General features: G+C 40.5%; 3 pseudogenes; 2 read left to right on the top strand and 1 right to left on the bottom strand.

The window, feature by feature from the left end:
• Nucleotides 1-23,881: 23,881 nt before the first annotated feature.
• Nucleotides 23,882-24,986, bottom strand: LOC100412959 (RNA-binding protein FXR1-like; annotated as a pseudogene).
• Nucleotides 24,987-25,452: 466 nt separating this feature from the next.
• On the top strand, nt 25,453-34,434 carry LOC100412601 (ATP-dependent RNA helicase DDX54-like; annotated as a pseudogene).
• Nucleotides 34,435-61,442: 27,008 nt separating this feature from the next.
• LOC100413320 (upstream-binding factor 1-like protein 1) lies at nt 61,443-62,596 on the top strand (annotated as a pseudogene).
• The last annotated feature ends 9,493 nt before the right edge of the window (nt 62,597-72,089 follow it).

Genomic DNA, 72,089 nt, shown 5'->3' with positions numbered 1-72,089 from the left:
CATTATCCACCTTCTGAAGTCTAATTTCATCATTTCGTCACAGTCATTCTCCATCCAGCTTTGTTCCCTTGCTGGTGAGGAGTTTTGGTCCTTTGTAGGAGGTGAGGTGTTCTGGTTTCCGTTGTTTTCCTCCTTTTTGCGCTGGTTTCTTTTCATCTTTGTGGGTTTATCCACCTGTCGTCTGAGTGGTTGCTGACTTTTCTATTGACTCTCTGAGTGGACACCCAGCCTGTTGACGATGAAGTATTTCTGTTACTTGGTTTTTCTTCTACCTGTCTAGCCCCTCCTCTGTACAACTGCTTAGGTCCACTCCAGGCCCTGCTTGTCTGTGGTGCACCTTTAGCGGCTGTGGAACAGTGAGGGATGCTACCAGTTTCTTTTTCTGCTATCTTTGTCCCAGAATGATGCCTGCCAAATATCAGTCTTCTGGATATAGAGGGGTCAGGGAGCTGCTTGAGGAGACAGTTTGTACTTTATAGGAGCTCAGTTACTGAGCTGTGAACTCTGTTGTTCATTCAGGGCTGTTAGGCTGCTACATTTAATTCTGCCTCAGCAGAACTGATTAAAAACCATTTTTTTTCAGATGCTCTGTGTCGGTGTATTGCTTTTTTTTAATGAGTGTCCGTTGTGCTGTCCTGCCCAGCTAGGAGGCAGTCTAGTCACTATTTGCCTGCCGAGGCTCTGCCCTGCTGGTGTGAGGTCCGCCCTGTTGCTGCAGGCTCTGCCCTGCTGCTGCAGTCTTTTTTCTGCTTCCACGTACTATGCCCTGCAGCGGAGTCTCTCTGTTGTGGCGGGTTGCCTCAGCAATGGCAGGCTGCATCAGCAATGTTAGTGTACCTCAGTAGGGGTACCGAGCTGCTCCGTCCTGGATTCAGCTGTGCCCGTAGTGAAACTCTCCACCCAGAGCATTTGGTATGGCCATTTTTTTTCTCCCACTGCCCTGACCCAAACGCTGTTTTTCTAAAATCTCCTGGCTTGGCTCGCTGTCCAAGTCCCATTCAATCAGATTGATATGCCAGTCTGCCCTCTCAAGTCTCAGATTGCCGGTTCAACAGGGCATCCGGACCAGTGCGCTTTGTGTGGAGTGCTGTGGAGCACCACTGCATTGCAGCGCCAGCCGCCGGCTGCACCAACCAATACCGCTGTGCTGGCGTCCCATGTCTCTTTTATACCTGGGAATTTCGCCGTTCTGTGGGAAACAAAGATCCGTCTGGAAATGTGGCCCTGACTCACCCTCCACGCGTTCACCGAGAGCTTCAATTTTGGGTTGTTCTCACCACGCCATCTTGAGTTGTTCTCGATGCTAAAATCCTTAACAAAATACTATTTTACAGAATCCAACAATATATCAAAAAGACAATTCACTGTGATAGATTGGGTTTTATACCAGAGATGCAGGAATTGTTTAACATACACAAGTGAATTAATGTGATAGGTCGCACAAAAAGCATTTAAAATAAAAATTATGTGATCATTGTATTAGTCTGTTTTCATGCTGCTAATAAAGGCATACCTGAGACTGGGAAGAAGAAGAGTCTTAATTGTACTTACAGTTCCACATGGCTGAGGATGCCTCAGAATCATGGTGGGAGGTAAAATGCACTTCTTACATTTCAGTAGCAAGAGAAAATGAGAAAGAGGCAAAAGTAGAAACCCCTGATAAACCCAGCAGATCCCATAAGATTTACTCACTATCAGAAGAATAGCACAGAGAGACTGGCCCACTTGATCCAATTATCTCCCCATGGGTCTTTCCCACAACAAAAAGGAGATATAACTCAAGTTGAGATTTGGGTAGGGACATCGCCAATCTGTATCATTCCACCCCTGGCCATTCCAAATCTCATGTCTTCCAATTTTTAAACCAATCATGCCTTCCCAACTGTCCCCCAAAATCATAACCCATTTCAGCATTAACCCAAAAGTCCACAGTCCAAAATCTCATCTGAGACAAGACAAATCCTTCGCACCTATGAGCCTGTAAAATCAAAAGCAAGCTAGCAACTTCCTAGATACAATGGGGGTACAGGTATTGGGTAAATGCAGCCATTCCAAATTGGAGAAATTGGTGAGAATAAAGGGGTTATAGAGCCCACACAAGTCCAAAATCCAGCAGGGCTGTCAAATTTTAAAGTTCCAAAATGACCTTCTTTGACTCCAGGTTTTATATCCAGTTCACACTGATGCCAGAGGTGGATTCCCAAGGTCTTGGGAAGCTCTATCCCTGTGGCTTTGAAAGGTATAGGCTCCCTCCTGGCTGCTTTAAAGGATTGGCACTGAGTGTCTGTAGCTTTTCCAGGCCCATGGTACAAGCTGCTAGTGGATATACCATTCTGAGATCTGAAAGATGGTGGCCCTCTCCTCACAGTTTCACTAGGCTGTGCCCCAGTAGCGACTTCATGTGGGGGCTCTGACTCCACATTTCCTTCTTCATTGCGGTAGTAGAGGTTCTCTATGAGGGCCCTGTCCCTGCAGCATACTTTTGACAGGACTTCTAGGCATTTCCATGCATCTTCCAAAATCTTGGCAGAGGTTCCCAAAGTTCAATTTTTTTCTTCCAGGCACCTGAAGGCTCAACACCATGTAGAAGCTGCCAAGGCTTGGGGCTTGTACCCTCTGAAGCCACAGCCTGAGCTGTACATTGGCCCCTGTCAGCCACAGATGGAGTGGTTGAAAAACAGGGGACAAAGTCCCTGGGCTGCACATAGCACAGGGACCCTGGGCCTGTACCACAAAACCACTTTTTTCTCTTGGGCCTCTGGGTCTGTGACGAGAAGGGCTGCCATGAAGATTTCTGACATGGCCTGCAGACATTTTCACTATGGTCTTGGGGATTAACATTAGGCTTCTTGCTACCTATGTAACTTTCTGCAGCTGACTTGAATTTCTCCCCAGAAAATGTTTTTTTTTCTATTGCATAGTCAGGCTGCTAATTTTTCTAAGTTTTATGCTCTTTCCCTTATGAAACTGAATGCCTTTAATAGTACCCACCCAAGTCACCTCTTGAGTGATTTGCTGCTTAGAAATTTATTCTACCAGATACCCTAAATTATCTGTATTAAGTTCAAAGTTCCACAAATCTCTAGGGCAGGGGCAAAATGCTGCCAGTCTCTTTGCTAAAACATTACCAGTTACCTCTAATCCAGTTCCCAACAAGTTCCTCATCATTATATGAGACCACCTCAGACTTGACCTAATTATCCATATCACTATCAGCATTTTAGGCAAAGCCATTCAACAAGTCTCTAGGAAGATCCAAACTTTCCCACATTTTTCTGTCTTCTTCTGACTCCTCCACGCAGTTCCAACACCTGCCTATTACCCAGTTCCAAAGTCGTTTTCATATTTTTGGGTACCTTTTCAGTAACACCCCCCACTTCTGGTACTAATTTATTGTATCAGTTTGTTTTCATACTCCTGATAAAGACATATACAATACTGAAAAGAAAAAGAAGTTTAACTGGGTATATAGTTCCTCATGGCTGGGAAGGCCTCAGAATCATAGAAGGAGGTGAAAGGCACTTCTTACACAGAAGTGGCAGGAAAAAATGAGAAAGAAGCAAAAGTGGAAACCCCTGATAAACCCATCATATCTTTTGAAACTTATTCACTATCGTGAGAACAGCACGGGAAAGACCAGTTTCTATGATTTAATTACCTTTCCCTGTTCCCTCCCACAGCAAATGGGAATCGTGGAAGATAGAATTCAAGCAAAGTTTTTGGTGGGAACATTGCCAAACTGTATCAGTAATCTCAATAAATGCAGAAAAAGCATTCAATAACATCCAGAATCCCTTTATGATTAAAACTCTCAGCAAAATCAGCATACAAAGGACATACCTCAATGCAATATAAGCTATTTATGATAAACCCACAGCCAGAATAATATTGAATGGGAAAAAGTTGAAAGCATTCTCTCTAAGAACTGTAAAAAGACAAGGATATCTAGTCTTACCACTCCTCTTCAACGTAGTACTGGAAGTCTTGGCAAAAACAATCAAATGAGAGAAAGAAATAAAGGGCATCCAAATCAGTACAGAGGAAGTCAAACTGTCACTGTTTGCTGATTATATAATTATTTACCTTCAAAACCCTAAGTGCACCTCCAGAAGGCTCCCAGAACTGAGAAAAGAATTCAGCAAAGTTTCTGTATACAAGATTAATGTATACAAATGAGTCACTCTTCTATACATGAACAGTGACCATGCAGAGAATCAAATCAAAAACTCAACCCCTTTCACAATAGTTGTAAAATAGAAAATAAAATACTTAGAAATAAACCCCACCAAGGAGTCAAAAGACCTCTATAAGAAAACCTACAAAACACTGCTAAAAAAATTATAGATGACACAAACAAATGGAAACACATCCCATGCTCATGGATGGGTAGAATCAATACTGTGAAAATGGCTATACTGCCAAAGCAATGTACATATTCAGTGCAATCCCCATCAAAATACCACCATCACTCTTCATAGAATTCTTAAAAATTCCAAAATTCTTATTTTGGTCTCTGTCTACCAAAAGAGGGCCCACATGTCCAAACAAGACTGAGAAAAAAAATTTAAATCTGGAGGCATCACATTACCTGATTTCAAACTATACTATAAGGCCATATTCATCAAAACAGCACAGTGCTGGTATAAAAAAATGTTCCATTGCACACAGACCAATGGAACAGAATAGAGAAAACAGAAATAAACCTAAATATTTACAGCCAGCTGATCTTCAAAAATGCAAACATAACATAAAGTGGAAAAACGATGCCCTTTTCAACAAATGATTCTGGGATAATTGGCGAGCCAAATGTAGAAGAATGAAACTCGATCCTCATCTTTCACCTTAGATAAAAATCAACTCAAAGGCTGGGTACAGTGGCTTATATCTGTAATCCCAGCACTTTGGGAGGCTGAGGTGGGTGGATCATGAGGTCAAGAGATCGAGACAATCCCGGGCAACATGGTAAAACCCTGTCTCTACTAAAAAATAAAAATAAAAAAATTAGCTGGACATGGTGGTACCCACCTGTAGTCCCAGCTACTCAGGAGGCTGAGACAGGAAAATCGCTTCAACTTGGGGTGCAGAGATTGCAGTGAACCAAGATCATGCCACTGTACTCAAGCCTGGAGACAGAGAGAGATTTTAAAAAAAAATCAACTCAAGATGGATTAGGGACTTTACGACATAAAACTATAAAAATTTCTAGAAGAGGACAGGACTCAAGATGGCGCTGTGATAACAACCCAGGATTGGAGCTCTCATTGTGTCTGCGGAGAGGTGAGTCTGAGCTGCATTTTCAGACTGATCTTTGTTGCCCACAAAATGGGGAAATTCCCAAGTGAAGAGGAGATGCAGGACACCAGGCAGAACCTCCGCCTGGCAAAGCCGGCAGCCAGGGTGGCGGCGGCCGGCCCTACCCAGCGCTCCCCACAGGGCGCGCATGTCCGGGCGCCCTGTTGAACTGGCAACCGGAGATGTGAGAGGGCTGAACTTGAGACTGAGCTAGACTTGGACAGTGGGCCAGCCCAGGGGATTGCAGGGACAGAGCGTTAGGGGTGGCCCAGCAGGAGAACAAAAACCACGATTTCAAACAAGCCCCATGCAGATGGCCTGAGACGCTCTGAGGGGGAGGGGCGTCCACCATTACCGAGGCAACCCGCCCCAACTGAGATACACGCCCATTGCTGATGCAGCCAGCCATTGCCGAGGCAACCCATCCCTACTGAGATACACGCCCACGGCTGACGCAGCCTGCCATTGCCGAGGCAACCCGCTACAACAGAGAGACCACCGCAGAGCATGGCGGAGAACACAGCAGAGCCAGGGCGAGCCTCACAACAGCAGGGCGGAGCCTCGGCAGGCAAACAGTGGCTAGTCTGCGTCCTAGCTGGGCAGGACCCCAACGGACATCCATAAATAAAGCCCAAACCCCTCAACACAGAGCATTTGAGGAAAAAAAAGGGTTTTTTAATGAGCTCTGTTGCAGCAGAATCAAACATAGCAGTGTAACAGCCCTGAATGAACAACAGAGCTCACAGCTCAGCAATTAAGCTCCTATAAAGTACAAACTGTCTCCTCAAGCAGCTCCCTGACAACTCTATATCCAAAAGACTGACATTAGGCAGGCATCATCCTGGAACAAAGATAGCAGAAAAAGAAACTGGTAGCATTCCTTGCTGTGCCACAGCTGCTAGAGGTGCACCCCAGACAAGCAAAGCCTGGAGTGGACCTCAGCAGTCGTACAACGAAGGGGTTAGACTGGTAGAAAGAAAACCAAGCAACAGAAATACTTCATCATCAACATTCTGGGTGTCCACTCAGAGACCCAATCGAAAAGTCAGCAATTACGCAGACGACCAGCGGACAAATCCACAAAGATGGGAAGAAACCAGCGCAAAAAGGAGGAAAACACCCGAAACCAGAACACCTCGCCTCTTAGAAAGGACCAAAACTCCTCACCAGCAAGGGAACAAAGCTGGACGGAGAATGACTGTGACGAAATGACGGAATTAGACTTCAGAAGATGGATAATGAGAAACTTTTGTGAGCTAAAATATCATGTATTAAATCAATGCAAAGAAACTAAGAACCTTGAGAAAAGATTTGAAAAAAGACTTGAGGAAATGATAACAAGAATGGATAACTTAGAGAGGAATATGAATGAATTAAAGGAGCTGAAAAACACAATACAAGAACCTCGCGAAGCAAGCACAAGTTTCAATAGCTGAATTGACCAAGCAGAAGAAAGAATATCTGAAGTCGAAGACCAACTCAATGAAATAAAACAAGAAACCAAGATTAGAGAAAAAAGCGCAAAAAGGAATGAACAAAGTCTCCAAGAAATGTGGGACTATGTGAAAAGACCTAACCTACGTTTGATAGGTGTACCAGAAGGGGACGAAGAGAATGAATCCAAGCTGGAAAATACTCTTCAGGACATCATCCAGGAAAATTTCCCCCACCTAGCAAGACAGGCCAACACTCTATTGCAGGAAATCCAGAAAACACCACTAAGATATTCCGCAAGAAGAGCAACCCCAAGGCACATAATCGTCAGATTCAACAGGGTTGAAATAAAGGAGAGAATACTAAGGGCAGCCAGAGAGAAAGGTCGAGTTACCCACAAAGGGAAGCCCATCAGACTAACAGCAAATCTCTCGGAAGAAACACTACAAGCCAGAAGAGAGTGAGGGCCAATATTCAACATTCTTAAAGAAAAGAACTTTCAACCCAGAATTTCATATCCAGGCAAACTGAGCTTCAGAAGTGAAGGAAGAATAAAATCCTTTGCGAACAAGCAAGTACTCAGAGATTTTGTCACCACCAGGCCTGCTTTACAAGAGCTCCTAAAAGAGGCACTACACATAGAAAGGATCAACCAGTACCAGCCATTCCAAAATCAAACTGAATGCTAAAGAGCATCAACATAATGAAGAATCTACAAAAACTAACAGGCAAAACAGCCACTTAGCATCAAAATGGCAGTATCAAATTCACACATAACGATATTAACCCTAAATGTAAATGGACTAAATGCACCAATCAAAAGACACAGACTGGCAAATTGGATAAAAAGCCAAAACCCATCAGTGTGCTGTATCCAGGAAACCCATCTCACATGCAAGGATACACAAAGGCTCAAAATAAAGGGATGGAGGAAGATTTACCAAGCTAATGGAAAGCAAAAAAAAAAGCAGAAGTTGCAATTCTCATCTCTGATAAAATAGACTTTAAAGCAACAAAGATCAAAAGAGACAAAGAAGGCCATTACATAATGGTAAAAGGATCGATACAACAAGAAGAGCTAACGATCCTAAACATATATGGACCCAATGAAGGAGCACCCAGATATATAAGGCAAGTTCTTAATGACTTACAAAAGGACTTAGACTCCCACACAATAATAGTGGGAGACGTTAACACTCCACTGTCAATACTAGACAGATCAACCAGACAGAAAATCAACAAGGATATCCAGGGCTTGAACTCAGACCTGGAGCAAGCAAACCTGATAGACATTTACAGAACTCTCCACCCCAAATCCACAGAATACACATTCTTCTCAGCACCACATCACACCTACTCTAAAATTGACCACATAATTGGAAGTAAAGCACTGCTCAACAAATGCAAAACAACTGAAATCATAACAAACAGCCTCTCAGATCATAGTGCAATCAAGTTAGAACTCTGAATTCAGAAACCGACCCAGAACCGCACAGCTTCATGGAAACTGAACAACTGACTCTTGAATGTTGACTGGGTAAACAATGAAATGAAGGCAGAAATAAAGAAGTTCTTCCAAACCAATGAGAATGAAGACACAACGTGCCAGAACCCGTGGGAAACATTTAAAGCAGTCTCTAGAGGAAAGTATATAGCAATAAGTGCCCATATGAGGAGAATGGAGAGATCCAAAATTGACACCCTATCGTCAAAATTGAAAGAGCTAGAGGAGCAAGATCAAAAAAACTCAAAACCCAGCAGAAGACAAGAAATAACTAAGACCAGAGCTGAGCTGAAGGAGATGGAGACACGAAAAACCCTTCAAAAAATCAATAGATCCAGGAGCTGGTTTTTTGAAAAGATCAACAAAATAGACAGACCACTAGCCAGATTGATTAAAAATAAAAGAGAGAACAACCAAATAGATGCAATATAAAATGATAAAGGGGAAATCACCACAGATTCCACAGAAATTCAAACCATCACCAGAGAATATTACAAAGAACTCTATGCACATAAACTAGTAAACCTGGAAGAAATGGATAAATTCCTGGACTCCTGTGTCCTCCCAAGCCTAAACCAGGAGGAAGCTGAAACTATGAATAGACCAATAACAAGGTCTGAAGTTGAGGCAGCAATTAAGAGCCTACCACACAAAAAAAGCCCAGGTCCAGACGGGTTCACAGCCGAATTCTACCAGACACACAAGGAGGAGCTGGTACCAATTTTTCTAAAACTATTTCAAACAATCAAAATAGAGGGAATCCTTCCCAAATAATTTTATGAGACCAACATCATTCTGATACCAAAACCCGGCAGAGACCCAACGAGAAAAGAAAAGTTAAGGCCAATATCCATCATGAACATAGATGCAAAAATCTTCAATAAAATATTGGCAAGCCGATGGCAACAGCAAATCAAAAAACTTATTCATCATGATCAAGTAGGATTCATCCCGGGGATGCAAGGCTGGTTCAACATACGCACGTCTATCAACGTAATTCACCACATAAACAGAACCAAAAACAAAAACCACATGATTATCTCAATTGACGCAGAGAAGGCATTTGACAAAATTCAACAGCCCTTTATGCTAAAAACCCTCAATAAACTCGGTATCGATGGAACGTATCTCAAAGTAATAAAAGCTATTTATGACAAACCAACAGCCAATATCATACTGAATGGGCAAAAACTGGAAGCATTCCCTTTGAAATCTGGCACTAGACAAGGATGCCCTCTTTCACTACTCCTATTCAATATAGTACTGGAAGTTCTCGCCAGAGCAATCAGGCAAGAAAAAGAAATAAAGGGTATTCAAATAGGAAAGGTGGAAGCCAAATTCTCTCTATTTGCAGACGACATGATAGTATACCGAGAAGACCCCATTGCCTCAGCCCAAAAACTCCTGAAACTGATAAGCAACTTCAGCAAAGTCTCAGGATATAAAATCAATGTGCAAAATTCACAAGCATTCGTCTACACCAATAACAGACTTAAAGAAAGCCAAATCAAGAACGAACTGCCATTTGCAATTGCTACAAAAAGAATAAAATACCTTGGAATACAACTCACAAGGAACGTAAGAGACCTCTTCAAGGAGAACTACAAACCACTGCTCAACGAAATCAGAGAGGACACAAACAGATGGAGAAACATTCCATGTTCATGGTTAGGAAGAATTAATATCGTGAAAATGGCTATACTGCCCAAAGTCATTTACAGAATCAATGCTATCCCCATCAAGCTACCATTGACTTTCTTCACAGAACTGGAAAAAACCACCATGAACTTCATATGGAACCAAAAGAGAGCCCGCATAGCCAAGTCAATTCTAAGCAAAAAGAACACAGTGGGGGGCATCACACTACCGGATTTCAAACTATACTACAAGGCTACAGTAATCAAAACAGCATGGTACTGGTACCAAAACAGAGATATAGACCAGTGGAACAAAACAGAGGCATCGGAGACAACACAACATACATAAAACTATACAATCTTTGATAAACCTGACAAAAACAAGCAATGGGGAAAGGATTCCATGTTTAACAAATGGTATTGGGAAAACTGGCTAGCCATGTGCAGAAAGCAGAAACTGGACCCCTTCCTGACACCTCACACTAAAATTAACTCCAGATGGATTAAAGACTTAAACATAAGACCTGGCACCATAAAAACCCTAGAAGGAAATCTAGGCAAAACTATCCAGGACATAGGAGTAGACAAGGACTTCATGAACAAAACACCAAAAGCATTGGCAACAAAAGCCAAAATACACAAATGAGACCTAATCAAACTCCACAGCTTCTGCACGTCAAAAGAAACAGTTACTAGAGTGGATCGGCAACCAACAGAATGGGAAAAAATTTTCGCAGTCTACCCATCTGATAAAGGGCTGATATCCAGAATTTACAAAGAACTCAAACAGATTTACAGAAAGAAAACAAACAAGCCCATTCAAAACTGGGAAAAGGATATGAACAGATACTTTACGAAAGAAGACATATATGAGGCCAACAATCATATGAAAAAATGCTCATCGTCACTGATCATCACAGAAATGCAAATCAAAACCACATTGAGATACCATCTCACGCCAGTTAGAATGGCGATCACTAAGAAATCTGGAGACAACAGATGCTGGAGAGGATGTGGAGAAAAAGGAACACTTTTACACTGTTGGTGGGAGTGTAAATTAGTTCAACCATTGTGGACGACAGTGTGGTGATTCCTCAAGGCCTTAGAAATAGAAATTCCATTCGACCCAGCAATCCCATTACTGGATATATATCTAAAAGACTATAAAACTTTCTACTATAAGGACACATGTATGCGAATGTTCGTTGCAGCACTGTTTATAATAGCAAAGACCTGGAATCAACCCAAATGCCCATTGATGATAGACTGGATTGGAAAAATGTGGCACATATACACCATGGAATATTATGCAGCAATCAGAAATGATGAGTTTGTGTTGTTTGTGGGGACATGGATGAATCTGGAGAACATCAACCTCAGCAAACTGACACAAGAACAGGAAATGAAACACCGCATATTCTCACTCATAGGTGGGTGAGGAAAAATGAGAACATTGGGACACGGAAAGGAAAGTACTAAACACTGGGGTCTATTGGGGGGAAAAGGGGAAGGCCAGTGGGAGGGGGAGGTGGGGAGGGATAGCCTGGGGAGAAATGCCAAATGTGGGTGAAGGGGAGAAGAAAAGCAAAGCACACTGCCATGTGTGTACCTACGCAACTGTCTTGCATGCTCTGCTCATGTACCCCAAAACCTAAAATCCAATAAAAAATTAAAAAAAAAATTTCTAGAGGATAACATTGGAAAATTCTGTCTAGACATTGGCTTAGGCAAGAATTTTATGACCAAGAACCCAAAATTGAATGCAATAAAAACAAATAGTTGGAGTTTATTAAACTAAAGAGCTTTTGTATGTCGAAAGGAACAGTCAGCAGAGTAAACAGCCAACCCACAGAATGGGAGAAAGTCTTCACAATATATATATCTGACAAAGGACTAATATCCAGAATCTATAATGAACTGAAACAAATTAGTAAGAAAAAGTAATCCCATCTAAAAGTGAACTAAAAACATGAATAGACAATTCTTAAAATAAGATATACAAATGGCCAACAAACTTATGAAAAAGTACTCAACATTACTAATAATCAGGGAAATGCAAACCAAAATCACAATGCTGTATCACCTTACTCTTGCAAGAATGGCCATAATGAAAAAATTTAAAAAATCAGTAGATGTTGGCATGGATGTGGTGATCAGGACACACTTCTGTTGGTAGAAATGTAAACTACTACAGCCACTATGGAAAACGGTATAGAGATTTTTTGAAGAACTAAAAGTAGAACTACCATTTGATCCAGAAATCCCATTAATGGATATCTACCCTAAGGAAAAGAAGCCATTATATTAAAAAGATACTTACACGCACACGTTTATAGCAGCACAATTCACAATTGCAAAATAGTGGAACCTATCCAAATACTCATTAATAAATGAGCAGATAAAAAATTGTGGTATATATCTACAATGGACTACTCAGACACAAAAAAGAATGAATTAACAGCATTTGCAGTGACCTGGATGAGATTGGAGACTATTATTCTAAGTGAAGTAACCCAGGAATGGAAAACCAAACATTGTATGTTCTCACTGATATTTGCGAGCTAAGCTATGAGGATGCAAAGGCATAAGAATGATACAATGGACTGTTGGGACTTGAAGGGGAAGAGTGGGAGGCAGGTGAGGGATAAAAGACTACAAATATGGTGTAGTGTATACTGCTTGGGTAATCACCACTAAATAACTTATCATGTAACCATATACCACCTGTACCCCAATAACTTATGGAAATATAAAATAAATTAAAATTAAAATACCCTTAAAAAAGAAACTTCTGTCTGGATCAAATAACTCATAAACTTTACCTGAAAGTTTCAGTTACACAAACTAACATATTTATTTTATTATTTAAGCCATTTATTTATATTTATTATTTATCATTTATCTTTTATGTTACATATTATACATATTATTGAAGACTTTTCTGCTACTAGTAGAGAAGCAATAATTTGGACCTTTAATCTCACTGGAGTCTTAAACACATCAGCTTAGTTGTAACGCATATTGGCAAAGATGTCCTTAGCATTCCATTCAGCTTCACTAAATTTAAGGCTTCTTACCCTGACCTCCCTTTTCTTCTTAGAGAATTTTATTCAGAAAAGTTTCAGTTGTAAATTTTTTCTCTTCCCCTTTGAGAAGTCTTATAAGAAGTCACTTTTACAACCCAGGAATTTATTTCTCAAGGCCCTGGAGCCATGCTATAAAATGTAGCCTTTAAATGTGATAGTGCCCCTACCTCCTAGGCTGCATAAAGGCTAGGAGTCAAACTTCAGTAATGAATAATCAGCAAGCACAGTTGGCCTCATCCCATGAGCCAATCTCCCTGCCAATATCCTTCAGTACTTTCCACCCCAGTGCTTAAAGAGCCCTCCTCCATTTTGTTCCAGGGTAGTTGAGTTCAGTCTTCCTTATTGCTAGGACCTTGAATGAAAACTTCCTTGCCTGTTTAGCACCATAAAGTGCAATTTTCTTATAATGTCTCAGGATCTCCTTCTTTCTATATTCTGCTCTCGAAGACCTGGTGCTACACAAAATAGTCAAGACTTTTTATAACAAAACGGGTTTAGTTAGTATGCCTTTATTCTGACCTTTCCCTTAGAAGCACACAATATCGGCTTGTTCTGATGAGGTGAGTGGCTTCACTCTTTCACCCAGAGAAGAGGCCAGTGTTCCCAAAAAAAAAATAATGCCAGTAGTACTTTCCCACTGCACCTTGTTTGGGTTTTTTCCCTGTTTATTGTATGCTCTAAATTTCCTTCTCCTGGCTTTGTCCCATGCCTTTTCCTCTTAGCCCAAAAGCATTTTCTCTCTCCCAGAGTCAGGTTTTCCTTCCAAGTCAGACCACCTGAAGATCTTTTCCTTGTTTATAGAAAGATAATCAGCTACATTCTGTCACACTAAGGGGCAGATTGCTTCAAACAGGAAATGTCTTTGAAATGGCTTGCTAAGGCAGCTCAATTTCATTGTTAGGAAAGCATACCAGGAAGCCAGACACTTTGGTCTATTTTATTCTGAAGTATTTCTCTTAAGTGAACACAAGGCTCTAGGTAAAATTCTCAGCTGCAAAACCTTTTTAAATTCTAATCTATTTTCTTTTACAATACAAACATGTAACTACATAAAAATTTGAAATTAGTCTTTCAATTTAAGTTTTGCCCACAGTGACACTGACAATCCCTACCACTGAGAAAGAAACTTGAAAAGAGATAATATAATTAACCTTTAACTTTCTTGTTTCCCCAGACCACATCTTTCCACCTGGTTATCTGAGTGTTTCCATTTTGACTTCTCATAATCATTTCAAGCTCCCATCCAGAGTTTCTGAACTTCCTTGAAGAAATAATCAGAAAAAAAATATAAGACAGATTCTCCTCCTCAGATCTAAGAAAACTCATGCTGAGATTATGGATCAAATAAGATGCTTCCTCTACTTCTCTCCCTTTGGTAATAGTGCAGCATATCAGCAACAGTGGCTTCCAGTGTCTCTCTTCTCTTTGTCTGCATATTGGAAGAGCTCAGCCCCCGACTAGCACTAGTGAGTAAGCCACCAATAGGCTTTGTGAATGATGGCTACATGATCAGATTGTTGTTCATAACAGTTTGATCTGTACTGTGGAAAGGGGCTAGGAAGAGACAGTAATAGACTAGGAAAATTAGTTAGTGGGGTTATGTTCAGCTCAAACCCAAGATCAGGGTTGCAGTAATGTCAACGGTGGTATGTGCATAGATTTTAGAAATCTTCAGTCAAAAAAAAATTGATGATTAATTTGACATAAATGAGAGGGCATTAGGGAGTTGGAGATTTTAAGAATGGCAACCAGGTTTCTTGTTGGAGCAACAAAGTAGAAAATAACAACTGACATTCACTGATGTGTTCAATCTGTCATGCTGTTTTTACTAATACCACAAAATCTTATGGTGGAAATGTCTGATAATTTAAAAGTGTCCATTGTTTTCAATGTGAAAAAACTAAATTCATGTAAAGACTGGTAAGAGTACAGTTGGTAGAATGATGGGCCAAGCAAGATAAAGGAGAGAATAAACAAGCAATAGCCCAGGCCATTGGCCGTCTGCTGGTTTCAGGGCACAAGTAGAGGAAAATCATACATAGTAAACAGGAAACCTCATTCCTTATTTAAAAGGGGAAGGAGGATTAAATGGAAGAGTTGTAGAAAAATCTCCGTATTTGTTGGTGAATATTTTGGCCTAATGATTTCTATAATTTCTATTCAGAGGAAGGGCTATTAGTCCCATCTCATGCGAAACGTCCCCCTGATTTTCCACATCAGTGAAGTAGGCAAGGACTTCATGACCAAAACACCAAAAGTATTGGCAACAAAAGCCAAAATAGACAAATGAGACCTAATCAAACTCCACAGCTTCTGCACGACAAAAGAAACAGTCATTAGAGTGAATCGGCAACCAACAGAATGGGAAAAAAATTTTGCAGTTTACCCATCTGACAAAGGGCTGATATCCAGAATTTACAAAGATTCTCAAATTTTTTAATATTGATGATCCCAAACAGCTTTTATTTATTTATGTGGATTGTATCTATCTGTATTTACCACATAAGAGCTTAAAACTGAGACATTGAAAAATATTACTTTATTTAAAATAGTGAACCTGCTATGTGCTAACATAAGAATATATTTTATGAAAAAACTATATATTTCCCATACAACAAAGATTAGTGACAAGAGTACACTGTTTTACTTTTTTCCTTTTTTTTGCACAGCTTTTTAAATATTGGGCTTAGTATAAGACAGCAGGATTCTCATATCTGCCTCTGCATTTAGTCTGTTGCATCATGCTGTTTTGGTTGAAATATTTGAAAAATACTCAGCCTTACACAGATAGTACAGTTAGGAAAATAAACATTTTACCAGCCTTTCCAGGTTACTGTAGATATTATTTGACATAACCAAAACTGGACAAGTGGTAGATTCTGAAAGATTAGTTTCAATCAGGAATCTAAATTCATGTCAATGTACTTTTCATATTCTATTAAATGCATTGATCTCTCTTGCATCTGGTCCTGTTAGATTATGTAAGAATAACAATACATTTAAGTAAATGGTTATAGTTTGATCAATGTTGTCCAATTAGAATATGAAATTGAAGGCACCAGCAGAGATAAAAACAAGTATTGATCTACAATAAAGCAGAAATTAGAGATAGCAAAACACAGTATGTATATTAGAATGAGAATGTGCAGAAGATCCTGGATATATTACGAGAGGTGGGAAGTAGGCTGAGATAGTGTAATCGGTTAAATTGTGTCTCTACAAAATGTATCCTTAAGTACTAAACCTGGCACCTGTGAATGTGACCTTATTTGGAAATAGATTCTGCAAAAATGGAATCAAATTCAGATAAAGTAATAGTAGAATAGAACAAGGCTCTAACCTAATAATAATGGTGTCCTTATAAGAAGAGGAAAATGCCATATGGAGAGCAACACACAGGGAGAACACCATGTGAGAAGGAGAGATTAAAGTTATGCAGCTGCAAGTCAAAAATGATAAGGATTGATGGCCACCACCAAAAGGTAAGGAAGATTTTTACCCATAGTCTTATAGGTAACAAGACCTGGTTAAGACTCTAATTTCTGACTTTTGGCCTTCAGAACAGTAATAGAATACACTTCTTTTATTTTAAGCCACCCATCTCATGGTATTTTGTTAGACAGCCCTTGGAAACAAATACAGACAGAGTACTAGAATGTATAATGTTTCTAATAACTCACCTCCTTTCCATAATATGAATACTACCTCACCTCCTATTGCCATTTTACATTTAGTGCCTATGGGAATGAATATACCACGTTGCTCCACTGGAGTTGAGCCTGGCCACATGATTTGCTCTGGTTAATACTATGGGAGTGGAAGTGATGTATGTGATGTACTAGGAGAAGTCTTAAGAACCATTGGGTGTTTCTGTTATGTCTCTTTCCTTCTGCCAGGATAATGGAAGTTTCCAGGTAGGGATCAGTTTTTTAGCTGATGTATAGCAGAGATACAACCAGCCCACATGCCACATTAGCATTATTGAAATCATTATTGAGAGATTCGTAGTGGTTTCTTACAGCAACGAAATCTAGGATCTCAAATCAATTCAGATAAAAAAATTCCTCTTCCATCAAAGATAGCATTTTTGATAGCAAATTGACATCATAACTATTAAAATAATTCCATCTATGAAGGATGACCCAGACGTTGGCATTTAAAGTCTATTTTTACAATGCCCTGGTACTCAACAGCAAATTCCCGCTGTTTATTGCAAAAAATTTCAGTAATACTAACCTAGCTTACAGTTCTACAAACCTATTCATTTCCTCTGTTGCTAGTATAATGTTCTGATTCCATTTCTTACATAAACAGAGCCAAGACAGTGTTACTTCCAGCTGTGTGTTAGGGATGGTGTGCACAGAGGTGACAGCTGAAAGTTATGAGAGGACCACAGGATAGCTATGTGATTTCACAGGCATATGATGGTGGCCACATTTCCTAACTTCCTTTTTTTGAGACCAAGTCTCACTCTGTCACCCAGGCTGAAGTACAGTGACGCAATCTCGGCTTACTACAACCAGCACTTCCCAGGTTCATGTGATTCTCCTGCCTCAGCCTCTTGAGTCCTTGGGACTCCAGGAACCTACCACTATGCCTGGAAAATTTTTGTATTTTAAGTAGAGAAGGGGTTTTGCCACGTTGGTCAGGGTGGTCTTGAACTTTTGTCTTTGTAATCCACCTGCCTTTGCCTCCAAAATGTATGGGATTAGAGGCATGAGTTACTGTGCCTGGCCTTCCTAACTTCTTAGAACCTAAGTTCTTAAATTTGTAACAGAAAGTAATACTGTTTTACATTTGAGAAGAGGCATTAGGACCATGGAATGGATACAGGTAAATTTTTAATATTATATTTTAAGCCCTTTCCTAATGAACTAAGCCAGTAAGTAGTTTGAAAATAAACTTTAAGCATTCATGAGGAGATGGGTCATAGGATAATGTTTATAACTTCTATTCACTCAGCAAATATTTATTAAAAGACCTTATGGGCCAGCCATTCTTCTAGGTATTAAAGAGACAGCTGTAAAAAAGCAAACAAAACCCCCTTCTTGGGAAACTCACATTCTTGAAATAATAAGTTATTTGAGAATGTGTTTTGTCATGAGCTCTTAAGTACAGATTGTAGTTGTTGTTAATTGATACTGCTATTTTTTTAAAAGTATGTATAGACTAACATTTCTAATGTAATTGTAAGGCTCCCATATTGCCTAATTTTTCAGTGGTATAATAACTGTAATTGCTATCAATACTAATTCAGAATTACATTAGCAGCACTGATTTTACAGCCCTGAAATAGATATAATCAACAACAAAAAAGTGTTTACTAAACTTTAGTCTGAAGAATAGATGATGTGGCCATTAATATAATGACAGCCTTTACTTACAGACAATTTGAAAGAAATGTCACTCTCTTTAGTCAAATGCTGCAATAGTGAAATTAAAACAAGACATTTATCTTTGAATGTGTCTTCCCTATGAGTACTAATTCACTGGGTCATTAGCTCCAACACTGTGAATAGGTACTCACTACCCCTTCAAATTTAATTAGTACACCAGATAATATAGAAGAGCACACTTTGCACTGCAGCTAATAGTAGATAATGGCTCTAAGAAAGAGAGCAATTGCCTTACTCTGTGATGGCTGTGCACGGAAAAAAATGTGTGTGCGTGTGTGTGTGTATATACACACACACACACATACATACATATGTACATTCCACCATGTCTTCCATTGCATTAGGCAAGAATCATTAATGGATAATAAAATAACTAAATCACAGATTTTGGGAAAGAGCCTATTCACATATCATCCAAGTTCTACCCCACATGTTAGCTCTATCCACAGTGTTATTGAGGTATAATTGATAAGTGAAAGTATATAATTTTATGTGTAAAAACAGTTAGATGACTAAGGACACAAAGCACCCCTGTAGAATTTTTACCAAAAACATTTCACCTGAATGCAACCATGACAGTAAATTTGATAAATGCATTTGAAAGACACTATGCAAAAAATAAAACTGGCCTATTAAAATTATTTTAATTTCTAAGGAGAAAGTGTTTAGAAACAGTTATATAGCAATGATCATTAAAGGAAAATAAAAATTAACTAAGATTTAATTATAGTATCATTGATTTTTACCTGGTTTGAAAAAAGTAACAGCCAATTAGGACATTAATGGGACATTTAGGGACATCATAAAACCTAATAGGGTCTTACGGTTGCAGCTCAGAAATGAAGAAGGATGAAAATACTATTGTTGCCTTCCTACAAGAAAAAAGTGTGAGACAAACTAAAGATTAATAAAGTTTTGTTTGTTTGTTTTCTTTCTTTTCTTCTTTATTTTTTGAGACAGTCTCACTCTGTTGCCCAGGTGGGAGTGCAGAGGTGCAATCTCGGCTCATTGTGACCTCCACCTTCCAGGTTCAAGTGATTCTTCTGCTTCAGCCTCCTAAGTAGCTGTGACTACAGGTGCATGCCACCATGCCTGCCTAATTTTCTACTAAATTTTGTATTTTTAGTAGAGATAGGGTTTTGCCATATTGGCCTGACCTCATGATCCACCTGCCTTGACATCCCAGTGCTGGGATTACAGGCATGAGCCACCATGACTGTCTCATTTGTCTGTTTTATAAACCATTAGAGAATAGAGGTAACAAGACAACTTAATAAGTTCTGGATAGAGACAGGTACAGCACTAAGAAAAACAGGACTCATGTATACGTTTATCTGGGGCAGATTCTACAAAAGGCCATAAAATCAGGTAGAAGATAAACTAAATGGTTTTAATTTACTGCTAAAAACCAAAGCTGAGCTAAGAGTGAGTGTACAAACACCCTAGGGTCACAGATATAGAAGAATTCTCACCCAAAAAGCAGGCCATTCCAATGGATATGCCAAGAGACTCTCACAGGGAAAACCAGGAAGAATCAAGAGAAATTTTTCCTTCTTGTGGTACTGGCTGGGAGATATCAGCAAAGACATATTATCAACTTAAATATTTATCACTGATAGACTAGATGAAGAAAATCTGGTACATATACTCCATAGAATGCTATGCAGCCATGAAAGGAACAAAACAATGTCCTTCACAAGTACATGGAAGGAGTTGAAAGCCATTATCCTCAGCAAACTGTGGGACACAGAAAACCAAACATCGCATGTTCTCATAAGTGGAAGCTGCGTGATGAAAACACATGAACACATGTTGAAGGGGGCAACACACACTGGGGCCTGTCAAGGGTGGGGGTGGAAGGACAGATAACATCAGGAAAAATAGTTAATAAATGCTGGCCTTAATACCTAGGTGATGTGATGATCTCTGCAGCAAACCACCATGGCACACGTGTACCTACTTAACAAACCTGCACATCCTGCACATGTCCTCCTGAACTTAAACGTTGAAAAAACAAATACATTTTAAAACATATTTTAATTCCTAGAAGTTTTGCTCACCATCACTTTCCCAAAGCACTATATTAAAAGCGAAAGTGATTTCATACCAGATCTCTTTCAGTCTCTGCCTCTCTCAGTACACATAAAAGCATCATTTGCAGTGAATCTGAATATATTTTGTTTAATTTTCTTAATGTTCTCCCAATGAAACACAAAATTTAATATAATTTATACCAAATATGTTAACAAATATTAACATAATAGTGGCAAAGACTAGTTATCATGGGTTAAAATAATTTAATGTAATTTATTTGTATGTTATTTTTCATTTTGCAAGTTTTTTACAAGTAGCAAAAACATATGTGCATGATTGTATTGGGAGAATAAAAGTAGACAGGTATCTGTATAATATCAATAGGGTTTTGAATGAACACTAACAAAACTTTTTAATATAAGTAAAGTCCAGATCCTGTTAAGGCACGCAGGATGGGGGTCTCAGGTTGAGAGAGTGGCTCTCATTCCAGTTCTATTCTTTTGAACGCTTTCTGAATAACCACTGCCACCATCAAAGTGACCACAAATGGGGGCTTTTCCACACTAATATGTTTGTTGAATCATGCTTCAATTTATTCTAAAACATAGGGAAGAGATGAGACTGGACCTATGGTTAAAGGCTTTATTAAATTCTCCGTGAAAACTACGGAGAAAGAAACGCAAATAGTCACCAGAAGCCTGGTAGCCTAGTTCAGGCAGCTGACTTTTCTCACCTTCCAGTTGGTACCTCTCCTCAAGGGACCTCCGTTGTCTTATCCTGCTTGCCCCACCACCCAGAACTGATGCTTTGTATCTGCCCACACTGTTCAGATCCAGGAAGAGGAGGAGATGGGGGTTGGGCTAAAGTGTTCATTACCAGCTGTGCTGTGTTTCCCTTCTGAGAAGGGATCCTTCTCAGACTAACAGGCAGGCTGATGAGTTAGCCTAGTTGGTGCATCAGTATCACCCGAAAAGTTTCTAAGGCCACAGACTGCTGAGGCTTACCCACAGTGTTCTTGGTTCAATAGGTCTGGGGTGGGGCCAGAGAGTTTGAGTTTTAGGCAATTGATAAGAGGCTGCCACTGGTCCCTGAACCACACTTAGAGAATCTCTGATTTAGACCAGTGTTCATAAAATATAATACGTTTAGGTTGTACAAGGATGGACAATTTTTAAAAATCTGATTGAAGAAGCATAAAAATAAAAGTCTAGCATGTAAACTTGCCACTGTATATTCTTCTGGTTTGTAACAAGTGAAAAGAGTGCTAGAAAATGCATTCTATTTTGCCCATACAATCACAGCACCGTGGGGAGGCTACTGTGCAGCATGCTTGGTTTTCAGGATCTAGGAGCTCAAGGAAGAAGATATAGACACAATGTCCTGACTCTCAGGCAGCGCTAGTTTTAGACAGTTCCCTTCCTTACCCCAACCTTACAATCAGTAGGTGATCAGGAAATGGGCCCTTACTACAGGGGTTCACAAGGTGTGGCTGTGAATACCTTTAGGGTGAATGAAGTCAAAACTATTTTTATAATAACATTTAGACATTGATTGCCTTTTGAAATTTCATTATCCCATGAGCATACAGAAAATTTTCCCAGGGGCTACATGATATGTAGTATGGCAAAAGAGTGAATGGAGAAGCAGATGTCAGAATCCAGATGTGAGAATGTCTGACTTCTATTAAATCAGACATTAATGAGACTTGTAAACATGTAATCAAAGGCATTCTTTTATTTATTTTATGGTTTTGAAAACTATACTTATTTTTTCGTGAAAATATTACTTTTCCAATTATAATTGTTTTGTAATTGTTAAATTGTTAATAAATATATATTTAATTATTTTTCAGTTTTAATTTCTAATACAGCATATCGTGACATTAAAAACCCTACATCAACAAAAGCTTGTGGAGACCCTTAATTATTTTATCAGCTTAATTGAAGCATAATTTACATACCATAAAATTTACTTACTGTGTAAGGTTTAATGACTTTAATGAATTGCTAATAAAATCATTTTATGCACAATCACCATATCCACTTTTAGAACACTTTTATTCTTCCAAAAATATCTTTCCTCCGCTTTCACAGTCAATCTCTGCTCACATCCCTGTCTTCAAGCAACCACTGCTCTGTGTTTTGTCTGGAGGCTTTTTGTTTTTGTTATTGTTATTTTTGTTGTTGCTTTCTTTTTTTGCTGCATTATATGTATTCATGTATTTCTTTCTTTCTTTTATCACATTTTAGGTTTGGGGGTACATGTGAAGAACATGCAAGATAGTTGCATAGGTACAAACGTGGCAGCGTGATTTGCTGCCTTCCTCCCCTTCACCTATATCTGGCATTTCTCTCCATGCTATCTCTCCCCAACTCCCCACCCCCCGCTGTCCCTCCCCAATTTCCTTCAACAGATCCAAGTGTGTAGTGCTCCCCTCCCCGTGTCCATGTGTTCTCATTGTTCAACACCTGCCTATGAGTGAGAACATGTGGTATTTCATTTTCTGTTCTTGTGTCAGTTTGCTGAGAATGATGTTCTCCAGGTTCATCCATGTCCCTACAAAGGACACGAACTCATCATTTTTGATGGCTGCATAATATTCCATGGTGTATATGTGCCACATTTTCCCTGTTCAGTCTATCATCGATGGGCATCTGGGTTGGTTCCAGGTCTTTGCTATTGTAAACAGTGCTGCAATGAACATTCATGTGCATGTGTCCTTATAGTAGAACGATTTGCTGTTGCTTTCTAAAGATGACTCTAGCTATGTTTGCCAATGTTGGAGTGCAGTAGCACTATCACACCTCACTGTAGCCTCAACTTCTTGGGCTCAAGAAATCTTCTGTCGTCTTTCTGCAAAGCTTGCACTGCAGGCAAACACCACCACACCCAGTCAGTTTTTAATTTCTTGTAGAGATAGAGTCTCACTCTGTTTCCTAAGCTGGTCTCAAACTCCTGGCCTTAATTGATCCTCCTGTCTTGGCTTCCCGAATTGCTGGGATTACAGATATGAGGCACCCCACATGACATTTCTATAGGGTTTTGACTTTTAATGAATATCACATATGTAATCACTCAATATACAATCTTTTGGATCATTTAATATGCTTTTTATATTCATCATGATTTTTGCATATATGTGATTTGTTCTTTGTTTTATTCTTTAATTTTATTTTTTATAATTTCAACTTTTATTTCAGATTCAGGGAGTAAATGGGCAGCTTCGTTACATATTTTCTTCTGTAGCCAGCAACTTTTTTTTAATGTTACATACACTATGCTCAAGGCACATCTGATGATATAATTTGTAACACAGTAGATGTCAAAGTTATATTTAACATATGATTTTCTCAGAATTCCTCCCCTTTTTTGAATTCCAAATGGAGGAACTGAAAGTGTGATTTAAAGACTGGCAATCCATATTCTATCGTTGGAAAGCTTGTACAAGCACTATTGTAAATGTAATGCTAAGAACTGTAAAACAGAAACTTCTTCAGTTTATGAAACACCATTCAGGACTGCTGCTTCTTGAGTGTTTTCTTCTTTTAGGCTATTAATCTGTTCTTCTCCTGGAGTGTGCTGTAGCTTAGAAATGTCATTGCCAGAAGCACTAGTGGAGCCATTTATTGCCTTTTCGGAAGGACCATGCTCATCAATCACATCTTTTGCCATTTTTTTTGTTATTAGCCAAAGTTTCCCTTGGGAGGTTTCTTTGCTCTGAGACTCAGCTCTAATAATCTGAAACTGTGACTAGCCCATTTTGATAAACTGAGGCTGTATTAAATTTAGTCATTCCATTCATCAGAACAGCATCTTTATCAGTCCTTCATCTACAAGACTTCCTACGACAGTTAGTACTGTGATGAGACTCTGTGGCAACAGTGTTTGCAGTCTGATCTGATTATATGTTATCAAGTAAGCTGTATGGATTGCTCTCTGGATCTTTGAGCACAGAACTGATGAAGGATTTGCCACCACGTGCTCCACCACTACCTTGACCCCCTGAAACACTTCTGCCTCTTCCTCCTTAATGTCTCCTGCTGTCATGCTGATGTCAACTGTATCTATCATCTTCTCTTGCAAACGACCAGTCACTCAACTCGCCTTTATGCTCAGATTCTGTTTCAGAGGGGTTAGACAGCTCAGAATTTGTACCATAACTGGAGGTGTAATTAGGTACCCGATGACCTCTGCCTCTTCCACTATAAGACCTAGAACCTTGCACAAAAGAGACAATACCTTCATCAGTGACATATCCTTTCTCTTTTCAGGTCCTCTGGTGGAAGAAGGTCTGAAACCCCTACCAATCTGTTGTAGCTATTCATCAACGTGTAGGCGTTCCATTCTCAGCTGTTCTACTTCCTTTAGATAAGCAATATGATACTGTAAAAGAACTTGCACATTTCCAATGCTTTCTTTAGTGTCAACAAATACAAATGGAACCATACCATCTTCTCTGGGTAGTTTATTCATTGTCCCCTTCAATTCTCACCAGAACCACACCAGATTTGTCCACAATTTCTTGAATAACTTTGCCATTTTTTTCCAATTACTTTTTCAGTAGGATTCCTAGGAACCTGAATAAAATCCTCCACAAATTCCAAGAAACCTCTAGCATTTTTTACCTCATCAGAATTCTCTCCATAGATTCTACATGTTCCAGTATTTTCATCTAGCTCGATGGCAGTAACTCCAGAAACCTTCCTACCTTGCTGAATGTAACTACCATGTGTTCCTATTGCCAGGCCCATTAAATCTGTCCTTGAAAAAAATTCCTCATAAAAAGGTGCTGTGGGGAGGGATTCAAGATGGTGCGGTAAGAACTACCCAGGATTGAAGCTCTCGGTGAATGCGTGGAGGGTGAGTCAGGGCCGCATTTCCAGACGGATCTTTGTTGCCCACAGAACACGGAAATTCCCAGGTATAAAAGAGACGTCGGACGCCAGGCAGAGGTTTTGGCTGGTGCAGCCAGCAGCTGGTGAAGCCAGCGGCCAGCGCTGTAGTGCTGCGGTGCTCCACAGTGCTCTGTACAAAGCGCACTGGTCCAGGTGCCGTGTTGAACAGGCAATATGCGACTTGAGAGGGCATACTGGCATATCTATCTGACTGAAGGGGACTTAGATGGTGAGCCAGACCAGGAGATTCCAGAAAAACGGTGTTTGGGCCAGCGGAGTGGGACAAACAAAATGGCGATCCCAAACGCTCTGGGTGGAGAGTTTCACTGTGGGCACAGCTGAAATCAGGACGGTGCAGCTCAGTGGGGGAGGGGAGCCCGCCATTACCCAGGCAAACCGCTCCTACTGAGGTACACACCCATTGCTGATGCAGCCTATTGTTGCCGAGGCAACCTGCCACCACAGAGAGACTCTGCTGCAGGGCGTAGCCCGTGGCAGCAAGGTGGAAACCACAGCAGCAGCGCAGAGCCTGCAGCAGCAGGGTGGACCTCATACCAGCAAGGCGGAGCCTCGGCCGGCAAATAGTGACTAGACTGCCTCCTAGCTGGGCAGGACAGCACAACGAACACTCACAAAAAAAGTCCCAATCCCCGGAGACAGAGCATCTGAAAAAAAAAGGGTTTTTTTTATGAGTTCTGCTGCAGCAGAATTAAAGGTAGCAGCCTAACAGCCCTGAACGAACAACAGAGTTCACAGCTCAGCACTTGAGCTTCTATAAAGTACAGACTGTCTCCTCAAGCAGCTCCCTGACCCTTCTATATCCAAAAGACTGACATTTGGCAGGCATCATTCTGGGACAAAGATAGCAGAAAATGAAACTGGTAACATCTCTCACTGTTCCGCAGCTGCTATAGGTGCACCCCAGACAAGCAGGGCCTGAAGAGGACCTCAGCAGTTGTACAGTGGAGGGGCTAGACTGGTAGAAATAAAACCAAGTAACAGAAATACGTCATCATCAACAATCTGTGCGTACCTCAGAGACCAAATCGAAAAGTCAGCAACTACACAGACAACACGTGGATTAGTCCACAAAGATGGAAAGAAACCAGCCCAAAAAGAAAGACAACACCTGAAACAAGAACACCTCGCCTCCTACAAAGGACGAAAACTCCTCACCAGCAAGGGAACAAAGCTGAACAAAGAATGACTGTGACAAAATGATGGAATTAGACTTCAGAAGGTGGATAATGAGAAACTTTTGTGAGCTAAAAGAAAATGTTTTAAATCAATGCAAAGAAACTAAGAACCTTGAAGAAAGATTTGAAAAAAGATTTGAGGAAATGATAACAAGAATGGATAACAGAGAGAAATATGAATGAATTAAAGAAGCTGAAAAACAGAATACAAGAACTTCGCAAAGCATGCACAAGTTTCAACAGCCAAATTGACCAAGCAGAAGAAAGAATATCAGAAGTCGAAGATCAACTCAATGAAATCAAATGAGAAACCAAGATCAGAGAAAAAAGCCCAAGAAGAAATGAACAAAGCTCCAAGAAAAGTGGGACTTTATGAAGAGACCTAACCTACGTTTGATAGGTGTAGCAGAATGTGATGAAAAGAATAAATCCAAGCTGTAAAACACTCTTCAGGACATTATCCCGGAAATTCCCCCACCTAGCAAGACAGGCCAACACTCAAACGCAGGAAATACAGAGAACACCACAAAGATATTCCACAAGAAGAGCAACCTTAAGGCACATAATCGTCAGATTCAACAGGGTTGAAATAAAGGAGAAAATACTAAGGGCAGCCAGAGAGAAAGGTCGGGTCACCCACAAAGGGAAGCCCATCAGACTCACAGCAGATCTCTCAGCCAAAACACTAATACCCAGGAAAGAGTGGGGGCCAATATTCAACATTTTTAAAGAAAAGAACTTTAAACCCAGAATTTCACATCCAGCCAAACTGAGCTTCATAAGTGAAGAAAAAATAAAATCCTTTGTGAACAAGCAAGTACTCAGAGAGTTTGTCACCACGAGGCCTACTTTACAAGAGCTGCTGAAACACGCCTCACAACCAGTACCAGCCATTCCAAAATCACACTAAAGGATAAGAGCATCAACATAATGAAGAATCTACATAAACTAACGGGCAAAACAACCAGCTAGCATCAAAATGGCAGTAACAAATTCACAAATAACAATATTAACCCTAAATGTAAATGCACTAAATGCACCAATCAAAAGACACAGACTGGAAAATTAGATAAAAATCCAAAACCCATCAGTGTGCTATGTCCAGGAAACCCATCTCACATGCAAGGATACACAAAGGCTCAAAATAAAGAGATGGATGAAGATTTACCAAGCAAATGGAGAGCAAAAAAAGCAGGAGTTGCAATTCTTATCTCTGATAAAATAGACTTTAAGGCAACAAAGATTAAAAGAGACAAAGAAGGTCATTACATAATGGTAAAAGGATTGATACAACAAGAAGAGCTAACGATCCTAAACATATATGGACCCAACACAGGAGCACCCAGATACATAAGGCAAGTTCTTAATGACTTACAAAGAGACTTAGACTCCCACACAATAATAGTGGGAGACTTTAACACTCCACTGTCAATATTAGACAGATCAACCAGACAGAAAATCAACAAGGATATCCAGGGCTTGAACTCAGACCTGGAGCAAGCAAATCTGATAGACATTTACAGAACTCTCCACCCCAAATCCACAGAATATACATTCTTCTCAGCACCACATCACACCTACTCTAAAATTGACCACATAATTGGAAGTAAAGCACTCCTCAGCAAATGCAAAACAACTGAACTCATAACAAACAGTCTCTCAGACCATAGTGCAATCGAGTTAGAACTCAGAATTCAGAAACCAACCCAGAACCGCACAGCTTCATGGAAACTGAACAACTGGCTCTTGAATGTTGACTGGATAGACAATGATATGAAGGCAGAAATAAAGAAGTTCTTCGAAACCAATGAGAACGAAGACACAACATGCCAGAACCTCTGGGACACATTTAAAGCAGTCTCTAGAGGAAAGTATATAGCAATAAGTGCCCATATGAGGAGAATGGAGAGATCCAAAACTGACACCCTGTCGTCCAGATTGAAAGAGCTAGAGGAGCCAGATCAATAAAACTCAAAACCCAGCAGAAGACAAGAAATAACTAAGATCAGAGCAGAACTGAAAGAGATAGAGACACGAAAAACCCTTCATATTATCAATAAATCCAAGAGCTGGTTTTTTGAAAAGATCAACAAAATAGACCACTAGCTAGATTGACTAAAAAGAAAAGAGAGAACAACCAAATTGATGCAATAAAAAATGATAATGGGGAAATCACCACAGATTCCACAGAAATTCAAACCATCATCAGAGAATATTACAAACAACTCTATGCACATAAACTAGTAAACCTGGAAGAAATGGATAAATTCCTGGACTCCTGTGTCCTCCCAAGCCTAAACCAGGAGGAAGCTGAAACTATGAATAGACCAATAACAAGGTCAGAAGTCGAGGCAGCAATTAAGAGCCTACCACACAAAAAAAGCCCAGGTCCAGATGGGTTCACAGTCGAAATCTACAAGACACACAAAGGGGAGCTGGTACCATTCCTTCTGAAACTATTCAAAATAATCCAAAAAGAGGGAATTCTTCCCAAATCATTTTATGAAACCAATATCGTTTTGATACCAAAACCCGGCAGAGACCCCACAACCAAAGAAAACCTCAGGCCAATATTCATGATGAACATAGATGCAAAAATCTTCAATAAAATTTTGGCAAGCCGATTGCAACAGCAACTCAAAAAACTCATCCGTCATGACCAAGTAGGACTCATCCCGGGGATGCAAGGCTGGTTCAAAATACACAAGTCTATAAACGTAACTCACCACATAAACAGAACCAAAAACAAACATCACATGATTATCTCAATTGACGCAAGGAAGACATTTGACAAAATTCAACAGCGCTTTATGCTAAAAACCCTCAATAAACTCGGTATCGACGGAACATATCTCAAAGTAATATAAGCTATTTATGAAAAACCAACAGCCAATATCATACTGAATGGGCAAAAACTGGAAGCATTCCCTTTGAAATCCGGCACTAGACAATGATGCTTTTTTTCACTACTCCTATTCAATATAGTACTGAAAGTCCTAGCCAGAGCAATCAGGCAAGAAAAAGAAATAAAGGGTATTCAAATAGTAAAGGTGGAAGCCAAATTCTCTCTATTTTCAGACGACATGATAGTATACCTAGAAGACCCCATCACCTTAGCCCAAAAACTCCTGAAACTGATAAGCAACTTCAGCAAAGTCTCAGGATATAAAATCAATGTGCAAAATTCACAAGCATTCCTCTACACCAATAACAGACTTAATGAAAGCCAAATCAAGAACGAACTGCCATTCACAATTGCTACAAAAAGAATAAAATACCTAGGAATACAACTCACAAGGAACGTAAGGGACCTCTTCAAAAAAAACTACAAACCACTGCTCAACGAAATCAGAGAGGACACAAACAGATGGAGAAACATTCCATGTTCATGGTTAGGAAGAATTAACATCGTGAAAATGGCTATACTGCCCAAAGTAATTTACAGAACCAATGCTATCCCCATCAAGCTACCATTGACTTTCTTCACAGAACTGGAAAATACCACCATGAACTTCATATGGAACCAAAAGAGAGCCCGCATAGCCAAGTTAATCCTAAGGAAAAAGAACACAGCGGGGAGCATCACACTACCGGATTTCAAACTATACTACAAGGCTACAGTAATCAAAACAATATGGTACTGGTACCAAAACAGACATATAGACCAATGGAACAAAACAGAGGCATTGGAGGCAACACAACACATCTACAACCATACAATCTTGGATAAACCTGACAAAAACAAGCAATGGGGAAAAGATTCCCTGTTTAATATGTGGTGTTGGGAAAACTGGCTAGCCTTGTGCAGAAAGCAGAAACTGGACCCCTTCCTGACACCTTATACTAAAATTAACTCCAGGTGGATTAAAGACTTAAACATAAGACCTGGCACCATAAAAACCCTAGAAGTAAATCTAGGCAAAACCATCCAGGACATAAGGGAAGGCATGGACTTCATGAACAAAACACCAAAAGCATTGGCAACAATAGCCAAAATAGACAAATGGGACCTAATGAAACTCCACAGCTTCTGCACGGCAAAAGAAACAGTCACTAGAGTGAATCAGCAACCAACAGAATGGGAAAATATTTTCCAGTTTACCCATCTGACAAAGGGCTGATATCCAGAATTTACAAAGAACTCAAACAGATTTACAGGAAAAAACCAAGCAAGCCCATTCAAAAATGGGCAAAAGATATGAACAGACACTTTACGAAAGAACACATATATGAGGCCAACAATCATATGAAAAAATGCTCACCATCACTGGTCATTAGAGAGATGCAAATCAAAACCACATTTAGATACCATCTCACGCCAGTTAGAATGGCGATCATTAAAAAATCTGGAGACAACAGTTGCTGGAGAGGATGTGGGGAAAAAGGAATACTTTTACACTGTTGGTGGGAGTGTAAATTAGTTCAACCATTGTGGAAGACAGTGTGGCGATTCCTCAAGGCCTTAGAAATAGAAATTCCATTTGACCCAGCAATCCCATTACTGGGTATATATCCAAAAGACTACAAATCATTCTACTATGAGGACACATGCACACGAATGTTCATTGCAGCACTGTTTACAATATCAAAGACCTGGAACCAACCCACATGCCCATCGATGATAGACTGGATTGGGAAAATGTGGCACATATACACCATGGAATATTATGCAGCAATCAGAAATGTTGAGTTCATTTCGTTTGTAGGGACATGGATGAATCTAAAGGACATCATTCTCAGCAAACTGACACAAGAACAGAAAATGAAATACCGCATATTCTCACTCATAGGCGGGTGATGAAAAATGAGAACACATGGACACAGGGAGGGTTGTACTAAACACTGGGGTCTATTGGGGGGGAAAAGGGAGGGCCAGTGGGGGAAGGAGCTGGGGAGGGGTAGCCTGGGGAGGAATGTCAAATGTGGGTGAAGGGGAGAAAGGAAGCAAAACAGACTGCCATGTGTGTACCTATGCAACTCTCTTGCATGTTCTGCACATATACCCCAAAACCTAAAATACAATAAAAATAAATAAGCTGCTGTAAGTTGTTTTGTGCCTTCTAAATAATTAGTGGCCTCTTCTTTTCTGGACATAAGCAATAACTTTGTACGAATACTTCATAAATGCATGTCACTTAAGACATTTACTCTCTTCACAGTTGCTTCACTGGCAGACAATATCATTAGCTGTGTTGTTTCTGAATGATACAACATTCAGCATGCTCCTACTGCTTTCTTATAATCTTTATGTGCATTTTCATTAGCATACACCTCTCTCAAATCCCCAGGAACATCCACTGTGCATTTAAATAAGGTATTTTTTGATAGTTTTATTTTGACTGACAGGTCGAAGTCGTAACCTCACTCCTGTAATCTGAGCATTTGGGGAGACAGAGGTGGGATCACTTGAGGCCAGGAGTTCAAGTCCAGCCAGGGCAACAAAGTGAGCTCCCATCCACGGCCCCACTCTTTTGACCCTCCCCACCACCTGGAGTGATTCTGAAGTTTGTTCCAGATATTCTCTCACTGTGTCTGCACATACCCCTGAGAGGCAGAGTATTTTACCACGCCTAAAATGAAGGTACATTTTCTCAGTGTCATCTAAGACCCCATTAGCCTTCAGAGGTCCCTGCTGTCATGATCTTAAGAGTGGATTCACATCAGAAAACCAAATAAGGCCTGAGCTACCCGGCGTTCAAATGCATCATGAAGAAGGGGTACAAAGTGCTAACACCCATCCAGAGGAAGACCATCCCGGTGATCTTGGATGGCAAGGATGTGGTTGCCATGCCTGCACTGGCAGCAGCAAGACCACCTGCTTCCTCCTTTCCATGTTTAAGTGCCTCAATACCCACAGTGTTCAGACTGGGGCCCATGCCCTCATCCTCTTGCTCACCTTAAAACTGTTTCTGCAGACCCTGAAGTTCACCAAGGAGCTGGGGAAGTTCACTGGCCTCAAGACTGCCTAGATCCTGGGTGGAAACAGGATGGAAGATCAGTTTGCAGCCCTGCATGGAAATACCGACATAATTGTTACTCCCAGATAGTTGGTGCATGTGGCTGTGGAAATGAACCTGAAGCTGCAGAGCATGGAATATGTGGTGTTTGATGAAGCTGACTGGCTTTTTGAAACGGGCTTCACAGAGCAGCTGCATGAGATCATTGCCCACTTCCCTGGGGGCCACCAGACGGTGCTGTTCTCCACCACGCTGCCCAAACTGCTAATGGAATTTGCCCAGGCAGGCCTCACAGAGCCTGTGCTCATCCTGTTTGACATGGATGCTAAGCTCAATGAGCAGCCTCCTTCTTCCTTGTGTGGGAGGACACCAAGACTGCTGTGCTGCTCCACCTGCTGCATAACGTGCTGCAGCCTCAGGACAAGACCGGGGTGTTTGTGGCCACGAAGCACCATGTTGTATACCTCACTGAGCTACTGACAACTCAGCAGGTGAGCTGTGCCCACATCTACACTGCCCTAGACCTGACAGCCCACAAGATCAACCTCACCAAATTCACACTTGGCAAGTGCTCTGCCCTCATCATGACTGACCTGCCCACCAGGGGCCTGGACATTCCACTGCTGCACATCAGCTACAGCTTCCCTGCCTAGGGCCAGCTCTTCTTCCATGGGCTGTGTGGCCCGAGCTGGCCAAAGTGGCATGGCCTATTCCTTGGTGGCCCCTGACCAAATCCCCTACCTGCTGGATCTGCATCTGTTCCTGGGCCGCTTCCTCACCCTTGACCAGCCCCTGGAGGAATGCTCAGGTGTGGCTAGTGTGAACTGCATGCTGGGCCAGGTGCCACAGAGCATGGTGGATGAGGAGGATGGTGGCTTGACGAGCACCCTGGAGGCATGGCTGGAGCTACAGGGCCTGGCTGGCATAGCTGACAATGCCCAGCAGCAGTGCCTGCACTTGTGACTAGTGCCCTACCCAATTTCATCAAGAGGGCCAAGGAACTGAACCTTGCAGGGCTGGGCCTGCACCCCCTGTTCAGTTCACACTTCAAGGAGGAGGAGCTTCAGTGGCTGAGGCTGGTGGACAGCTTCAAAAACTACCGCTCCCAGGTGACCATCTTTGAGATCAATGCCTCCAGCTGAGACATGTACAACCAGATGATGCACGCCAAGCGGCAGAAGGACTGCAATGTCATTGCCCGCGTCCAGCAGGAGCATCAGGAGGGCCCTGTAGGCCCAGCTCTGAGACACCCAGCACTGCTGGAGAAGTAGCCTGAGGAAGAGGAGGTGGGAGAGAGTGTGGAGGATGTCTTCTCAGAAGTCTTGGGCCAGAAGCAGCCACAGTTGGGACTCAACAGGGGAGCCAAGAGGCAGAGGGAGGTGTTCTGGCAGCTGGACCAGGAATTCTACATCCCCTACTGGCCCCAAAACTTTGACAGCGAGCTGGGCCTTAGCTTTGGCAGCAAATGGGGAGCCTTCAAGCAGCAGGTGACTGGCGTGGTCCTGGACCTGATGGTGGATGAAGCCCAGAATCTCACAAGGGGCTGCCAGCAGCTCAAGTGGGACCATAAGAAGAAGTGATTTGTGAGACAGTAAGGACAGGAAGACAAGAAGAAGATTAAGACAGAGCAGCCACTACATCAGCAGCTCCTGCAAGAGAACCTCTATCAGAAGTGGAAACACAAACAGAAAATTGATGATCATGACTCGGGCGAGGAAGGGGCATCTGACTGGTGAGGCCCAGAGCAAAGAGATGAGAAGCAAGGCCAAGGTGCATCCCAGCCCTGTGCCACAGGCATCTATGCAGGCCACATCTGCCTGGAACTCAAGACAAAGCAGCAGATGCTGAAGCAGCAGCATCGGGCCCAGAAGCTGTGCTTCCTGCAGTGTGGCGGCCTCAAGCAGCTCTCTGCTGGCAACCACCGCCATGCCCAGGAGATGCAGCAGTGTGCCTTTGGCTGGGGTGCCAGCTCCAAGAAGAGCAAGATGCGAAAGAGGATGTGAGGACCAGGACTGAGCCCGGTGGTTCCTTGGTTGGCTTTAGGGTGGACATAAGCAGATGTTCCTTATCTAAGAAATCTCCAAACTGCCTTTCACAATTACTGAACTAACTTACATTCCCATCAACAGTGTGAAAGTGTTCCCTTTCCTCCACAGCCTTACCAGCCTCTGTTATGATGTAATGTTTTAATAATAGTCATTCTAACTGCTGTGAGATAGTACCTCATTCTGGTTTTGGTTTGCATTTCTCTGATGGTTATGAGCATTTTTTCATATGTTTATTGGTCATTTGAATGTCTTCTTTTGAGAAATATATGTTTATATTCTTTGCCCAATGTTCTTTTCTTTTTTTTTTAATTGTACTTTAAGTTCTGGGATACATGTGCAGAAAGTGCAGGTTTGTTACATAGGTATACACATGTCATGGTGGTTTGCTGCACCCATTAACCCATCCTCTACATTAGATGTTTCACCTAATGCTGTCTCTCTCCTTGCTCCTACTCCCTGACAGGTTTCATTGTGTGATGTTCCCCTCCCTATGACCATATGTTCTCATTATTCAAGTCTCACTTATGAGTGAGAACATGCAGTGTTTTATTTTTTGTTCCTGGGTTAGTTTGCTGAGAATGATGGTTTTCTGTTTTATCCATGTCCCTGCAAAGGACATGAACTCATCCTTTTTTATGGCTGCATAGTATTCCACAGTGTATATGTGTCACATTTTATGTATTCAGTCTATCATAGATGTGTATTTGGGTTAGTTCCAGGTCTTTGCCATTGTAAACAGTGTTACAATAAATGTACATGTGCATGTGTATTTATAGCAAAATAATTTATAATCCTTTGTGTATATACACAGTAATGGGATTGCTGGGTCAAATGATATTTCTGGTTCTAGATCCTTGAGGAATTGCCACACTGTCGTCCACAATGGTTGAACTAATTTATACTCCCATCAACAGTGTAAAAGTGTTCCTATTTCTCCATATCCTCTCCAGCGTCTGTTGTTTCCTGACTTTTTAATAATCACCATTCTAACTGGCATGAGATGGTATCTCAATGTGGTTGTGATTTGCATTTCTCTAATGAGAGTGATGATGAGCTTTTTTTTCATATGTTTACTGGCCTCATTAATGTCTTCTTTTGAGAAATGTCTGTTCATATCTTTTGCCCACTTTTTGATGGGTTGTTTGTTTTTTTCTTGTAAATTTATTCAAGTTCTTTGTAGATTCTGGATATTAGCCCTTTGTCAGATGGATAGATTGCAAAATTTTTCTGCTATTCTGTAGGTTGCCTGTTTAGTAAATAGGGAATCCTTTCCTCATTGCTTGTTTTTATCAGGTTGGTCAAAGATCAGATGGTTGTAGAATGTGTGGTGTTATTTCTGAGACCTCTTCTGTTTCATTGCTCTATATTTCTGTTTTGCTACTACTACCATGCTGTTTTTGCTGCTGTAACCTTATAGTATAGTTTGAAGTCAGGTAGCATGATGCCTCCAGTTTACTTTTTCTTAGGATTATCTTGACTATATGGGGTCTTTTGTGGTTCCATTTGAAATTTAAAGTATTTTTTCTAATTCTGTGAAGAAAGTCAATGGTAGTTTGATGAGGATAGCATTGAATCTTTAAATTACATTGTTTTCACAATGTTTATTCTTACTATCAATGAGCATGGAATGTTTTTCCATCTATTTGTCTCCTATCTTATTTTCTTGAACAGTGGTTTCTAGTTCTCCTTGAAGAGATCCTTTACATTCCTTGCAAGTTGTATTCCTAGGTATTTTATTCTCTTTGTAGCAATTTTGAATGGGAGTTCACTCATAATTTGGCTCTCTGTTTATCTGTTATTGGTGTATAGGAATGCTTGTGATTTTTGCACATTGATTTTTATTCTGAGACTGCTGAAGTTGCTTATCAGCGTAAAGAGATTTTGGGCTGAGATAAGAGGGTTTTCTAACTATACAACCATGTCATCTACAAACAGAGACAGGTTAACTTCTCTACTTCCTATTTGAATACACTTTATTTCTTTCTCTTGCCTGATTTCCCTGGCCAGAGCTTCTAATACTATGTTGAACAGGAGTGATGAGAGAGCTCATCTTTGTCTTGTGTCAGTTTTCAAAAGGAATGCTTCTGGCTTGTGCCCATTTAGTATGATATTGGCTGTGGGTTTGTCAAAAATACCTCTTGTTATTTCTATTCTACTGCTGGCTTCACAAGTATAAGAAGATGTCTGTGAAATAGTTTTTGCTGAAAGCTTAAGTCACAAGGGCAAGCTTTGTGGAAAAAGTACTCATCAATAAGTGAAATTATTTTCTGATAGCTACCTTTTTCTGGCTATTGACTGCTCCCAAGTCAGCTTTTCTGATAATTTCTTACTGGCATCTTTTAACATATAGTTTACAAATAATTTATAAATTATTTGTTGCAACAAAAAAACTAGCAGAAAATAATAGTGTTTTTAAATTTATTTATTTATTTAATTTTACATGCACACCATGTCTGGCATATCTCCCCATGTTATCCCTTCCCACCCTCCCCTCTCTCTCCACTCCATGTTGTCTCTCCCCTACACCCCTAAATATGAGTGAGAACATGTGGCGTTTGGCTTTCTGTTCTTGTGTCATTTTGCTGAGAATGATGGTTTCCATATTCATCCAAGTCCCTACAAAGAACAGGAACTCATCGCTTTTTTATGGCTGCATAGTATTCCATGGTGTATGGGTACCACATTTTCTTTGTCCAGTCTATCATTGATGGGAATTTGGGTTGGTTCCAAATATTTGCTACTGTACACAGGGCTTCAATGAACATACGTGTGCATGTGTCTTTATAGTAGAATGATTTATAGTTCTTTGGGTATATGTTGAGTAATGGGATTGTTGGGTCAAATGGAATTTCTATTTCTAGATCCTTGAGAAATCGCCACACTGTCTTCCACAATGGATGAACGAATTTACACTCCCACCAACAGTGTAAGAGTGTTCCTATTTCTCTACATCCTCTCCAGCACCTGTTGTCTCCAGATTTCTTAATGATTGCCCACTTATGATTTTTTTTTTCATGTAAATCTCTTTTAGTTATTTGTAGATTCTGGATATTAGCCCTTTGTCAGATAGGTAAATTGCAAAACCTTTTTCCCATTTTGTTGGTTGCCAGTTCACTCTAATGATTGTTCCTTTTGCTGTGAAGAAGCTCTGGGGCTTAATTAGATCTCATTAGTCTATTTGGGCTTTTGTTGCCAATGGTTTTGGTGTTTTAGTCATGAAGTCCTTGCCTATGCCTATGTCCTGAATGGTTTTGTCTAGGTTTTCTTCTAGGGTTTTTATGGTGCTATGTCTTCTTCCTGGCTTAGGCTTGGTAGGGTGTAAGTGTCAAGGAATGTATCAATGTTTTACAGTTTACTGGTTTATGTGCATAGAGTTGTTTGTAGTAATCTGATGATAGTTTGTATTTCTGTTGAATCGGTGGTGATATCCCCTTTATCATTTTTAATTGAATATATTTGATTCTTCTCTCTTTTCTTATTTATTTATTTTATTATTTTTTTTTTAAATTTTTTATTGGATTTTAGGTTTTGGGGTACATGAGCAGAGCATGCTAGACAGTTGCATAGGTACACACATGGCAGTGTGCTTTGCTTGCATTTTCCCCTTCACCCAAGTTTGGCATTTCTCCCCAGGCAATCACTCCCCACCTCCCCCTCCCACTGGCCCTCCCCTTTTCCCCCCAATAGACCCCAGTGTTTAGTACTCCCCTTTCTGTGTCCATGTGTTCTCATTTTTCATCACCCGCCTATGAGTGAGAATATGCGGTGTTTCATTTTCTGTTCTTGTGTCAGTTTGCTGAGGATGACGTTCTCCAGATTCATCCATGTCCCTACAAACGACACAAACTCATCATTTCTGATTGCTGCATAATATTCCATGGTGTATATGTGCCACATTTTTCCAATCCAGTCTATTATCAGTGGGCATTTCGGTTGACTACAGGTCTTTGCTATTGAAAACAGTGCTGCAATGAACATTCGTGTACATGTGTCCTTATAGTAGAACAATTTATAGTCTTTTAAATATATACCCAGTAATGGGATTGCTGGGTCAAATGGAATTTCTATTTCTAAGGCCTTGAGGAATCGCCACACTGTCTTCCACAATGGTTGAACTAATTTACACTCCCACCAACAGTGTAAAAGTGTTCCTTTTTCTCCACATCCTCTCCAGCATCTGTTGTCTCCAGATTTTTAATGATCGCCATTCTAACTGGTGTGAGATGGTATCTCAGTGTGGTTTTGATTTGCATCCCTCTGATGACCAGTGACGATGAGCATTTTTTCATATGATTGTTGGCCTCATATATGTCTTCTTTCGTAAAGTGTCTGTTCATATCCTTTGCCCACTTTTGAATGGGCTTGTTTGTTTTTTTCCTGTAAATCCGTTTGAGTTCTTTGTAAATTCTGGATATAAGCCCTTTGTCAGATGGGTAAACTGCAAAAATTTTTTCCCATTCTGTTCGTTGCCGATCCACTTTAGTGACTGTTTCTTTTGCCGTGCAGAAGCTGTGGAGTTTCATTAGGTCCCGTTTGTCTATTTTGGCTTTTGTTGCCAATGCTTTTGGTGTTTTGTTCATGAAGTCTTTGCCTACTCCTATGTCCTGGATAGGTTTGCCTAGATTTCCTTCTAGGGGTTTTATCGTGCCAGGTCTTATGTTTAAGTCTTGAATCCATCTGGAGGTAATTTTAGTGTGAGGTGTCAGGAAGGGGTCCAGTTTCTGCTTTCTGCACATGGCTAGCCAATTTTCCAACACCATTTGTTAAACAGGGAATCCGTTCCCCATTGCTGGTTTTTGTCAGGTTTATCAAAGATTGTATAGTTGTAGATATGTTGTGTTGCCTTCGGTGCCTCTGTTTTGTTCCATTGGTCTATATCTCTGTTTTGGTACCAGTACCATTCTGTTTTGATTACTGTAGCCTTGTAGTAGAGTTTGAAATCCGGTAGTGAGATGCCCCCCGCTGTGTTCTTTTTGCTTAGAATTGACTTGGCTATGCGGGCTGTCTTTTAGTTCCATATGAAGTTCATGGTAATTTTTCTTCCAGTTCTGTGTAGAAAGTCAATGGTAGCTTGAAGGGGATAGCGTTGATTCTGTAAATTACTTTGGGCAGTATAGCCATTTTCACGATATTAATTCTTCCTAACCATGAACATGGAATGTTTCTTCATCTGTTTGTGTCCTCTCTGATTTCGTTGAGGAGAGGTTTGTAGTTCTCCTTGAAGAGGTCCCTTACGTTCCTTGTGAGTTCTATTCCAAGGTATTTTATTCTTTTTGTAGCAATTGTGAATGGCAGTTCGTTCTCGATTTGGCTTTCTTTAAGTCTGTTATTGGTGTAGACGAATGCTTGTGATTTTTGCACACTGATTTTATATCCTGAGACTGCTGAAGTTGCTTATTAGTTTCAGGAGTTTTTGAGCTGAGGTGATGGGATCTTCTAGGTATACTATCATGTCGTCTGCAAATAGAGAGAATTTGGCTTCCACCTTTCCTATTTGAATACCCTTTATTTCTTTTTCTTGCCTGATTGCTCTGGCTAGAACTTCCAGTACTATATTGCATAGGAGTGGTGAAAGAAGGCATTCTTGTTTAGGGCAGGATGTCGAAGGGAATGCTTCCAGTTTTTGCCCATTCAGTATAATATTGCCTGTTGGTTTGTGATAAATAGCTTTTATTACTTTGAGATACGTTCCATCGATACCGAGTTTATTGAGGGTTTTTAGCATAAAGGGCTGCTGAATTTTGTCAAATGCCTTCTCTGCGTCGATTGAGATAATCATGTGGTTTTTGTTTTTGCTTCTGTTTATGTGGTGAATTAAGTTGATAGACTTGCGTATGTTGAACCAGCCTTGCATCCCTGTGATGAATCCTACTTCATCATGATGAATAAGTTTTTTGATTTGCTGTGGCAATCGGCTTGCCAATATTTTATTGAAGATTTTTGCATCTAAGTTCATCATGGATATTGGCCTGAAGTTTTCTTTTCTTGTTGCGTCTCTGCCGGGTTTTGGTATCAGAATGATGTTGGTCTCGTAAAATGATTTGGAAAGGCTTCCCTCTTTTTGGATTGTTTGAAATAGTTTTAGAAGGAATGGTATCAGCTCCTCTTCGTGTGTCTGGTAGAATTCGGCTGTGAACCCGTCTGGACCTGGGCTTTTTTTGAGTGGTAGGCTCTTAATTGCTGCCTCGACTTCTGACCTTGTTATTGGTCTATTCATAGTTTCAGCTTCCACCTGGTTTAGGCTTGGGAGGACACAGGAGTCCAGGAATTTATTCATTTCTTCCAGGTTTACTAGTTTATGTGCATAGAGTTGTTTGTAATATTCTCTGATGATGGTTTGAATTTCTGTGGAATCTATGGTGATTTCCCCTTTATCATTTTTTATTGCATCTATTTAATTGTTCTTTTATTTTCAATCAATCTGGCTAGTGGTCTCTCTATTTTGTTGATCTTTTAAAAAAAAAGCTCTTGGATTTATTGATTTTTTGAAGGGTTTTTCGTGTCTCAATCTCCTTCAGTTCAGCTCTGATCTTAGTTATTTCTTGTCTTCTGCTGGGTTTTGAGTTTTTTTGATCTTGCTCCTCTCAATTTTGACGATAGGATGTCAATTTTGGATCTCTCCATTCTCCTCATATGGGCACTTATTGCTATAATCATTCCTCTAGAGACTTCTTTAATGTGTCCCATAGGTTCTGGCACGTTGTGTCTTCGTTCTCATTGGTTTCGAAGAACTTCTTTATTTCTGCCTTCATTTCATTGTTTACCCAGTCAACATTCAAGAGCCAGTTGTTCAGTTTCCATGAAGTTGTGCGGTCTGGGTTGGTTTCTGTATTCTGAGTTCTAACTTGATTGCACTATGGTCTGAGAGACTGTTTGTTATGATTTCAGTTGTTTTACATTTGTTCAGCAGTGCTTTACTTCCAATTATGTGGTCAATTTTAGAGTAGGTGTAATGTGGTGCTGAGACGAATGTGTATTCTGTGGATTTTGGGTGGAGAGTTCTGTAAATGTTTATCAGGTTTGCTTTCTCCAGGTCTGAGTTCAAGCCCAGGATATCCTTGTTGATTTTCTGTCCGGTTGATTTGTCTAATATTGACAGTGGAGTGTTAAAGTCTCCCACTATTATTGTGTGGGAGTCTAAGGCACTTTGTAAGTCATTAAGAACTTGCCTTATGTATCTGGGTGCTCCTGCATTGGGCCCATATATGTTCAGGATCATTAGCTCTTCTTGTTGTATCGATCCTTTTACCATTAGGTAATGGCCTTCTTTGTCTCTTTTGATCTTTGTTGCTTTAAAGTCTATTTTATCAGAGATGAGAATTGCAATTCCTGCTTTTTTTGCTCTCCATTTGCTTGGTAAATATTCCTCCATCCCTTTACTTTGAGCCTTTGTGTATCCTTGCATGTGAGATGGGTTTCCTGTATACAGCACACTGATGGGTTTTGGATTTTTATCCAATTTTCCAGTCTGTGTCTTTTGATTGGTGCATTTAGACCATTTACATTTATGGTTAATATTGTTATGTGTGAATTTGATACTGCCATTTTGATGCTAAGTGGCTGTTTTGCCTGTTAGTTGTTATAGATTCTTCATTATGTTGATGCTTTTTATCATTTAGTGTAATTTTGGAATTGCTGGTACTGGTTGTTCCTTTCTATTTGTCGTTCCTCTTTTAGGAGCTCTTGTAAAGCAGGCCTGGTGGTGACAAAATCTCTGAGTACTTGCTTGTTCGCAAAGGATTTCATTTTTTCTTCACTTCTGACGCTTAGTTTGGCTAGATATGAAATTCTGGTTTGAAATTTCTTTTCTTTAAGAATGTTGAATATTGGCCCCCACTTTCTTCTGCCTTGTAGGGTTTCTGCTGAGAGATCTGCTGTGAGTCTGATGGGCTTCCATTTGTGATTGACCCGACCTTTCTCTCTATCTGCCCTTAGTATTTTCTCCTTTATTTCAACCGTGTTGAATCTGACGATTATGTGCCTTGGGGTTGCTCTTCTTGCGGAATATCTTTGTGGTGTTCTCTCTATTTCCTGCAATTGAGTGTTGGCCTGTCTTGCTAGGTGGGGGAAGTTTTCCTGGATGATGTCCCGAAGAGAATTTTCCAGCTTGGATTCATTCTCTTCGTCCCCTTCTGGTACAGCTATCAAACGTAGGTTAGGTCTTTTCACATAGTCCCACATTTCTTGGAGACTTTGTTCATTCCTTTTTGCGCTTTTTTCTCTAATCTTCGTTTCTCGTTTTATTTCATTGAGTTGGTCTTCGACTTCAGATATTCTTTCTTCTGCTTTGTCAATTCGGCTATTGAAACTTGTGCATGCTTCGCGAATTTCTTGTATTGTGTTTTTCAGCTCCTTTAATTCATTCATATTCCTCTCTGAGTTATCCATTCTTATTATCATTTCCCCATATCTTTTTTCAAGTTCCTTAGTTTCTTTACATTGATTTAATACATGTTCTTTTAGCTCACAAAAGTTTCTCATTATCCACCTTCTGAAGTCTAATTCTGTCATTTCGTCACAGTCATTCTACGTCCAGCTTTGTTCCCTTGCTGGTGAGGAGTTTTGGTTCTTTCTAGGAGGCGAGGTGTTCTGTTTTCAGGTGTTTTCCTCCTTTTTTCGCTGGTTTCTTCCCATCTTTGTGGATTTATCCGCTTGTCATCTGCGTAGTTGCTGACTGTTCGATTGGGTCTCTGAGTGGACACCCAGATTGTTGATGATGAAGTATTTCTGTTACTTTGTTTTCCTTCTACCAGTCTAGCTCCTTCGCTGTACGACTGCTGAGGTCCATTCCAGGCCCTGCTTGTCTGGGGTGCACCTCTAGCAGCTATGGCACAGTGAGGGATGCTACCGGTTTCTTTTTCTGCTATCTTTGTCCCAGGATGGTTCCTGCCAAATGTCAGTCTTTCGGATATAGAGGTTCAGGGAGCTGCTTGAGGAGACAGTCTGTTCTTTTTAGGAGCTCAATTTCTGAGCTGTGAGCTCTGTTGTTCATTCAGGGCTGTTAGGCTGCTATGTTTGATTCTGCTGCAACAGAGCTCATTAAAAAAACCTTTTTTTCTCAAATTCTCTGTGTTGGGGGGTTCGGGCTTTGTTTTTGGATTTCCACTGAGGTGTCCTGCCCAGCTAGGAGGCAGACTGGCCACTGTTTGCCTGCCGAGGCTCCGCCCTGCTGTTGTGTGGTTTGCCCTGTTGCTGCAGGCTCTGCTGTTCTGCTGTGGTCTCTGCCAAGCCCTGCAGCGGAGTCTCTTTGTTGTAGCGGGTTGCCTCGGCAACGGCAGGCTGCGTCAGCAGTGGGCGTGTATCTCAGTAGGGACGGGTTGCCTCGGCAACGGCTGGCTGTATCAGCAGTGGGCGTGTATCTCATTTGGGGTGGGTTGCCTCGGTAATGGTGGACGCCCTTCCCACACAGAGCGTCTCGAACCATCTTCCCAGGGATTGTTTGAAATCGAGGTTTTGTTCGTCCCACTGGGCTACCCCAAACGCTCTGTCTCTGCAATCCCCTGGGCTGGCCCCCTGTCCAAGTCTCATTCAGTCTCAAGTCCAGCCCTCTCAAGTCTCAGGTTGCCAGTTCAACAGGGCACCCGTACAAGCGTGCCCTGTGGGGAGGGCTGGGGGGCCGGCCGCCGCCACCCCTGCTGCCGGCTTCGCCAGGCAGAGGTACTGCCTGGCGTCCCATGTCTCCTTTATACTTGGGAGTTTCCCCGTTCCGTGGGCAACACAGATCAGTCTGGAAATGAAGCTCCGACTCACCTTTCCGCGGATTCAATGAGAGCTCCAATCCTGGGTTGTTCTCACAGCGCCATCTTGAGTACTCCCCCTGCTCTGTCTAATATTGACAGAGGAGTGTTAAAGTCTCCGACTATTATGGTATGGGAGTCTAAGTCTCTTTGTAGGTCATTAAGAACTTGCTTTATGTATCTAAATGCTCCTGTATTGTATGTGCATATATTTAGAATCATTAGCTCTTCTTGTTGCGTTGATCCATTTACCATTACGTAATGCCCTTCTTTGTCTCTTTTGATCTTTGTTGGCTTAAAGTGTATTTTATTAGAGACTAGGATTGCAACTCTTGCTATTTTTTGCTTTTCATTTGCTTAGTATATCTTCCTCCATCACTTTATTTTGAGCCTATGTGTGTCCTTTCACGTGAGATGGGTTCCTGAATACAGCACACTGATAGGTTTCAAATTTTTATCTAATTTACCAGTCTGTAGCTTTGATTGGGGCATTTAACCCATTTACGTTTAAGGTTAATATTTTTATGTGTGCATTTGATTGTTTCATTTTGATGCTAGCTGGTTGTTTTGCCCATTGGTTGATGCAGTTTTCATTGTATCAATGCTCTTTGCCATTTGGTACATTATTTGAGTGGCTGGTACTGGTTGTTCCTTTCTACGATTAGTGCTTCTTTCACAGGCTCTTATAAGACAGGACTCGTGGTGACAAAATCTCTGAGCAATTGCTTGTTCATAAAGGATTTTATTTCTCTTTCGCTTATGAAGCTTAGTTTGGCTGGAAATGAAATTCTAGGTTGAAAGTTCTTTTTTTTAAGGATGTTGAATATTGACCCACACTCTCTTCTGGCTTGTAGGGTTTCTGCTGAAAGATCTGCTGTGAGTCTGATGGGCTTCCTTTTGTGAGTAACTCGACCTTTCTCTTTAGCTTCCCTAAGCATTTTTATGCCTTTATTTCAAATATGGTGAATCTGACAATTATGTGCCATTGGGTTGCTCTTCTTGAGGAATATCTTTGTGGTGTTTTCTGTATTTCCTAGACTTGGATGTTGGCCTGCCTTGCATGGTTGGGAAAGTTCTCCTGAAAAATATCCTGAAGAGTGTTTTCCAGCTTGGATTTATTCTCTCTGTCACATTCAGTTACAACTATCAAACGTAGATTAGGTCTCTTCACATAATCCCATATTTCTTGGAGGCTTTGTTCACTTCTTTTCACTCTTTTTTCTCTAATCTTGCCTTCTCATTTTATTTCATTGAGTTGATCTTCAATCTCCAATATCCTTTCTTCTGCTTGGTCTACTTGGTTATTGAAACTTTATAATTTGCAAAGTTCTTGTGGTGTGTTTTTCAGCTCCATCAAGTTATTTACAGTCTTCTCTAAGCTGTTTATTCTCGTTAGCATTTCATCAAACCTTTTCTTTAAGGTTCTTAGTTTCTTTGCCATAGGGTAGAACATGTTTTTTTAGCTCAGAGAAGTTTGCTATTACCCACCTCCTGAAGTCTGTTTCTGTCAATTCATCAGACTCAACTCATTCTCCATCCAGCCTTGTTCCTTAGATGATGAGGAGTTTTGATCCCTTGGAGGAGGAGAGGCATTCTGGTTTTTGATGTTCTATCCTTTTTGTGCTGGCTTCTTACCACTTTTGTGGATTTATCTGCCTGTGGTCAATGTAGTTGGTGACTTTTGGATGGGGTCTCTGAGTGGACATTCTATTTGTTGATGTTGAAGTTATTTCTTTCTGTTTTATAGTTTTCCTTTTAACAGTCAGGTCACTCTGCTGTAGGACTGCTGGAGGTCCATTTCAGACCTTGCTTTCCTGTGGATCACATGTGGTGGCTGCAGAACATTAAGGGTTGCTGCTCGTTTCTTCTTCTGTTATCTTCATCTCAGAAGGATACCCACCAAATGTCATCCTGAGATCTCTTTTATGAGGTCTCTCTTTGGATAAAACGGGCCTGGGGAGCTGCTTGAGGAGACAGTCTGTCTCTTATAAGAGCTCAACTGCTAAGCTGTGAGCTCCATTGTTCCATTCAGAGCTGCTGGGCAGGTATGTTTAAGTCTGCTGCAGCAGAACTCATAACCACCTTTTTTCCCATGTGCTCTGTCCTGGGAAGGTGGGGCTTTATTTATAAGTTCCTGATGTGCTGCTTCCTTTTTTCAGAAATGCCCTGCTCAGCAAGGAGGTAGCCTAGTAACAGCCTGCTGTTTTGTTTACAGAGGTATAGTTAGAACTGACTCAGTAATGATGGTCTGCCTCAGTAATGGTGGACTGCCTCTGTAATGGTGGACTGTCTCAGTAAGGGCAGATTACCTCAGTCGTGGCGAACTGCCTTGGTAATGGTGGACTGCTTTGGTAATGGCAGACTGCCTCAGTAGTGGTGGTCTACCCCAATAATGGTGGACGTTCTTCCCCCCACAGAGCTGAACCTTCCCAGGTCCAGCTGCACTTTTGGCCAAACTGTCAATCCAGAGTGTTTCAGATTTCTAGTCTTTGTGGGGGTGGGACCTGCCAAGCCAGATCACCTAGCTCCCTGTTTCAGCCCCCTTTTTTCACTTTAATGGGCGGCTCTGTCTCCCAAGGGTTCCAAGTGCCAGATTTGTGTGAGTTTTTATGCAGAAACCTGCTGCACTGGCTTAAACAGCCATGCTGTTGAAAAACTCGTGGTGCTTTTCAGCCTGGGAACCTCCTGGTATGTGAGTGGTAAAAACTGCTTCAGAAATGTGATGATCACTCACCCTCTGCGTTGTTATCACTGGGAACTGTACTCCAGTGCTGTTTCTATTCTGCCATCTTCAATCCACTCCCTTCCCACACCAGAGCTGAATTTTGAAGTGAGAAATGCTTTAGAAAATGGAGGGATCCAGACTTAATTATTAAATTTTGGTCGAGTTGGGAAATGAGTTATTCACTTAAAAATATTTATCTTCACGCCTGTAATCCCAGCACTTTGGGAGGCCGAGTTGTGTGGATCACGAGGTCAAGAGATTGAGACCATCCTGGTCAACATGGTGAAACCCTGTCTCTAATAAAAATATAAAAAATTAGCTAAGCATGGTGGTGCGTGCCTGTAATCCCAGCTACTCAGGAGGCTGAGGCAGGAGAATTGCCTGAACCCAGGAGGTGGAGGTTGCAGTGAGCTGAGATCACACCATTGCACTCCAGCCTGGGTAACAAGACCAAAACTCCACCTCAAAAAAATTTATCATTATGGGGGATTTAAGATGGCTGAATATATACAACTCCAGTGCACAACACCCAGAAAAAGAGATGAAGAAATCCAGAGATCTCCTAGCTCTAACTGAGGTACCAGGTGCATTTCAATGGGTCTGGTCTGAGGGTGAGCAAAGCCCACTCAGGGAAGGCTGAGGAAGGGAGGGGTGCTGCTTCATCCAGAAAGTGCATGTGACCAGAGTGTCAGAGGCTCCACCTCTGGCATTTCAGTCCAGATAGAGCACTTCCCCTAAAGCCTCAGCAATTTGCAGAACAGGGGATCTTTGCCAGTGAAGTGCTGGGAATTACAAGCGTGGAGTTGAATAATAATCCGGGACAGTGTCCCTGATTGGTGCACAGTTATATACCAATAACAGACAAACAGAGCCAAATCAAGAGCAAACGGTCATTGACAATTGCTACAAAGAGAATCAAATACTTAGGAATAAAACTAACAAGGATATAAAGGACCTCTTCAAGGAGAACTACAAATCACTGCTTAATCAAATAAGAGAGGACACAAACAGATAGAAAAACACTCCATGCTCATGGTTAGGAAAAATTATTATCATGAAAATGAACACACTGTCCAAAGTAATCTATAGATTCAATGCTATCCCCATCAAGCTACCAATGACGTTCTTCACACAACTGGAAAAAGAGAGTTTAAGCTTCATATGAAATTACAAGAGACCCCTTATAGCCAAGACAGTTCTAATCAAAAAGAACAAAGCCAGAAGCATCACACAGGCAGACATCAAACTATACTACAAGGCTACAGTAATCAAAACAGCATGGTACTGGTACCAAAACAGAGACATAGACAGATAGAACAGAACAGAGAACCCAGAAGGAACACTACGCATCTACAATCATCTGACCTTTGACGAACTCAGCAAAAACAAGCAGTGGGAAAAGAACTATATGTTTAATAAATGGTGTTGGAAAAACTGGCCAGCAATGTGCAGAAAGCAGCAACTGGACCCCTTCCTGATACCTTACACTAAAATTAACTCCTGATGGATTAAAGATTTAAACATAAAACCTAACACTATAAGACACTAGAAGAAAACGTAGGCAAAACCATCCAAGACACATGCATAGGCAAGGACTTTATGACTAAAACATCAAAAGCAATCACAATAAAAGCCAAGATAGACAAATTGGATCTAATTAAACTTCTGAGCTTCTGTACAGCAAAAGAAACCATCATTAGAGCAAATTGGTATCCAAAAGAATGGGAAAAAGATTCTGCAAACTACCCATCTGACAAAGGGCTAATATCCAGAATCTACAAAGAACTAAAACAGATATACAAGAAAAAAACAAACAACCCCATTCAAAAGTGGGCAAACGATAAGAACAGACACTTTTTAAAAGAAGACATATATGAGACAAAGAAACATGAAAAAATGCGCATTATCACTGATCATTTGAGAAATGCAAATCAAAACCACATTTAGATACCATCTCATACCATTAGAATGGCAATTATTAAAAATCTGGAGACAACAGATGCTGGAGAGGATGTGGAGAAATAGGAACAATTTTACACTGTTGGTGGGAGTGTAAATTACTTCAACCATTGTGAAAGACTGTGTGGCGATTCCTCAAAGACCTAGAAATAGAAATTCCACTGGGCCTGGCAATCTCATTACTGCGTATATATCCAAAGAATTATAAATCATTCTATTATAAAGACACATGCACCTGTATGTTCATTGTGGTACTCTTTACAATAGCAAAGACCTGGAACCAACCCAAATGCCCATCAATGATAGTATGGACAAGGAAAATGTGGCACATATACATCATGGAATACTATGCAGCCATAAAAATGATGAGTTTGGGAGGAGGACTCAAGATGGCGCTGTGAGAACAACCCAGGATTGGAGTTCTCATTGTGTCTGCGGAGAGGTGAGTCTGAGCTGCATTTCCAGACTGATCTTTGTTGCCCACGGAACGGGGAAATTCCCAAGTGAAGAGGAGACGCGGGACGCCAGGCAGATATCCTGCATGGCGAAGCTGGCAGCCGGGGTGGCAGCGGCCGGCCCTACCCAGCGCTCCCCACAGGGTGCACTTGTCCAGGTGCCCCGTTGAACTGGCAACCGGAGACGTGAGAGGGCAGGACTTGAGACTGAGCTAGACTTGGACAGTGGGCCAGACCAGGGGATTGCAGGAACAGAGCGTTAGCATTGGCCCAGTGGGACGAAGAAAACCGTGATTTCAAACAAGCCCTGTGCAGACAGCCCGAGACGCTCTGAGGGGGAGGGGCGGCCACCATTACCGAGGCAACCCGCCCCAACTGAGATACACGCCCATTGCTGACGCAGCCAGCCGTTGCCGAGGCAACCCGTCCCTACGAGATACACGCCCACTGCTGACGCAGCCAGCCATTGCCGAGGCAACACGCTACAACAGAGAGACTCCGCCGCAGGGCGTGGCGGAGAACAGCAGAACAGCAGAGCCGGGGCGATCCTCACAACAGCAGGGCGGAGCCTCGGCAGGCAAACAGTGGCTAGTCTGCATCCTAGCTGGGCAGGACCTCAACGGACATCCAAAAATAAAGCCCAAACCCCTCAACACAGAGCATTTGAGAAAAAAAAGGGTTTTTATAATGAGCTCTGTTGCAGCAGAATCAAACATAGCAGCTAACAGCCCTGAATGAACAACACAGCTCACAGCTCAGCAATTAAACACCTATAAAGTACAAACTGTCTCCTCAAGCAGCTCCCTGACCCCTCTATATCCAAAAAACTGACATTAGGCAGGCACCATCCTGGGACAAAGATAGCATAAAAAGAAACTGGTAGCATCCCTCGCTGTGCCACAGCTGCTAGAGGTGCATCCCAGACAAGCAGGGTCTGGAGTGGACCTCAGCAGTCGTACAGCAAAGGGGCTAGACTGGTAGAAGGAAAACCAAGCAACAGAAATACTTCATCATCAACATTCAGGGTGTCCATTCAGAGACCCAATCGAAAAGTCAGCAACTACGCAGACGACAAGCGGACAAATCCACAAAGATGGGAAGAAACCAGCGCAAAAAGGAGGAAAACACCCGAAACCAGAACACCTCGCCTCCTAGAAAAGACCAAAACTCCTCACCAGCAAGGGAACAAAGATGGACGGAGAATGACTGCGACGAAATGATGGAATTAGACTTCAGAAAATGGATAATGAGAAACTTTGGTGAGCTAAAAGATCATGTATTAAATCAATGCAAAGGAACTAAGAACCTTGAGAAAAGATTTAAAAAAAGATTTGAGGAAATGATAACAAGAATGGATAACGTAGAGAGGAACATGAATGAATTAAAGGAGCTGAGAAACACAATACGAGAACTTCGCGAAGCATGCACAAGTTTCAATAGCCGAATTGACCAAGCAGAAGAAAGAATATCTGAAGTCGAAGACCAAATCAATGAAATAAAACGAGAAACCAAGATTAGAGAAAAAAATGCAAAAAGGAATGAACAAAGTCTCCAAGAAATGTGGGATTATGTGAAAAGTCCTAACCTACGTTTGATAGGTGTACCAGAAGGGGACGAAGAGAATGAATCCAAGCTGGAAAATACTCTTCAGGACATCATCCAGGAAAATTTCCCCCACCTAGCAAGACAGGCCAACACTCAATTGCAGGAAATTCAGAGAACACCACAAAGATATTCCGCAAGAAGAGCAACCCCAAGGCACATAATCGTCAGATTCAACAGGGTTGAAATAAAGGAGAGAATACTAAGGGCAGCCAGAGATAAAGGTCGGGTCACCCACAAAGGGAAGCCCATCAGACTCACAGCAGATCTCTCGGCAGAAACACTACAAGCCAGAAGAGAGTGGGGGCCAATATTCAACATTCTTAAAGAAAAGAACTTTCAACCCAGAATTTCATATCCAGCCAAACTGAGCTTCAGAAGTGAAGGAAAGATAAAATCCTTTGCGAACAAGCAAGTACTCAGAGATTTTGTCACCACCAGGCCTGCTTTACAAGAGCTCCTGAAAGAGACACTACACATAGAAAGGATCAACCAGTACCAGCCATTCTAAATCACACTGAATGCTAAAGAGCATCAACATAATGAAAAATCTACAACAACTAACAGGCAAAACAGCCACTTAGCATCAAAATGGCAGTATCAAATTCACACATAACAATCTTAACCCTAAATGTAAATGGACTAAATGCACCAATCAAAAGACACAGACCGTCAAATTGGATAAAAAGCCAAAACCCATCAGTGTGCTGTATCCAGGAAACCCATCTCACATGCAAGGATACACAAAGGCTCAAAATAAAGGGAAGGAGGAAGATTTACCAAGCAAATGGAAAGCAAAAAAAAGCAGGAGTTGCAATTCTCATCTCCGATAAAATAGACTTTAAAGCAACAAAGATCAAAAGAGACAAAGAAGGCCATTACATAATGGTAAAAGGATCGATACAACAAGAAAACCTAAAGATCCTAAACGTATATGGACCCAATGCAGGAGCACCCAGATACATAAGGCAAGTTCTTAATGACTTACAAAAGGACTTAGACTCCCACACAATAATAGTGGGAGACTTTAACACTCCACTGTCAATACTAGACAGATCAACCAGACAGAAAATCAACAAGGATATCCAGGGCTTGAACTCAGACCTGGAGCAAGCAAATCTGATAGACATTTACAGAACTCTCCACCCCAAATCCACAGAATACACATTCTTCTCAGCACCACATCACACCTACTCTAAAATTGACCACATAATTGGAAGTAAAGTACTGCTCAACAAATGCAAAACAACTGAGATTATAACAAACAGCCTCTCAGACCATAGTGCAATCAAGTTAGAACTCAGAATTCAGAAAGAGACCCAGAACCGCACAGCTTCATGGAAACTGAACAACTGGCTCTTGAATGTTGACTGGGTAAACAACGAAATGAAGGCAGAAATAAAGAAGTTCTTCGAAACCAATGAGAACGAAGACACAACGTGCCAGAACCTCTGGGACACATTTAAAGCAGTCTCTAGAGGAAAGAATATAGCAATAAGTGCCCATATGAGGAGAATGGAGAGATCCAAAATTGACACCCTATCGTCAAAATTGAAAGAGCTAGAGGGCCAAGATCAAAAAAGCTCAAAACCCAGCAGAAGACAAGAAATAACTAAGATCAGAACTGAGCTGAAGGAGATTGAGACACGAAAAACCCTTCAAAAAATCAATAAATCCAAGAGCTGGTTTTTTGAAAAGATCAACAAAATAGACAGACCACTAGCCAGATTGATTAAAAATAAAAGAGAGAACAACCAAATAGATGCAATAAAAAATGATAAAGGGGAAATCACCACAGATTCCACAGAAATTCAAACCATCATCAGAGAATATTACAAACAACTCTATGCGCATAAACTAGTAAACCTGGAAGAAATGGATAAATTCCTGGACTCCTGTGTCCTCCCAAGCCTAAACCAGGAGGAAGCTGAAACTATGAATAGACCAATAACAAGGTCCGAAGTTGAGGCAGCAATTAAGAGCCTACCACACAAAAAAAGCCCAGGTCCAGACGGGTTCACAGCCGAATTCTACCAGACACACAAGGACGAGCTGGCACCATTCCTTCTAAAACTATTTCAAACAATCCAAAAAGAGGGAAGCCTTCCCAAATCATTTTATGAGACCAACATCATTCTGATAGCAAAACCCGGCAGAGACCCAACAAGAAAAGAAAACTTCAGACCAATATCCATGATGAACATAGATGCAAAAATCTTCAATAAAATATTGGCAAGCCGATTGCAACAGCAAATCAAAAAACTTATTCATCATGATCAAGTAGGATTCATCCCAGGGATGCAAGGCTGGTTCAACATACGCAAGTCTATAAATGTAATTCACCACATAAACAGAACCAAAAACAAAAACCACATGATTATCTCAATTGACACAGAGAAGGCATTTGACAAAATTCAACAGCCCTTTATGCTAAAAACCCTCAATAAACTCGGTATCGATGGAACATATCTCAAAGTAATAAAAGCTATTTATGACAAACCAACAGCCAATATCATACTGAATTGGCAAAAACTGGAAGCTTTCCCTTTGAAATCTGGCACTAGACAAGGATGCCCTCTTTCACCACTCCTATTCAATATAGTACTGGAAGTTCTAGCGAAAGCAATCAGGCAAGAAAAAGAAATAAAGGGTATTCAAATAGGAAAGGTGGAAGCCAAATTGTCTCTATTTGCAGACGACATGATAGTATACCTAGAAGACCCCATTGCCTCAGCCCAAAAACTCCTGAAACTGATAAGCAACTTCAGCAAAGTCTCAGGATATAAAATCAATGTGCAAAAATCACAAGCATTCGTCTACACCAAAAACAGACTTAAAGAAAGCCAAATCAAGAGCGAACTGCCATTTGCAATTGCTACAAAAAGAATAAAATACCTTGGAATACAACTCACAAGGAACGTAAGGGACCTCTTCAAGGAGAACTACAAACCACTGCTCAACGAAATCAGAGAGGACACAAACAGATGGAGAAACATTCCATGTTCATGGTTAGGAAGAATTAATATCGTGAAAATGGCTATACTGCCCAAAGTAATTTACAGAATCAACGCTATCCCCATCAAGCTACCATTGACTTTCTTCACAGAACTGGAAAAACCACCATGAACTTGATATGGAACCAAAAGAGAGCCCGCATAGCCAAGTCAATTCTAAGCAAAAAGAACACAGCGGGGGGCATCACACTACCGGATTTCAAACTATACTACAAGGCTACAGTAATCAAAACAGCATGGTACTTGTACCAAAACAGAGATATAGACCAATGGAACAAAACAGAGGCACCAGAGGCAATACAACATACATACAACTATACAATCTTTGATAAACCTGACAAAAACAAGCAATGGGGAAAGGATTCCATGTTTAACAAATGGTGTTGGGAAAACTGGCTAGCCATGTGCAGAAAGCAGAAACTGGACCCCTTCCTGACACCTTACACTAAAATTAACTCCAGATGGATTAAAGACTTAAACATAAGACCTGGCACCATAAAAACCCTAGAAGGAAATCTAGGCAAAACTATCCAGGAGATAGGAGTAGTCAAGGACTTCATGAACAAAACACCAAAAGCATTGGCAACAAAAGCCAAAATAGACAAATGGGACCTAATGAAACTCCACAGCTTCTGCACGGCAAAAGAAACAGTCACTAGAGTGGATCGGCAACCAACAGAATGGAATAAAATTTTTGCAGTTTACCCATCTGACAAAGGGCTGATATTCAGAATTTACAAAGAACTCAAACGGATTTACAGGAAAAAAACAAACAAGCCCATTCAAAAGTGGGCAAAGTATATGAACAGATACTTTACGAAAGAAGACATATATGAGGCCAACAATCATATGAAAAAATGCTCATCGTCACTGATCATCAGAGAGATGCAAATCAAAACCACATTGAGATACCATGTCACGCCAGTTAGAATGGCGATCATTAAAAAATCTGGAGACAACAGATGCTGGAGAGGATGTGGAGAAAAAGGAACACTTTTACACTGTTGGTGGGAGTGTAAATTAGTTCAACCATTGTGGAAGACGGTGTGGCGATTCCTCAAGGCCTTAGAAATAGAAATTCCATTTGACCCAGCAATCCCATTACTGGGTATATATCCAAAGGACTATAAATCGTTCTACTATAAGGACACATGTACACAAATGTTCATTGCAGCACTGTTTACAATAGCAAAGACCTGGAATCAACCCAAATGCCCATTGATAATAGACTGGATTGGAAAAATGTGGCATATATACACCATGGTATATTATGCAGCAATCAGAAATGATGAGTTTGTGTCGTTTGTAGAGACATGGATGAATCTGGAGAACGTCATCCTCAGCAAACTGACACAAGAACAGAAAATGAAACACCGCATATTCTCACTCATAGGCGCGTGATGAAAAATGAGAACACATGGACACAGAAAGGGGAGTACTAAACACTGGGGTCTATTGGGGGGAAAAGGGGAGGGCCAGTGGGAGGGGGAGGTGGGGAGGGATAGCCTGGGGAGAAAAGCCAAATGTGGGTGAAGGGGAGAAGAAAAGAAGCACACTGCCATGTGTGTAGCTACACAACTGTCTTGCATGCTCTGCTCATGTACCCCAAAACCTATAATCCAATAAAAAATTTAAAAAAAAATGATGAGTTTGTGTCCTTTGAAAGGACATGACTGGATCTGGAAACTATCATTCTCAGTAAACTGACACAAGAACAGAAAATCAAACACCACATGTTCTCACTCATAGGTGGGTGTTGAACAATAAGAAAACGTGGAAACAGGGAGGGGAGTATCACACACTGGTGTCTGTTGGCAAGGACTAGGGGAGGGACAGTGGGGAGTAGGGAGATTGGGGAGGGATAACATGAGGCAAAATGCCAGATACAGGTGATGGGAGGTGGAGGCAGAAAACCACTACACACACACACACACACACACACACACACACACAGAGAGATAGAGAGAGAGAGAGAGAGAGAGAACTTTAAATATAGCTTTAAAAAGTACTTTATTTAATAAATCAACTAAAAAAGTAGAATTTTTAAATTTCATAAATGACGTTAGTTTACATAGAAGAAGACTGAAGCCTTAAAGTATTTGCCTAATTAAACTATTAGTGTCCATGCCTGTATTAGAACCTGAACATGTTTTTTAAAAGAAATAAGTGCATCATTTAAAGAAAGAAAAAGAAAGTGGATAGATATAAACGTTTACTCAACTTTTATTCCAAATAAACAAGAAAATAAAGCAGATTTACACAAAAATCCTTTGATGTGTGATAGGTAAAAAGTTAAATTGGTACTATTATTGAATGAAATAAATTTTCAAATCTGCTTTGAAATATTTATAATCTAATTTGTACTCAATCAAGAGAAAAATTGGAGAAACTGATCTTTGTGAGTATCATTACATGCAATCCTGTGACTATAAACTCATATGGTAGATTAGTAAAGTGTCATTTTCTTTCCCAAGACCTATCCATGATGAGTTCGTGTCCTGTGTAAGGACATGGATGATCCTGGAAACCATCATTCTCAGCAAACTGACACAAGAACAGAAAACCAAACGCCACATGTTCTCACTCATAGGTGGGTGTTGAACAATGAGAACACATGGACACAGGGAGGGTAGCATCACACACTGGGATCTGTTGAAGGGAATAAGGGAGGGACAGTGGGGGATGGGAAGTTGGGGAGAAATATCATTGGGAGAAATGCCAGATATAGGTGAAGGGAAGGAAGGCAGCAAATCACACTGCCTTTTATGTACCTATGCAACAATCTTGCATGTACTTCACATGTAGCCCGAAACCTAAAATGCAATAAAAATACATAAATAAATAAAGGACCTATCCATCTTGGAATATGCATAAAATTTTCTGTTTATATCACTGAGTATAATATTGAAACAGGCAAAAATATTTTATCCAAAGAGCAAGGTGTGACATGGCAAGAATTACTAATAATTACATTTATCTAAACACTGAGAGTTATAGACAAGTGATAAACTTTTTTGTTAGCAATCACTTATAAAATACCTTCATCAGAGAATAATTTGAACATTCTGACACAAATTAAGAATGAATCCCTTGCACTCCATCTATCATATAGACTAATACACTTAACATCAAAGAGAATAATTAGTCTGAAGAGGAATATCTTTGACAAAGAAACTATGTGGCCAAAACTTGGCTACAAGAAATATTTTCAGGAGTAGACTGATTTTTTATTTAATGTATTTAAATTCTGGTGCTTTTGATTGTTTTAAATTTCTCCCTCCTGGGAAATTTCTTGTCTCCCTAAAGAGCTCCTTAGTAAGTATTTTTAACTTAAGCCCTTAAATATGTGACAAGATATTATGTAACATGAATATATATACATACATATATGTATATATATATATGTATATACATATATGTATATATGTATGTCATCAACTATTAGAAGTTCACAAATTTCTAGTTCTAAATGTGTTGTTTTCTAAAACTGACATAATTCCATCCTTATGGTAATTTTTAAAAACCCAGTAACCTACTTGACTATGATAATCTCAATTTCAAGTTTCATTCTACCATGTATCTTAATTTGTTTAATTTGGTGAATCAACAATGAATTAGAGTAACTCAATTTCTTAGAACTGGAATTTTCTGTAATTTGTTTACTTTTAATAGTTACATTAAAGTTATTTAAGGGCCAGTCATGGTGGCTCTCACCTGTAATCCCAGCACTTGGGGAGTCCGAGGTGGGTGGATCACAAAGTCAAGAAATCGAGACCATCCTGGCCAACATGGTGAAACCCTGTCTCTATCAAAAAATAGATAAATTAGCTGAATATGGTGGCACACACCTGTAGCCCCACTACTTGGAAGGCTGAGGCAGGAGAATTGCTCGAATCTGGGAGGCGGAGGTTGTAGTGAGCCAAGATAGCTCCACTGCACACCAGCCTGGCGCCTGGTGACAGAGCGATTCTCTTTCAAAAAAATATTACTTATATTGCATTTGTAAAAATAGTAATAAAATCCTCATTTGCTAAACTATTAGGGGCACAACACCTTACACAGAATTTCTAACATGTAAAATATGTTAAGAAAACAGCACAAACATGAGGCAGCTAAGGAGTCTCTATCCCTTATCAGTGTGTGCCTTAAGGGAAAACAGAAAAACAGCAAACATGTTGCTATTTTCTTCTAATTACAAACATCACAAACTGTAATGTAACTAATGTAGAATGCAGATTTTCTGAAGTGCCAGCTATGCCTCTGTCCCTACGAACAAAAAGAATTACTATGGGGAATGTTGAATCTACTCACAAAAAAAGTGGGAGAAAACCGTTATCATCAGGCTTTGATACTATAAGCAAATTTTCTTGTAACAGTGTTGTCACTACCAACTAGGAAACAACATTTTGCTATTATCAGGGTTGGGCCTCACTTATTTGAAGCAAAACAGATCCTGGAAAAGATTAGTCGAAAAAAGATCCATTGCAAATGCTAAATAAATTAGTTAGCATAAGTCATGTAAGTGGTATAATACAGGTGTTATCATTAACTCAGTATGTAACCCTAGCTGTGTCATGAGTTTCTCATCTGTATATGGGGAGAACATCACTATCTCATTACTTCACAAAGACTTGAGTCTCAATTAGATTGCATATTAATCAGCACACATCTCAATGACGTTAATAACTTGAGATGTGTGTCACAAGTTGGTGAACCTACTAGAATATTAAATTTTGTTAAGTAAATAAACAAATAAAATAAAAATAAGAATACAATTACTAATTTAAAAATTTTCCCACATAGCCAAATTCTGTTGTTTATCTATCTCTATAGGGCCGATTTAAATATGTTCACAGTATTGTCACATTATCTCATTTTTCTTTCTTTTTTTAAGAGACAGTCTCTACAAACCACAGTGCTTCAAAGAAATTAAAAAAAGAGAGAGACAGAGTCTCATTCTGTTGCCAGGTTAGCATGCAGTGGTGCAATCATAGCTCACTATAACCTGGAACTATATTGAAGATCTGGTTTTACTTAATGTTGTATGTATTTGTATGCAATTTTACTTATGTGAGGCTTAGTTTTAGAATAGAAGAGTTTCCTACAAAGACTGGTGAAAGACTAATGAAAATTTGGAGAATAAGTCAAGAAATCAGGTACTGAAGGAATTATTTTATGGAAGAGAAAACAGAAATACAGACCAATGAAACAGAACAGAGGCCTTGCAGGCAAGACAACATATCTACAACCATCCAATATTTGACAAATCTGACAAAAACTAGCAATGAAGAAAGGATTCCCTGTTTAATAAATGGTGTTGGGAAAATTGGCTAGTTATGTGCAGAAAGCAGAAACTGGACCCCTTCCTGACACCTTACACTAAAATTAACTCCAGATGGACTAAGGACTTAAACATAACACCTAACACCATAAAAATCCCCCCAAAAATCGAGGCAAAACCATTCAGGACATAGGAATAGGCAAGGACTTCATGACAAAAACACCAAAAACATTGGCAACAAAAGCCAAAATAGACAAATGGGACCTAATCAAACTCCACAGCTTCTTCACAGCAAAAGAAACAGTCAGTAGAGTGAATTGGCAACCAACAGAATGGGAAAACATTTTTGCAGTGTACCCATCTGACAAAGGACTGATATTCAGAATTTACAAAGAGCTAAAAAAGATTTACAAGAAAAAAACAAACAAGCCCATTTAAAAGTGGGCAAAGGATATGAACAGACACTTTACAAGAGAAGACATACATGAGGCCAACAAACATATGAAAAAATGCTCATCATCACTGGTCATTAGAGAGATGCAAATCAAAACCACATTGAGATACCATCTCACGTCAGTTGGAATGGCGATCATTAAAAAATCTGGAAACAACAGATGCTGGAAAGGATGTGGAAAAATAGGAACACTTTTACACTGCTGGTGGGAGTGTAAATTAGTTCAACTATTGTGGAAGACAGTATGACAATTTCTCAAGGAGAAATTCCATTTGACCCAGCAATCCTATTAGTGGGTATATACCCAAAGGATTATAAATCGCTCTGCTGTAAGGATACATGCACATGAATGTTCATTGCATCACTGTTTACAATAGCAAAGACCTGGAACCAACCCAAGTGCCCATCGATGATAGACTGGACAGGGAAAATGTGGCACATATACACCATGGAATACTATGCAGCCACCAAAAACGATGAGTTCGTGTTCTTTGTAGCGACATGGATGAATCTGGAAACCATCATTCTCAGCAAACTGACACAAGAGCAGAAAATCAAACGCCACATGCTCTCACTCATAGGCAGGTGTTGAACAATGAGAACACATGGACACAGGAAGGGGAGCACTACACACTGGGGTCCATTGGGGGGAAATAGATGAGGGACAGTGGGGGGTGGGGAGTTGGGGAAAGATAGCATGGAGAGAAATGCCAGATATTGGTGATGGTGAGGAAGACAGCAAATAACACTGCCACGTGTGAACATTTGCAATAATGTTTCATGTTCTTCACATGTAACCCAAAACCTAAAATGCAATTTAAAAAATAAAAAAATTTTAAAATGCAGTGATTATCAGATCTTCCATGTTTTTAATTTCATAATGGAAAATGCCAGGTATTTTGGAGGGACTTTTTGGAGGAAGCCAAATTTTCACTAAGGCTTAAATATGATGAACAGTTAACCAAATAAATTGAAATATTTTACAATTCTCATTAAATTCTTGATATTTAAAAGGAGAAGCAATATGGTTCACTAGAAAGCATTCACTCTCATGAATGGGTCCAGAAGAATCTATAATTCAGTCTTTTATCACAGGTTCACATTCCCTCATAAAAGGCAACAGCTGGATGCAGGTCTGGAGGAGCTTTTCGGCTTGTCCTATTGTATCTTAAATTTCTCATCTGCACTTTTAGCCACGGATACCTGAGCTGTGTGTAGAAAATGGCCACCCTCAGGGCACTATAGAATTAACTCTCTTTCCCTTTTAGGCATTTCTCCTTCCACTTTAACTTTTCACTCTGTGTTCAGAGCTTTTCTGTTGTATTAAAGTTCTTAAGTGAGTGGTCTGGTGTTTGTCTTATGCAACTCAATTTAAGATAGGTTTATGTGACATCTGGCAGAAAGCAGGATGGAGTGAGGTGTGGAGATATTGAATATTGAAAATGTAGCATATGAAAGACCAACATAAATTTTAATTCATGAGTGGGCAATGTCTTATTTATATTGTTGGGGGTAAATTAATTATATGAGAAATATATAGCCAAGAGGGTGTAATTTTTTTCATTAGTCCCAATGAAGGAAAGTAACTTTTCTTTTTTTCTGCTTAGAAATACAGAATCACACATGCTACAAGACTTCCAGAAATAAATGATCCACTGAGTCTTAAATATCAAGAACTCTGTGTTCTTGCTCAGCTGTCTACATACCTGGGATCGTATGAGTAAGCCTAAGACATTACAATGGCATTGCCTCGAAGCCACGGCCACTGGTCCAACAAAGACATCTTGAGGTTACTGGAATGCATGGAGACTAATCTCCCATCCAACAACTGCCGCAAGTTCAGCACAACTCAGTCACACCAGGACTGGGGATAAGTCACTTTTGAAAACTTTGGTGAAATGTGCAGACTCAAATGGTTAGAGAGTTCTTGCAATTTGAAGAAATTTGGCACTTTGAAACAAGTAGTCCTGGAAGCTAGGAAATGTATTACAAATACAAACAAAAGCCAGAAAGACAGGAAACATCCAAACTTTCCAGAAAGGCCCCTTACTCGCTTCTTCAAGGAGATTTGGCCCCAGTACTCCCAAATGTACCCTGGGATGAGAAACCCAAAACTGACCAAAATCCTGGCAAAGAAATGAAAGGACCTCCCAGAGCAGATGAAACAGAAATATATTCAAAATTTCCAGAAGAAAAAGCAAGAATTTAAGAAAAAGCTTGCTCAATTCAGGGAAGAACACCCTGATTTAGACCAGAAGGCCAAGAAATCTGAGGTCTCCAAGAGGATTCAAACCAAAGCACAAAAGAAGGTTCAGAAAAATATGGAAGAAGTGAGGTCTCTTCCAAAAAAAGGATTAATTTTTCAAGATGATAAAATTTCATGGAGAGCCTAAGAAACCCACCATGAATGGATACCACGAGTTTCACCAAGATTCCTGGTCAAGTAGGGAGCTGCCACATTGTCCCTGAGGGAGCCCATTGCAGATGCTGAGAAGGATCAATATAAGAGCCAGGCTGAGGAGCTGCAAAAGTAATACAAGGTGAAATTGGATCTCTGGCTCAAGACTTTGTCACCTGAAATATACACTGCATACAAAAAATCAACCTATGCTAAGGGTAAGAATAAGGCCATGACAGGATGCCCTGATTTCATATTTAGACAAACAGATCTGCAGCCCTCTTCAGCAAAGGGTCTTCAAGAAGGGTTGGAAGAGGGCCAGGGGCTCCAGGCTGCAGAAAAAGATTAATCACAGACTATTTGGGTAAACTGTCACCTCTCCATGAACTAGAAGAGAAGAGGAAGAACGGTGGGGAAGAGGATGAAAGAAATACCCTTCAGACTGCAGGTAGAAAAGAAATAGAAGTTGACGTCTTAGGGGAGTGGCTTTAGCATAGCTACTTCAGAGGACTTCGAACTGGGAATTCACCTGGCTCAGACTCTATCTCACTCAGACTCCACCTGACTCAGAGTCAAGGGTCAGACGGTTTCTCAGCAAAAGCCCATTCATACCATCCATGTCAAAGAGAAGGAACTCTTCTGTCTCTTTTTATTTCCTTGCTTTTTTTTTCCTTTTCCTCCTTTCCCTCTCTCCTCCTCTATACAAAGTTGGGAAGAAGCAACTTGGTGCAGCACTCTCTTACATCAGGATTACAAACCGCAGGATTACAAACCTGGGAGGGACTCTTTGGGGAGAATAAATATAAGTTTGAGTCAATATGGGCCATATCCTTAAAAATAAAAAAAAGAACGGTATCTTTTCCCAAGGAATTTTATGCAGTCAAAGCTTCAGGAATGAAGCGATGATTAGGCTGTAGGGTAAACACTGTATTAGACTGAATATTTATGAAGTAAGAAGCTTTGTTTTACCCATTTCTCTCCTTCCAAAAGTGGCAAGGGGACAACCATGAGCCTGAGACCCTGACTGCCCCTGTGGGTGTGTTTTCCAAAATTTCTGCACTAAATCTGGAGTCAGGAATTTTTAATAAAAGGTAAGGGAGGTGTCTCAAGAAAATTGTGGCACTCTTTGTGTCTCCACCACTCCCTGAAGAGAGTAAGGAGTTGGCCATTCCCGTGCCTGGGAGTAGCAGCAATATTTATGTATGTATATATGACTCTTAGATTTGAGACTATTCTTGCTCATTTCCACATATATATGTACAAATGTATATGTGTACATATATATAGATATATATGATAAAAATGTACCTATTTTACCTGAATGAGCTCCTCCACAGAATCCCTTAGGGCATTGGGTACAGCTTCTCTAAGTGCTATCCGCATTTATTCTTGAAGCTCCAAAAGTTTTTTCTCCTTTAGTTGCAAGTGAATCTCAGTTTTAGCACTCAGGATTCATAGAAAGATGCACAGAAAGAAAGATATAGATAAGTACACAATACTGTTTTATTCTCTGCTCTATTTATGAATTCATGCAGCAATATCACATTGTTTTAATTTTTTTTATTAACTAACATGTTTGAAAATCTACCTAAGGTTAGTGTCTTCTCGGTACATCTTTGTTCTCTTAAATATTTCTGGCTATTTTATATTTTGTTCTCATGAATATTAACATCATAGAACTATTTGTATTTTTATACGAAAACCAATGACTATTGAATGTTTATTTTATCTCTAGATTTCTTTTTTTTAATATTTTTATTGGATTTTAGGTTTTGGGGTACATGAGCAGAGGATGCAAGACAGTTGCATAGGTACGCACATGGCAGTGTGCTTTAATTTGCTTCTCCCCTTCACCCACGTTTGGCATTTCTCCCCAGGCTATCACTCCCCACCTCCCCCTCCCACTGGCCCTCCCCTTTTCCCCCAATAGACCCCAGTGTTTAGTACTCCCCTTTCTGTGTCAATGTGTTCTGAATTTTCATCACCCGCCTATGAGTGAGAATATGCGGTGTTTCATTTTCTGTTCTTGTGTCAGTTTGCTGAGGATGATGTTCTCCAGATTAATCCATGTCCCTACAAACGACACAAACTCATCATTTCTGATTGCTGCATAAAATTCCATGGTGTATATGTGCCACAATTCTCCAATCCAGTCTATTATCAATGGGCATTTGGGTGGATTCCAGGTCTTTGCTATTGTAAACAGTCCTGCAATGAACATTCGTGTACATGGGTCCTTATAGTAGAAGGATTTATACTCTTTTGGATATATACACAGTAATGGGATTGCTGGGTCAAATGGAATTTTTATTTCTAAGGCCCTGAGGAATCACCACACCGTCTTCCACAATGGTTGAACTAATTTACACTCCCACCAACAGTGTAAAAGTGTTCCTTTTTCTCCACATCCTCTCCAGCATCTGTTGTCTCCAGATTTTTTAATGATCGCCATTCTAACTGGCATGAGATGGTATCTCAATGTGGTTTTGATTTGCATCTCTCTGATGACCAGTGACGATGAGCATTTTTTCATATGATTGTTGGCCTCATATATGTCTTCTTTTGTAAAGTGTCTGTTCATATCCTTTGCCCACTTTTGAATAGGCTTGTTTGTTTTTTTCCTGTAAATCTGTTTGAGTTCTTTGTAAATTCTGGATATCAGCCCTTTGTCAGATGGGTAAACTGCAAAAATTTTTTCCCATTCTGTTGGTTGCTGATCCACTCTAGTGACTGTTTCTTTTGCCATCCAGAAGCTGTGGAGTTTCATTAGGTCCCATTTGTCTATTTTGGCTTTTGTTGCCAATGCTTTGGGTGTTTTGGTCATGAAGTCCTTGCCTACTCCTATGTCTTGGATAGTTTTCCCTAGATTTCCTTCTAGGGTTTTTATGGTGCCAGGTCTTATGCTTAAGTCTTTCATCCATCTGGAGTTAATTTTAGTGTAAGGTGTCAGGAAGGGGTCCAGTTTCTGCTTTCTGCACATGGCTAGCCAGTTTTCCCAACACCATTTGTTAAACAGGGAATCCATTCCCCATTGCTGGTTTTTGTCAGGTTTATCAAAGATTGTATAGTTGTAGATATGTTGTGTTGCCTCCGGTGTCTCTGTTCTGTTCCATTGGTCTATATCTCTGTTTCGGTACCAGTACCATGCTGTTTTGATTATTGTAGCCTTGTAGTATAGTTTAAAATCCGGTAGTGTGATGCCCCCCACTGTGTTCTTTTTGCTTAGAATTGACTTGGCTATGCGGGCTCTCTTTTGGTTCCATATGAAGTTCATGGTGGTTTTTTCCAGTTCTGTGAAGAAAGTCAATGGTAGCTTGATGGGGATAGCATTGATTCTGTAAATTACTTTGGGCAGTATAGACATTTTCACAATATTAATTCTTCCAACCCATGAACATGGAATGTTTCTTCATCTGTTTGTGTCCTCTCTGATTTCGTTGAGCAGTGGTTTGTAGTTCTCTTAGAAGAGGTCCCTTACGTTCCTTGTGAGTTGTATTCCAAGGTATTTTATTCTTTTTGTAGCAATTGTGAATGGCAGTTCGTTCTTGATTTGGCTTTCTTTAAGTCTGTTATTGGTGTAGACGAATGCCTGTGATTTTTGCACATTGATTTGATATCCTGAGACTTTGCTGAAGCTGCTTATCAGTTTCAGGAGTTTTTGGGCTGAGGCGATGGGATCTTCTAGGTATACTATCATGTCGTCTGCAAATAGAGAGAATTTGGCTTCCACCTTTCCTATTTGAATATACTTTATTTCTTTTTCTTGCCTGATTGCTCTGGCTAGAACTTCCAGTACTATATTGAATAGGAGTAGTGAAAGAGGGCATCCTTGTCTAGTGCCAGATTTCAAAGGGAATGCTTCCAGTTTTTGCCCATTCAGTATGATATTGGCTGTTGGTTTGTGATAAATAGCTTTTATTACTTTGAGATACGTTCCATCGATACCGAGTTTATTGAGGGTTTTTAGCATAAAGGGCTGTTGAATTTTGTGAAATGCCTTCTCTGCGTCGATTGAGATAATCATGTGGTTTTTGTTTTTGGTTCTGTTTATGTGGTGAATTACGTTGATAGACGTGCGTATGTTGAACCAGCCTTGCATCCCTGGGATGAATCCTACTTGATCATGATGAATAAGTTTTTTGATTTGCTGTTGCAATCGGCTTGCCAATATTTTATTGAAGATTTTTGCATCTATGTTCATCATGGATATTGTCCTGAAGTTTTCTTTTCTTGTTGGGTCTCTGCCGGGTTTTGGTATCAGAATGATGTTGGTCTCTTAAAATGATTTGGGAAGGCTTCCCTCTTTTTGGATTGTTTGAAATAGTTTTAGAAGGAATGGTACCAGCTCCTCTTTGTTTGTCTGGTAGAATTCGGCTGTGTATCCGTCTGGACCTGGGCTTTTTTTGAGTGGTAGGCTCTTACTTGCTGCCTCGACTTCTGACCTTGTTATTGGTCTATTCATAGTTTCAGCTTCCTCCTGGTTTAGGCTTGGGAGGACACAGGAGTCCAGGAGTTTATCCATTTCTTCCAGGTTTACTAGTTTATGCGCATAGAGTTGTTTGTAATATTCTCTGATGATGGTTTGATGTTCTGTGGAGTCTGTGGTGATTTCCACTTTATCATTTTTATTGCATCTATTTGGTTGTTCTCTCTTTTATTTTTAATCAATCTGGCTAGTGGTCTGTCTATTTTGTTGATCTTTTCAAAAAACCAGCTCTTGGATTTATTGATTTTTTGAAGGGTTTTTCATGTCTCAATCTCCTTCAGTTCAGCTCTGATCTTAGTTATTTCTTGTCTTCTGCTGGGTTTTGAGTTTTTTTGATCTTGCTCCTCTAGCTCTTTCAATTTTGACGATAGGGTGTCAATTTTGGATCTCTCCATTCTCCTCATATGGGCACTTATTGCTATATTCTTTCCTCTAGAGACTGCTTTAAATGTGTCCCAGAGGTCTGGCATGTTGTGTCTTCATTCTCATTGGTTTCGAAGAGCTCCTTTATTTCCGTCTTCATTTCATTGATTACCCAGTCAACATTCAAGAGCCAGTTGTTCAGTTTCCATGAAGCTGTGTGGTTCTGGGTCGGTTTCTGTATTCTGAGTTCTAACTCGATTGCACTATGGTCTGAGAGGCTGTTTGTTATGATTTCAGTTGTTTTGCATTTGTTGAGCAGTACTTTACTTCCAATTATGTGTTCAATTTTAGAGTAGGTGTGATGTGTTGCTGAGAAGAATGTGTATTCTGTGGATTTGTGGTGGAGAGTTCTGTAAATGTCTATCAGGTTTGCTTGCTCCAGGTCTGAGTTCAAGCCCTGGATATCCTTGTTGATTTTTTGTCTGGTTGATCTGTCTAATATTGACAGTGGAGTGTTAAAGTTTCCCACTATTATTGTGTGGGAGTCTAAGTCTCTTTGTAAGTCATTAAGAACTTGCCTTATGTATCTGGGTGCTCCTGCATTGGGTCCATGTATGTTCAGGATCGTTAGCTCTTCTTGTTGTATCGATCTTTTTACTAATAGGTAATGGCCTTCTTTGTCTCTTTTGATCTTTGTTGCTTTAAAGTCTATTTTATCAGAGATGAGAATTGCAACTCCTGCTTTTTTTTACTCTCCATTTTCTTGGTAAATCTTTCTCCATCCCTTTATTTTGAGCCTTTGTGTATCCTTGCATGTGAGATGGGTTTCCTGGATACAGCACACTGATGGGTTTTGGCTTTTTATCCAATTTGCCAGTCTGTGTCTTTTGATTGGTGCATTTAGTCCATTTATATTTAGGGTACATATTGTTATGTGTGATTTGATACTGCCATTTTGATTCTCTGTTGCTGTTTTGCCTGTTAGTTGTTGTAGATTCTTCATTATGTTGATGCTCTTTAGCATTTAGTGTGATTTCGGAATGGCTGGTACTGGTTGTTCCTTTCTATGTGTAGTGCCTCTTTCAGGAGCTCTTGTAAAGCAGGCCTGGTGGTGACAAAATCTCTGAGTACTTGCTTGTTCACAAAGGATTTTATTTTTCCTTCACTTCTGAAGCTCACTTTGGCTGGATATGAAATTCTGGGTTGAAAGTTCTTTTCTTTAAGAATATCGAATATTGGCCCCCACTCTCTTCTGGCTTGTAGTGTTTCTGCCGAGAGATCTGCTGTGAGTCTGATGGGCTTCCCTTTGTGGGTGACCCGACCTTTCTCTCTGGCTGCCTTTAGTATTTTCTCCTTTTTTCAACCTTGTTGAATCTGACGATTATGTGTCTTGGTGTTGCTCTTCTTGGGGAATATCTTTGTGGTGTTCTCTGTATTTCCTGTATTTGAGTGTTGGCCTGTCTTGATAGTTGGGGGATATTTTCCTGGATTATGTCCTGAAGAGTATTTTCCAGCTTGGATTCATTCTCTTCGTCCTCTTCTGGTACACCTGTCAAACGTAGGTTAGGTTTTTTCACATAGTCCCACATTTCTTGGAGACTTTGTTCATTCCTTTTTGCGCTTTTTTCTCTAATCTTCGTTTCTCGTTTTATTTCACTGAGTTGGCCTTGAAATAATATCTTCTGATATTCTTTCTTCTGCTTGGTCAATTCAGCTATTGAAACTTGTGCATGCTTCGCGAAGTTTTTGTATTGTGTTTTTCAGCTCCTTTAATTCATTCATATTCCTCTCTAAGTTATCCATTGTTATTATCATTTCCTCATATCTTTTTTCCAGTTCCTTAGTTTCTTTTCATTGATTTAATACATGTTCTTTTAGCTCACAAAAGTTTCTCACTATCCACCTTCTGAAGTCTAATTCTGTCATTTCATCACAGTCATTCTCCGTCCAGCTTTGTTCCCTTGCTGGTGAGGAATTTTGTTTTTTTCTAGGAGGCGAGGTGTTCTGGTTTCGGGTGTTTTCCTCCTTTTTTCGCTGGTTTCTTCCCATGTTTGTGGATTTATCCGCTTGTCGTCTGCGTAGTTGCTGACTGTTCAATTGGGTCTCTGAGTCGACACCCAGATTGTTGATGATGAAGTATTTTTGTTACTTTGTTTTCCTTCTACCAGTCTAGCCCCTTCGCTGTATGACTGCTGAGGTCCACTCCAGGCCCTGCTTCTCTGGGGTGCACCTCTAGCAGCTGTGGCACAGTGAGGGATGCTACCTGTTTCTTTTTCTGCTATCTTTGTCCCAGAATGATGCCTGCCAAATGTCAGTCTTTTGGATATAGAGGGCTCAGGGAGCTGCTTCAGGAGACAGTCTGTACTTTATAGGAGCTCAATTGCTGAGTGTGATCTCTGTTGTTCATTCAGGGCTGTTAGGCTGCTATGTTTGATTCTGCTGCAACAGAGTTCATTAACAAAAACCCTTTTTTTTCATATGCTCTGTGTTGGGGGGTTCGGGCTTTATTTTTGATGTCCGTTGAGGTGTCCTGCCCAGCTAGGAGGCAGACTAGCCACTGTTTGCCTGCCGAGGCTTCACCCTGCTCTTGTGAGTCTTGCCCTGTTGCTGCAGGCTCTGCTGTTCTGCTGTGGTCTCCACCACACCCTGCAGCAGAGTCTCTTCATTCTAGCGGGTTGCCTCGGCAATGGCTGGCTACGTCAGCAGTGGGCGTGTATCTCAGTTGGGGTTGGTTGCCTCGGTAATGGTGGATGCCCCTTCCCCACAGAGCGTCTCAGACCGACTGCACGGGGATCATTTGAAATCGCGGTCTTGTTCGTCCCACTGGGCTAGCCCAAACGCTCTGTCCCTGGAATCCCCTGGGTGGGCCCACTGTCCAAGTCTCGCTCAGTCTCAAGTCCAGCCCTCTCAAGTCTCAGATTGCCAGCTCAACAGGGCACCTGGACAAGCATGCCCTCTGGGAAGCGATGGGCAGGGCCAGTTGCCACCACCCCGGCTTCAACAGTCAGAGGCACTGCCAGGCGTCCAGCATCTCCCCTATACTTGGGAATCTCCCCGTTCCATGGGCAACAAAAATCAGTCTGGAAATGCAGCTCCGACTCACCTCTCTGCGGACTCAAAGAGAGCTCCAATCCTGGGTTGTTCTCACAGTGCCATCTTGAGTCCTCTCCTCTCTAGATTTCTTAATTTTTATTTATAAGCTTTTTCTAGGTAAATAATAAGCTTCAGAAAATAATAAAAATATTTACCATTTTATACCTCTAATTTCTAAATGTGTTGGGTTAAAATACTCAGAAGAATGTTAAGCAATAACAATATATTTTTGGCTTGCTTCTACCTTTCAAATTAATTCTTACAGAATTTCAAGTTATGAAAATTATGCTGATATGTATATTTGAAATAAAGTATAAAAATTACTACTTTTATTATTTGGTATTAATTTATAAGGTGTATCAGTTTTAAAAATTTTATTTTATCATTTATTAATATAATTTTTTGTTAGTGTATTAGTCATCATCCTCCAGAGAAATTGTATCACCAACATAGAGAGAGAAACAGAGTGACAGTGAGAGATAGAATAATACAGAGAGGGGAAGATGGCGTGGTAGAAATAACTCAAAATTGCAGCTCTCAGTGAAGGTGCAGAGGGTGAGTCCAAGCTGCATTTCCAGACGGATCTTTGTTGCCCACAGAACGGGAAAATTCCCAGGTGTAGGAGAGACACGGGACACCAGCACAGCCCTTTTGTCTGGCGCGGTGGTTTTGGCAGGCATCATTCTGGGACAAACATAGCAGAAGAAGAAACTAGTAGCATCCCTCACTGTTCCACAGCTGCTACAGGTGTATCCCAGACAAGCAGAGCCTGGAGTGGAACTCAGCAGTCATACAGCAGAGGGACTACACTGTTAGAGGAAAAACTAAGACACAGAAATACTGCATCATCAACAATTTAGGCATCTACTAAGAGACCCAATCGAAAAGTCAGCAACTACTCAGATAACAGGTGGATAAATCCACAAAGATAGGAAGAAACCAGCGCAAAAAGGAGGAAAACACCCGAAACCGAAACACCTCGCCTCCTACAAAAAACCAAAACTCCTTAACAGCAAGGGAACAAAGCTGGATGGAAAATGAGTGTGACGAAATGATGGAATCAGACTTCAGAAGGTGGATAATAAGAAACTTCTGTGAGCTAAAAAACATGTTCTAAATCAATGCAAAGAAACTAAGACCATTGAAAAAATATTTGAATAAATATTCGAGGAAATAATAACAAGAATGGACAACTTAGAGAGGAATATGAATGAATTGAAGAAGCTGTAAAACACAACATGAGAACTTCGTGAAGCATGCATAACTTTCAACAGTTGAATTGACCAAGCAAAAGAAAGAATATCAGAAGTTGAAGATCAACTCAATGAAATATAATGAGAAACCAAGTTTAGAGAAAAAAGCACAAAAAGGAATGAACAAATTCTTTAAGAAATGTGGGACTAGGTGAAAAGACCTAACCTACGTTTGATAGCTGTACCTGAATGTGATGAAGAGAATGAATCCAAGCGGGAAAATACTTTTCAGGATATTATCCAGGAAAATTTTTCCAACCTAGCAAGGCAGGGCAATATTCAAGTCCAGGAAGTACAAAGAACACCACAAAGATATTCCGCAAGGAGAGAAACCCAAAGGCACATAATCATCAGATTCACCAGAAATTAAATGAAGGAGAAAATACTAAGGGCAGCCAGAGAGAAAGATCGGGTTACCCACAAAAGGAAGCCCATCAGACTCACAGCGGATCGCTTGCCAGAAACTCTACAAGCCAGAAGAGAGTGGTGCCCAATATTCAACATCCTTAAAAAAAAGAAATTTCAACCCAGAATTTTATATCCAGCCAAACTGAGCTTCAAAGTGAAGAAAAAATAAAATCCTTTGTAAACAAGCAAGTACTCAGAGATTTTGTCACCACCAGGCCTGCTTTACAAGAGCTCCTGAAAGAGGCAATACACATAGAAAGGAACAGCCAAATAAGAAAAGTGAAAGCCAAGTAGTTTCTCTTTGCAGACGACATGATAGTATACCTATAAGACACCATTTTTTCAGCCCAAAAACTCCTGAAACTGAAAAGCAGCTTTATAA

Source organism: Callithrix jacchus, chromosome X (genome assembly GCF_049354715.1).
Source record: "Callithrix jacchus isolate 240 chromosome X, calJac240_pri, whole genome shotgun sequence".
Taxonomy (NCBI): domain Eukaryota; kingdom Metazoa; phylum Chordata; class Mammalia; order Primates; family Cebidae; genus Callithrix; species Callithrix jacchus.
Note: the sequence above shows the minus strand (reverse complement) of the source record. Positions and strands in the feature narration are given on the sequence as shown.